The sequence below is a fragment of the Lolium rigidum genome, chromosome 3 (assembly GCF_022539505.1).
Source record: "Lolium rigidum isolate FL_2022 chromosome 3, APGP_CSIRO_Lrig_0.1, whole genome shotgun sequence".
NCBI classification, from domain to species: Eukaryota; Viridiplantae; Streptophyta; class Magnoliopsida; order Poales; family Poaceae; genus Lolium; species Lolium rigidum.
In genome coordinates, this window is record NC_061510.1 from 262,994,404 (window position 1) to 263,050,620 (window position 56,217).

General features: G+C 44.7%; 2 protein-coding genes and 1 pseudogene across 2 annotated transcripts in view; all 3 read right to left on the minus strand.

Moving 5' to 3' along the window:
- Positions 1–21,164: 21,164 nt before the first annotated feature.
- Positions 21,165–25,112, minus strand: LOC124696463 (annotated as a pseudogene).
- A 9,593-nt stretch (positions 25,113–34,705) lies between these two features.
- LOC124699418 (probable histone H2A.2) lies at positions 34,706–35,164 on the minus strand. The gene has a single exon (XM_047231727.1). It carries the CDS (start codon positions 35,162–35,164, stop codon positions 34,706–34,708), a length of 459 nt encoding a protein of 152 aa, XP_047087683.1.
- A 20,365-nt stretch (positions 35,165–55,529) lies between these two features.
- Positions 55,530–56,217, minus strand: part of LOC124696465 (protein trichome birefringence-like 8) — a 7,777-nt gene continuing 7,089 nt past the window's right edge. The window contains exon 5 of the mRNA XM_047229192.1: positions 55,530–55,979. Within this exon, the coding sequence (XP_047085148.1) occupies positions 55,530–55,979 (450 nt within the window). The remainder of the gene's footprint in view (positions 55,980–56,217) is intronic.

Consider the following 56,217-nt stretch of genomic DNA (forward strand, 5'->3'; position numbering starts at 1 on the left):
AAGACCTCTCCAATCCCATTTCATTAGTAGTACAATTAATATTATCAAGTAACATAGGACCATCATCTAGAGCTTTGATGCGTGCAGTCGACACACGTCTGTTGGGAACCCCAAGAGGAAGGTGTGATGCAGACAGTAGCAAGTTTTCCCTCAGAAAGAAACCAAGGTTTATCGAACCAGGAGGAGCCAAGAAGCACGTTGAAGGTTGATGGTGGCGGAATGTAATGCGGCGCAACACCAGGGATTCCGGCGCCAACGTGGAACCTGCACAACACAACCAAAGTACTTTGCCCCAACGAAACAAGTGAGGTTGTCAATCTCACCGGCTTGCTGTAACAAAGGATTAACCGTATTGTGTGGAAGATGATTGTTTGCAGAAAACAGTAAAACAAGTATTGCAGTAGATTGTATGCGATGTAAAGAATAGGACCGGGATCCACAGTTCACTAGAGGTGTCTCTCCCATAAGATAAAAGCATGTTGGGTGAACAAATTACAGTCGGGCAATTGACAAATAGAGAGGGCATAACAATGCACATACATGACATGATAAATATAGTGAGATTTAATTGGGCATTACGACAAAGTACATAGACCGCTATCCAGCATGCATCTATGCCTAAAAAGTCCACCTTGAGGTTATCATCCGAACCCCTTCCAGTATTAAGTTGCAAAACAACAGACAATTGCATTAAGTATGGTGCGTAATGTAATCAATAACTACATCCTTAGACATAGCATCAATGTTTTATCCCTAGTGACAACAGCACATCCACAACCTTAGAACTTTCTGTCACTGTCCCAGATTTAATGGAGGCATGAACCCACTATCGAGCATAAATACTCCCTCTTGGAGTTAAGAGCAAAAACTTGGCCGAGCTTCTACTAATAAAGGAGAGCATGCAAGATCATAAACAACACATAGGTAATAACTTGATAATTAACATAACATAGTATTCTCTATCCATCGGATCCCGACAAACACAACATATAGTATTACGGATAGATGATCTTGATCATGTTAGGCAGCTCACAAGATCCAACAATGAAGCACAATGAGGAGAAGACAACCATCTAGCTACTGCTATGGACCCATAGTCCGGGGGTGAACTACTCACTCATCACTCCGGAGGCGACCATGGCGGTGAAGAGTCCTCCGGGAGATGAATCCCCTCTCCGGCGGGGTGCCGGAGGTGATCTCCGAGAATCCCCCGAGATGGGATTGGCGGCGGCGTCTCGGTAAGGTTTTCCGTATCATGGCTCTCGGTGCGGGGGTTTCGCGACGAAGACTATATGTAGGCGGAAGGGCAGCCTCGGAGGGGGTCACGGGGGCCCCACACGCTAGGGCCACGCGGGCCCCCCGGGCCGCGCCGCCCTAGTGTGGCGGCGCCCCGTGGCCCCACTTCGTCTTCTCTTCGGTCTTCGGAAGCTTCGTGGCAAAATAGGCCCCTGGGCGTTGATTTCGTCCAATTCCGAGAATATTTCCTTACTAGGATTTCGAAACCAAAAACAGCAGAAAACAGACAGTCGGCTCTTCGGCATCTCGTTAATAGGTTAGTGCCGGAAAATGCATAAATATGACATAAAGTATGCATAAAACATGTAGATATCATCAATAATGTGGCATGGAACATAAGAAATTATCGATACGTCGGAGACGTATCAGCATCCCCAAGCTTAGTTCTGCTCGTCCCGAGCAGGTAAACGATAACAAAGATAATTTCTGGAGTGACATGCCATCATAAACTTGATCATACTATTGTAAACATATGTAATGAATGCAGCGATCAAAACAATGGTAATGACATGAGTAAACAAGTGAATCATAAAGCAAAGACTTTTCATGAATAGCACTTAAAGACAAGCATCAATAAGTCTTGCATAAGAGTTAACACATAAAGCAATAAATGAAAGTAAAGGTATTGAAGCAACACAAAGGAAGATTAAGTTTCAGCCGTTGCTTTCAACTTGTAACATGTATATCTCGTGGATAATTGTCAACATAGAGTAATATAACAAGTGCAATATGCAAGTATGTAGGAATCAATGCACAGTTCACACAAGTGTTTGCTTCTTGAGGTGGAGAGAGATAGGTGAACTGACTCAACATAAAAGTAAAAGAATGGTCCTTCAAAGAGGAAAGCATCGATTGCTATATTTGTGCTAGAGCTTTTATTTTGAAAACATGAAATAATTTTGTCAACGGTAGTAATAAAGCATATGAGTTATGTAAATTATATCTTACAAGTTGCAAGCCTCATGCATAGTATACTAATAGTGCCCGCACCTTGTCCTAATTAGCTTGGACTACCGGATCATTGCAATACACATGTTTTAACCAAGTGTCACAATGGGGTACCTCCATGCCGCCTGTACAAAGGTCTAAGGAGAAAGCTCGCATTTTGGATTTCTCGCTTTTGATTATTCTCAACTTAGACATCCATACCGGGACAACATGGACAACGAGATAATGGACTCCTCTTTAATGCATAAGGATGTGGCAACAATTAGTATTCTCATATGAGATTGAGGATATATGTCCAAAACTGAAACTTCCACCATGATTCATGGCTTTAGTTAGCGGCCCAATGTTCTTCTCTAACAATATGTATGCTCCAACCATTAAGGTGGTAGATCTCTCTTACTTCGGACAAGACGGACATGCATAGCAACTCACATGATATTCAACAAAGAATAGTTGATGGCGTCCCCAGAAGCATGGTTATCGCACAACAAGCAACTTAATAAGAGATAAAGTGCATAAGTACATATTAAATACCACAATAGTTTTTAAGCTATTTTGTCCCATGAGATATATATTGTAAAGGCGAATGATGGAATTTTAAAGGTATCACTCAAGCAATTTACTTTGGAATAGCGGAGAAATACCATGTAGTAGGTAGGTATGGTGGACACAAATGGCATAGTGGTTGGCTCAAGGATTTTGGATGCATGAGAAGTATTCCCTCTCGATACAAGGTTTAGGCTAGCAAGGTTATTTTAAAACAAACACAAGGATGAACGGTGCAGCAAAACTCACATAAAAGACATATTGTAAACATTATAAGACTCTACACCGTCTTCCTTGTTGTTCAAAACTCAATACTAGATATTATCTAGACTTTAGAGAGACCAAATATGCAAACCAAATTAGCAAGCTCTATGTGTTTCTTCATTAATGGGTGCAAAGTATATGATGCAAGAGCTTAAACATGAGCACAACAATTGCCAAGTATCAAATTATTCAAGACATTTTAGAATTACTACATGTAGCATTTCCCGATTCCAACCATATAACAATTTAACGAAGAAGATTCAACCTTCGCCATGAATACTATGAGTAAAGCCTAAGGACATATTTGTCCATATGCAACAACGGAGCGTGTCTCTCTCCCACACAATGAATGCTAGGATCCATTTTATTCAAACAAAACAAAAACAAACCGACGCTCCAAGCAAAGTACATAAGATGTGACGGAATAAAAATATAGTTTCGGGGGAGGAACTCGATAATGTTGTCGATGAAGAAGGGGATGCCTTAGGCATCCCCAAGCTTAGACAGCTTGAGTCTTCTTAGAATATGCAGGGGTGAACCACCGGGGAATCCCCAAGCTTAGAGCTTTCACTCTCCTTGATCATATTGCATCATACTCCTCTCTTGATCCTTGAAAACTTCCTCCACACCAAACTCGAAACAACTCATTAGAAGGTTAGTGGACAATAAAAATTAACATGTTCAGAGGTGACACAATCATTCTTAACACTTCTGGACATTGCATAAAGCTACTGGACATTAATGGATCAAAGAAATTCATCCAACATAGCAAAAGAGGCAATGCGAAATAAAAGGCAGAATCTGTCAAAACAGAACAGTCCGTAAAGATGGATTTTATTGAGGCACCAGACTTGCTCAAATGAAAATGCCCAAATTGAATGAAAGTTGCGTACATATCTGAGGATCACGCACGTAAATTGGCTTAATTTTCTGAGCTACCTACAGGGAGGCAGGTCGAAATTCGTGACAGCAAAGAAATCTGAAACTGCGCAGTAATCCAAATCTAGTATGAACTTTACTATCAAAGACTTTACTTGACACAACAAAACACAAAACTAAGATAAGGAGAGGTTGCTACAGTAGTAAACAACTTCCAAGACTCAAATATAAAACAAAAAAGCTGTAGTAAAAACATGGGTTGTCTCCCATAAGCGCTTTTCTTTAACGCCTTTCAGCTAGGCGCAGAAAGTGTATATCAAGTAACATCAAGAGATGAAGCATCAACATTATTTTCACAATTTATCCCATTGGGTATCTTAGATGCTCCCTTATCTATAGTGGTTTTAAGAGTTTTATCGATTTTGGGCCTATAATAGCTTTTTGGTTTAGCCCCTTTAGAGATATACATGAACCTTTGCTCCTTTCCCACATAAGCTTTCTCTCTAAACTTTATAGATGAAAAGGTTGAACCCAATGTTCCCATAGCCTCTTCTATTTCACTAATCCTTTGGGTTTGATTATCATGAATAGCACAAGATTCTAAGATGGCGATTCTCTCATTAATTCCACCTAGAGATTTATCAAGTTCATCAGTTTTATCAAGTAACATCTCCAATTTAGTTTCAACACTCGGAAATTTTTTCTCTATGGTTTCCAATTTTTTCATAACATCCTCAAGAGAGGTTTCAATTTTAGTTTCATTAACAGGTGGTGTTCCAAATAAACTCTCAATAATGCAACTAGCTTCTAAAGCGGGAGCGCCTAGGAAATTACCTCCCGCGAGACAATCAAGAACATATCTATTCCAGCTAGAGATACCAACATAAAAATTCCTGAGTAGGATAGTGGTGGAGTGTTTCTTAGTGCACCTATTATGGGCATCACTAATTCTATACCAAGCATCTTTTAAACATTCTCCCCCTTATTGCTTAAACGAACGAACTTCAACTTCAGGATTACTCATTTTAGCAGTAGTAAATAAAGCAGACTAGATAAAGTAAATGCAAGTAACTAATTTTTTTTGTGTTTTTGATATAGTGTGCAAGACAGTAAATAAAGTAAATCTAGCAACTAATTTTTTTGTATTTTGATATAATGCAGCAAACAAAGTAGTAAATAAAATAAGGCAAGACAAAAACAAAGTAAAGAGATTGGGAAGTGGAGACTCCCCTTGCAGCGTGTCTTGATCTCCCCGGCAACGGCGCCGAAAAACGATCTTGATGCGTGCGATCGACACACGTCCGTTGGGAACCCCAAGAGGAAGGTGTGATGCAGACAGTAGCAAGTTTTCCCTCAAAAAGAAACCAAGGTTTATCGAACCAGGAGGAGCCAAGAAGCACGTTGAAGGTTGATGGTGGCGGAATGTAATGCGGCGCAACACCAGGGATTCCGGCGCCAACGTGGAACCTGCACAACACAACCAAAGTACTTTGCCCCAACGAAACAATGAGGTTGTCAATCTCACCGGCTTGCTGTAACAAAGGATTAACCGTATTGTGTGGAAGATGATTGTTTGCGAGAAAACGAGTAAAACAAGTATTGCAGTAGATTGTATGCGATGTAAAGAATAGGACCGGGGTCCACAGTTCACTAGAGGTGTCTCTCCCATAAGATAAAAGCATGTCGGGTGAACAAATTACAGTCGGGCAATTGACAAATAGAGAGGGCATAACAATGCACATACATGACATGATATATATAGTGAGATTTAATTGGGCATTACGACAAAGTACATAGACCGCTATCCAGCATGCATCTATGCCTAAAAAGTCCACCTTCGAGGTTATCATCCGAACCCCTTCCGAGTATTAAGTTGCAAAACAACGGACAATTGCATTAAGTATGGTGCGTAATGTAATCAATAACTACATCCTTAGACATAGCATCAATGTTTTATCCCTAGTGGCAACGAGCACATCCACAACCTTAGAATTTTCCGTCACTCGTCCCAGATTTAATGGAGGCATGAACCCACTATCGAGCATAAATACTCCCTCTTGGAGTTAAGAGCAAAAACTTGGCCAGAGCTTCTACTAATAACGGAGAGCATGCAAGATCATAAACAACACATAGGTAATAACTTGATAATTAACATAACATAGTATTCTCTATCCATCGGATCCCGACAAACACAACATATAGTATTACAGATAGATGATCTTGATCATGTTAGGCAGCTCACAAGATCCAACAATGAAGCACAATGAGGAGAAGACAACCATCTAGCTACTGCTATGCACCCATAGTCCAGGGGTGAACTACTCACTCATCACTCCGGAGGCGACCATGGCGGTGAAGAGTCCTCCGGGAGATGAATCCCCTCTCCGGCAGGGTGCCGGAGGTGATCTCCAGAATCCCCCGAGATGGGATTGGCGGCGGCGGCGTCTCAGTAAGGTTTTCCGTATCGTGGCTCTCGGTACTGGGGGTTTCGCGACAAAGACTATATGTAGGCGGAAGGGCAGCCTTGGAGGGGTCACGGGGGCCCCACACGCTAGGGCCGCGCGGGACCCCCCTGGGCCGCGCCGCCCTAGTGTGGCGGCGCCCCGTGGCCCCACTTCGTCTTCTCTTCGGTCTTCTGGAAGCTTCGTGGCAAAATAGGCCCCTGGCGTTGATTTCATCCAATTCCGAGAATATTTCCTTACTAGGATTTCGAAACCAAAAACAGCGAAAACAGACAATTGGCTCTTCGGCATCTCGTTAATAGGTTAGTGCCGGAAAATGCATAAATATGACATAAAGTATGCATAAAACATGTAGATATCATCAATAATGTGGCATGGAACATAAGAAATTATCGATACGTCGGAGACGTATCAAGCTTTATCATAAAAATTTACTAAGCAGAACTCTTTAGTACCATGCATTTCGACATCAGGCACAAACAAAGCATTATCATAAGATTTATCAAAATAGCATGGATTATCATAGATAACAGTAGCATAATTATTCTCACAAGTTTTACTCATAGGGAATATTTCAAGAGAATCCACAGGAACATAACATTCATCCTCCTTTGGTAAGCATGGAGGACAATCAAATAGTGTAAGAGATAAAGAGTTACTCTCATTAGAAGGTTGGCATGGGTAGCTAATCCATTCTTCCTCCTTTTGTTCATCACTCTCCTCTTCTTTTTCATCCAATGAGCTTTCGAGGTTCATCAATTTCCTCCTCTTTTTCATCCAATGAGCTTTCGGGTTCATCAATTTCTTCTTCCTTCGGTTCCTGCAAATTGTGAGTGCATTCTTGTGCATTAATGAGTCTCTCTTTATAATCAATGATATAAGGATTATCGTCGTAACTTTCTATGCAAAAATTAAGGATAGAAGAGACATAATCTTTAAGGTCCTTACAAGCAACACAAGTTTCATAATTTTTAGACATGAAGGATTCTATCTCAGAGGCTCCCATAAATAAAACAAATTGTTCTACCTCTTCGAATCCAAGATGAATATAGTTATTCCAATTATAGTTCATAATTAAAAATACTTCACTAAAGCCACATTGGAATTTAAGATGTTTAGTATCCTGTTGAGAGCAACAGTTTATATCATGGCGTTTAAGCAAGATTTTAGCAATTGTATTCAATTTTTCTATCACGGCACTCATGACTTTACCCGTTCTTGATTCTCTATAATTATTATATAATTCTATAAGCTCCAAATAGGTTGTGGGCTCTCCCATAACAACAGTTTTTAATTTTTCGGTTTTTCAAATTTTTATGGATTTTCGGGTATATAGGGAAAATAAAACATGACAAAAACAAACTAGACAAAAGTAAACTAAGCAAAATAATACTAGACAGAAATAAACTAAGCACAAATAAACTAGACAAAAGTAAACTAAACGAAACAAAATAAAATAAAATAAAAACAGAGAGAGAGGTAGAGTGTACACCCCAGGTGAACTTATGAGTAGAGCTATGTCTCCCCGGCAACGGCGCCAGAAAATAGTCTTGATAACCCACAAATATAGGGGATCGCAACAGTCTTCGAGGGAAGTAAAACCCAAATTTATTGATTCGACACAAGGGGAGGTAAAGAATACTTATAAGTCTTAACAACTCGAGTTGTCAATTCAGCTGCACTGGAAAAGCACTAGTAACGGGGGTGATGTGAAAGCAACGAGTAATATGAGAGCAATAGTAACAGTAACACAGCGAGCGATACTGAGTAACACGGAGGCAATGGCATCAGAAAATAGTTGATACTACTTCCAATGTCATATAGGAACGAGTATATGATGATGAGAGATGGACCGGGGTTCCCAGCTATCTACACTAGTGGTAACTCTCCAATAACAAGTGACAAGTGTTGGATGAACAAATTACAGTCGGGCAATTGATAGGATTGAAATAGCATTAAGATAGAACATCAAGATTATTAATCATGTAGGCATGTTTTCCATATATAGTCATACGTGCCCGCAATGAGAAACTTGCATAACATCTTTTGTCCTACCAGCCGGTGGCAGCCGGGCCTCAAGGGAATCTATCGGTAATTAAGGTACTCCTTTTAATAGAGCACCGGAGAAAAGCATTAACACTTGGTGAAAACATGTGATCCTCATACCTAAGCCTTCCCCTCCAGTTATCCCGATTCTTTGTCACTCCGGGGCCTCGGGTTCCGGACATAGACATGTGCAAACAACTTGTAGATACAATCTAAGCAATAATTATAGAGCTTAAATCTAAGATCATGCCACTCGTGCACTAGTGACAAGCATTAAACACAACAAGATTGAAGCAACAATAACTTCACAAACTTTTGTTATCACCAGAATTTGACCGGATCAGAGGTGGGCCGCGATTGGAGATGGGCTTGAAGAATATACATAGAAGAAATACATGAATCGGCCTTCCATACCAAGTTTGGGCTAGTTTGCCCATGTATCTGTAACATAGTAGGATACGTGTCGTTTAGAAGTTAGAGTTTAACCCGTGCACGGTTAGGTGCACGCCTGAATTAGAAAGTCCCCCGGACTATAAATATGTATCTAGGGTTTATGAAATAAACAACAATCAACGTTCACCACAAACCAATCTCGGCGCATCGCCAACTCCCCCGTCTCGAGGGTTTCTTCCGGGTAAGCACCATGCTGCCTAGATCGCATCTTGCGATCTAGGCAGCACACGTTTATTCGTTGTCCATGCGTTGCTCGTACTGAAGCCTTTTTGATGGCGAGTAGCGTAGTTATCATAGATGTTTTAGGGTTAGCATTGTTCATCATATCATATGCTATCGTCGTGCAACCCTTAGGCATCTAGCCGCCCTTACACCTATCCTGGGTGTAAGGGCGGCACCCCGCTTGATCATTGTTTAGTAGATCCGATCCGTTATGATTGCTCCTTGTTCTTCAAGGATTAGTTTAATATCTGCATCGTTAGGCCTTACAAACGGGTCGAAGGATACGAATGGCGCGTAGGGTGTAGTTTGCTAGCCCTAGACAGGATGTTCCGAGGATCAACTTCGTGTTGGTTTTTAGGCCTTGTCTAGGGTCGGTTTACGATCACCGTGCGTGGCCGCCGAGCTCGATCACGAGTAGGATGTTCCGATTATGCGGTGAAAACCCCAGATCGTAGTAGGTCGTTTCAGCTTTATCTTGATCAAGCAGGACCACCATCTGATCGTACACCTCGTACGTATCATGGGTGAATCGGCTCTTTGAGCCGATTCACAGGATAACCTGAGAGCCGATCGAGGCTCGTATTTAACGTTTACGTGTATGCCATGCAGGAAACTAAGCGAGGCATCATCCAACACCTTCCCGACCGGGTATAGGTCAGGTGGCACGCCCTTGCATCAGCATCGGACGTGCGTGCCGAAGGCTTTGCGGGCCGTCGCTCGGAGGGACCGGGGCCAGCCGCGAGTCCCGGGAGATTCCCGGCTCTACGGTGTTGCCCGTCGCTGCCCGCCGGTGGGTTTCGACCGCAACACATTCCGGCACGCCCGGTGGGACAATCTTCGACATCCACCGCATCGCCATCTACATCCGAGATGGCGGAAGGCACTCCGGTCAAGTACGAGGATCCGACCGAGGAGCTCAAGAAGAAGCATGACGAGATCAAAGCAGTCCTCGAAGCCGACCTCATCGGCTCTTTTCACGTAACCCGCTCACATGGCATCGGGTGGAAGGGGTTCTCACCTGAAGGCGCGCTCGATGGAGTGGACCTGTCCTCCCCGTCGAAGAACGCACCAGGTCGCTGCGTCGGAGATCAACTTCATGGTGGCTCATTCGCTGCACCGCCATTCCGAGAGCCTCGGTGAACACTTTGGAGCGTGTCGCTCCGCGCGTGATCCAGGAAATCATGAGCCATCGGTATTCTCCGTCGGGACCAGCTGCGGGGACTTACCAAGGAGAGATGCCACTCCGGTCCCGTCCACCGCTGCCGTTCGCGTTGGCAGCACTCGGAAGTGCCGAGTTCATCGGCATACATCGTCTACAAGATTGGTGGTGACCCTAGTGACTACCAATTCTTACATGAGGCGCCCAAGGAGATCCCCCACGGATACACGTGCGCATACGTGCCGGACTGCGATGCATCGGGCACTCTCGAACCAGGCCGCAACAGCGGGGACTTCGGAACAGCGGGAGGAACGTTGGGAACGGATCTTGAGAAGCGGACGTGGCTAGCTAAGTACGCCACTCCGACAAACCTCCGGAGCTCAGCTCCTGCAGTTGGCTCGGAGCTGGAAAAGCAAGCATGGCTGGCTAAGTACGCCACCCCGGCGAATCTTCGAGTTCGACGCCTGCAGCCATCACCGCGGATCAGATTTGTACAATTCGAAAGACCGGTTCGGCATGATGCCGAAAAGGAGGGCAATCGGCTATTCCAAGCCGTACCCCAACGAGTACGAGTTGATCCCGCTACCACCCAAATATCGGCTCCCTGATTTCACAAAGTTTAATGGATCAGATGGTTCCAGCTCCATCGAGCATGTGAGCCGATATTTGGCACAGCTGGGCACGATCTCGGCATCGGACGAGCTGCGTGTGAGGTTCTTCGCACGGTCCCTCACGGGATCGGCTTTCGGGTGGTACACATCGCTGCCACCAAACTCAATCCGGACTTGGAAGCAGTTGGAAGAACGAGTTCCACGTGCGGTATCACTCGGAGGCTTCGAGGCTGGCATTGCCGATCTAGCACAAGTACGACGAAGCGCGGGGAAACAGTGGCGAATACGTCCGGCGCTTCGGGACCGTTAGGAACCGATGCTATTCGGTTCATGTAAGTGAAAAAGAAGCGATCGAGTTGGCGGTGGTGGGTCTCTCATCATCGATCAAGGACGTGGCCTCCCAAGCGGACTACCCTTCACCGGCGCACATGGTGCGAAGCTGTCGGCATATGAACAGCGCCACCCAGATGTTTACCAGGATAAATTCAAGCGTGCGGTGGTCCTGGTTGAGGCGGATGAAGATGAAGGTGCTGCGGGAGATCAAGAGGTAGCAGTGGCCGAATGGACTCGGGGGGCAAGCCCCGTGTCCTGTAAAGGGGTTAAGCCACAAGGTCCACCAAAAGGGTTTGACTTCGACGTGACCAAAGCTGAGCAGATTTTTGACCTCTTACTCAACCCGAAGGCCACAAGATCCCCACGGCGCAGGAGCTGAACGGAAAGCCATACTGCAAATGGCATAACACGTTCACCCACGCCACCAACGACTGCAGGGTGTGGCGTCAACAGGTCCAAATGGCGATAGAACAAGGGCGGCTCATTTTCAGCCAGTACGCCATGAAGGTCGACACACACCCCTTCCCCGCCGTTAACATGGTGGAGTATAATTACCATGGAGGGTGCCAGCCAGATTTCTCGTGCAATATCAACATGGTAGGACCCGGGCACCACTCGGTAAGGACGGAGATGAGGGCAGCTACTCTCATAGCAAGGACACGAGAGGAAGCCGCTCCACGCGATCGGCTCCGTCACGATGGCAAGCGCTACATCACGAGAGGGAGAAGTGAGGAACGTAAGATATCGGCGACCTCTCTCCGATCACCTCCTCAACAAGTATGTGGGTCAATACGACCAACACCGGCGATACAACGACGATGATGAAAAAGATCGTCCGGCTAGGGACGACGGAGACGTCGTCGGCATGATCGCAACGAGGAGCGATATGAGCGCCACGCCAAGGAAAAGTCGAGAGAGCAAGACGACGTGGATAGGCACTGGGACTGCCCCTTCTTCAGACACTGCTGGGATTCAGGAATGAGCCGATTGCCCACAATCGGCAACTGTCCGAGAATGTAAACAAAAGAAGAAGGATGCGACTAACGTGTCCGTGTTCAAACGTCTAGGGCCTCTCCCGCCTCGGAACAAGCATGCCGAGTCCGCTCGGGTGGAAGATCTCGAGGAACTAGAGGACGATGATGAAGAAGAAGACAAGTATCATCGGCCAAGGTGGTGCCCTGATGGGCTCAGCCGTTCCCAAAAGCGAAGGGTTCAGCGTCTACGTGGGTTGGAGGAAGCCGAAAGGTTATACCTGCACACGTTGAGGAAGGCGCGGCCTGATCTGGCCGCTAAAATTCAGCGAACCTTGGACGAAGAAGGTCGGCCACAAAGGAAAGAGTGGCGCCCCAGACAAAAGAAAGCCGACGATGAGACATCGCCTGGCACAAACATGGTCTTCATCCTTCCAACGGAGTTTAGTGCTCCAGGATTAGACGAAGCACCTGTGGCACAACTTGATCGCGGCCCACGGCCGGTCATCTTTGAGAAGCCACGAGAGAGAAGCTACGAGGCATGCGAAGGCCCCGTACTTGCGAGGTTACATCAATGGGCAGCCTCGTCAACAAGATGTTGGTGGACACCGGAGCGGCGAGTTAACATTATGCCATACTCCATGCTACGTCGGTTGGGACGCTCTAGCTCGGATCCGATCAAGACCAATGTGACACCGAGCGATTTCAACGGCCAAGCATCCGACGCACAAGGTGTTCGAACGTGGATCCGACCGTAGGAAGGAAAACCGTCCCTACGACGTTCTTTATTGTCGACGACAAGAGCTCCTATGTCTGTCCTACTAGGAAGAGATTGGATCCACGCCAATCGTTGCATTCCATCCACGATGCACCAATGCCTAATACGATGGGATGGAGATGAAGTAGAAGTCGTCCACGCAGATGATTCAGCCGAGATTTCAACGGCTGGCATGAATGTTTGGGAGACATCAGGCCAAGAGCCACTCTCAGGCATCAATTTGGACGATTGCGAGCGCATCGACGTGACAAAGGATGGGGTTAGGCTGGTTTTATCCACCGGCCTGACCGTGTAACAAGATCAGCGTCTATGGACAAACGTGGCGATGCCGATCCATGTGATCGGCCCCAAGGATCTATGAAGGAGCATTGCACAACCTTCATCGAACAAGCAACATGGAGGCCGATTCCGGCAATCGGCCAAAATTATCCTCACCATACATTCTGCTCGGGTTCAGCATTTGATCCAACGAGGAATACTCGAAGAGCCGATACCCTCAATTACTTGAAAGAATCGGCTCGGGGGCACCTAGGTGGATAAAACACGAGGATATGAAGTGGAAGTGTCTTTCAAATGCCCAGCAGCCCAAGATATTCTTTGATGATGGGTATTGAAGTATGGGGGCCGATACATAAATCGGCCGTAAAAAATTCAAAAAAAAAAATTTAAGCACAGCCGATGCGCAGACATCGACTTAAGGATAGAAAGCCGATGCATGGCCATCGACTCAAGAGGTACAACTGTTATAAGCAGAAGCCCAATGGAGCAGGTATCGAGTTACATGGAGAGGCTCTATTGGAAGAACTCCTCAATGGAATGGTTTGGTGGCTCAGATCCTCTCTTCAAGAACCTCCAAATTCCTTTTGCAAGTATTCGAGTCCGCAATATCAGCTGGGGCAAGTTTGAGGGATCACAACCCTGACCAATATCAAGAACAGCTCGGGGGGCAGCTCACCCTGAAGGTTCTCTGCTCTGGGGAGCCGATTTTGTTGAAATCGGCTGGCTTTGCATTATGACTTGGAAGCCGATGGTGGCACATTTGGCTGGCTCACTACTTTTCTCGCCTTAACTGAGGATCGGGGGGCAGCTTGCCCTGAAGGACCCTTTGCTATAGGAAGCCGATTTGGTTGAAATCGGCTGGCTCTGCATCTCAACTTTTTTGAGGAATGGTTGCTGCGGGAAAACGGAGCAGGAGCCTGTCCTGCAGAAGTATCAGCTCCGGTCTCCGGGTTGATTCAGAAATGGTCCTAGAGCTCTCCCGAAGGCAAAGGTTGCTGTTAAATCTAATAATACGCTCAGTGACTGCGGTTTGGACCTGTTCGGTTGGAAGTTTGGGGATCTGAGTTGGAGCAAGGTTCACAGGTTACCATTTGAGGAGGTGGCTAAATTGGTCTATCTCGAAATTTATCGTGAGAGGTCGATGCGTTGCCATCGGCTCATTGAGCGTTGATCAAATTAACAATCGGCGAAATCAGTACGAAAGGAAATCGGCAAAATCAAGTTAAGGAAAAGTCTTCTTCATTAATAAGAGAGGATTTTTACAATGAAGAGCCGATTGCTCAAGGGAGGCAAGGCATCATGATGAAGGATACTGCGACGGTTTCTGCTCTGCCACGACATGACCCGACGAAGGAAAAGCGTAATGATTTTGGAAATGTCATTTCCAAAACCAGGGGGCATGTGTTATCACCAGAATTTGACCGGATCAGAGGTGGGCCGCGATTGGAGATGGGCTTGAAGAATATACATAGAAGAAATACATGAATCGGCCTTCCATACCAAGTTTGGGCTAGTTTGCCCATGTATCTGTAACATAGTAGGATACGTGTCATTTAGAAGTTAGAGTTTAACCCGTGCACGGTTAGGTGCACGCCTGAATTAGAAAGTCCCCCGGACTATAAATATGTATCTAGGGTTTATGAAATAAACAACAATCAACGTTCACCACAAACCAATCTCGGCGCATCGCCAACTCCCCGTCTCGAGGGTTTCTTCCGGGTAAGCACCATGCTGCCTAGATCGCATCTTGCGATCTAGGCAGCACACGTTTATTCGTTGTCCATGCGTTGCTCGTACTGAAGCCTTTTTGATGGCGAGCAGCGTAGTTATCATAGATGTTTTAGGGTTAGCATTGTTCATCATATCATATGCTATCGTCGTGCAACCCTTAGGCATCTAGCCGCCCTTACACCTATCCTGGGTGTAAGGGCGGCACCCCGCTTGATCATTGTTTAGTAGATCCGATCCGTTATGATTGCTCCTTGTTCTTCAAGGATTAGTTTAATATCCGCATCGTTAGGCCTTACAAACGGGTCGAAGGATCCGAGTGGCGCGTAGGGTGTAGTTTGCTAGCCCTAGACAGGATGTTCCGAGGATCAAATTCGTGTTGGTTTTTAGGCCTTGTCTAGGGTCGGTTTACGATCACCGTGCGTGGCCGCCAGGCTCGATCACAAGTAGGATGTTCCGATTATGCGGTGAAAACCCCAGATCGTAGTAGGTCGTTTCAGCTTTATCTTGATCAAGCAGGACCACCATCTGATCGTACACCTCGTACGTATCATGGGTGAATCGGCTCTTTGAGCCGATTCACGAGATAACCCGAGAGCCGATCGAGGCTCGTATTTAACGTTTACGTGTATGCCATGCAGGAAACTAAGCGAGGCATCATCCAACACCTTCCCGACCAGGTATAGGTCGGGTGGCACGCCCTTGCATCAGCATCGGACGTGCGTGCCGAAGGCTTTGCGGGCCGTCGCTCGGAGGGACCAGGGCCAGCCGCAGTCCTGGGAGATTCCCGGCTCTACGGTGTTGCCCGTCGCTGCCCGCCGGTGGGTTTCTGACCGCAACAACTTTATAGATAGACTAATCATAATGTAACAATCCATCGGATCCCAACAAACACAACACCGATTACATCAGATGAATCTCAATCATGTAAGGCAGCTCATGAGATCATTGTATTGAAGTACATGGGAGAGAGAGTACCAACTAGCTACTGCTAGAATCCGTAGTCCATGGGGGAACTACTCACGGAGCATGATGGAGACGGTGGCGTCGATGGAGATGACTTCCGGGGGCACTTCCCCGTCCCAGCGGCGTGCCGGAACAGAGACTTCTATCCCCCGAAACGGAGTTTCGCGATGGCGGCGGCGCCCCTGGAGTCTTTCTGGAGTTTCGTCAATTGGTGTAGGGTTTTTAGGTCGCGAGGGGTTATATAGGCGAAGAGGCGGAGTCGGAGGAGCCAGGGGGCTCCCTCCCCATAGGCTGGCGCCCCCCCCCTATAGGCCGCGCCGCCCTGTGGTCTGGGGGCCTGGGCCTCCTCTCCGGCTCCCCTTCGGTGTTCTGGTCCGTCTCGGTGAAATAAGATGTTTGGATTTTGTTTCGTCGAATTCCGAGAATATTGCCCGAACAGTTTTTCTGGAACCAAAAACAACAGAAAACAGAAACTGGCACTGTGGCATCTTGTTAATAGGTTAGTTCCGAAAAAATGCATGAAATCATTATAAAGTGTGAGCAAAACATGTAGGTATTGTCATAAAACTAGCATGGAACATCAGAAATTATAGATACGTTGGAGACGTATCAATTAGCTTGCAAGGATATGATTGGATCATAAGAGATGACATACCACGGTACGAGTAAAGAGTACTTGTCGGTAATGAGGTTGAACAAGGTATGGAGATACCGATGATCGAACCTCGGACAAGTAAAATATCGCGTGACAAAGGGAATTGGCATCGTATGTAAATGGTTCAATCGATCACTAAGTCATCGTTGAATATGTGGGAGCCATTATGGATCTCCAGATCCCGCTATTGGTTATTGCTCGGAGAGGGGTCTCGACCATGTCTGCATAGTTCGCGTACCGTAGGGTGACGCGCTTAAGGTTCGATGTCGCATGAGTAGATTTGAATATGGTATGGAGACGAAGTTTGTTCGGAGTCTCGGATGGAATCCAGGACGTCACGAGGAGGTCCGGAATAGTCCGGAGAATAAGATTCATATAAGGGAAGTTGATTTCTAGGTTTCGGAAAAGTTCGGGATTTTTCCGGTGGATGACCGGGAAGGTTCTAGAAGGTTCCGGGGTCCCACCAGTGGGCCCACGACCCTAGGAGGCCTAGCATGGGCCGAGGGGGTGCTCCCTAGCCTAATGGGCCAGGGGCACATGCCCCTCAAGGCCCAGCCGGCCAAAACCCTAGGGGATCAACTTGGGGGGAAGAAATCCCTCTTCCCCCCACTTGGCCGCCGCCCCCCCTAACCCTAGATGGGAAAGGGGGCCACCCCAGCCGACCTGGCCCCCTATATAAAGAGGGGAGGGGGTGGCCGGCCACATCCCATCCATTGTCCCCTCCTCTGGCCGCCTCTCTCTTCCACCATATGTTGCTCCGGCTTAGGCGAAGCCCTGCAGCTTTTCTTCCTCCACCACCACCACCACGCCGTCGTGCTGCTGGAACTTGGAGGAGATCTACCACACCTCCGCTGCCCGCTGGAACGGGGAGAGGAAGGGCTTCATCGACACCGTACGCGCGATCGAGTACGGAAGTGTTGCCGGATTGCAGCACCGGGGATGATCGTCTACACCAACAACGAGATCTAATCTCGTAGGCTTGGAAATCTTCGAGGGTTAGTCTCATATCAATCTCGTTGCTTCGATCTTGTAGATTAGATCTTGGGTGTTCCATAGATTAGATCTTGGATTTATTCGTCTTGCGGTATGAAATTTTTTATTTTCTATGCTACGAACCCCTTCAGTATATACACCCCTAACCCAAATTAATTGGTGCAGTATAGATATTTATGTAGAATTTTTTAATTTGCAAAGCAGTAACTATGAATCTGAATCATCCGTGTGCTCATTACGGGCACAACATGTGCAATGACGTCCAGATTGTCATTGAGCTTCTTGAAAACCTGTAAGCCGTGACGGTATGTATATAGTTTCGCAAAAATGTCTACCATATACTAGTAGTAAACTATATATATGTATGTCAAAAATAAGTGTTCTTTAGTAATTGCTTTCTTATGTTTTTGTCAGTGCAATCCTGCAGCTCAAGGCGTGCTTGGACCATCTGAACAGATACGATTCCCACACTAGGATCCTTTGAGGTGATTCTACTTGAGTGGTCTGGGCCTTTGAAGAACTTTAGGGTGCAAGTCACCAGTGAGGCAAAACAAACATATTTCAGTTGTCCTGCTTGGGAAGCATTCATAGACCGGTACAAGATAAATCCCGGGAGGAAATTCATCTTGTATCTCGACAACATCTTTCAGACTACGTACTTCCAGTACACTCAAACGGAGAACACATCCTCTTGTGATTCTGAAGAGCTCCCTCCTAGAGCTGTTGGTGATGCTATATGTATCTTCGAGGTTTCTAATAGTACTTCTAGCTAGGTTTTATCTTCTATGTCTAGATCTACATGACTATGATGTCGATGTAGTGAAAAACTTCTATGACTATGTCTAGTAGATTTAGTAATGGCAACTTCTGGACGATGTTATCTTCTATATGTTATCTATGTTATGTTGTTGTGATATAATTAGTGTTTCTGGAAATTAAGTAATAGCCCTTTTAAATTTTGAAAAATCAGTTAGTGACGAGGCCTGTTCCTGGCACTCCACAAGTATGTCAGAAATTTCGGGTATGTGCCAGGGACACACCACAGGTACCAAATATCACTGACACGACATCAATGGCCTATCAAATCCACGCCACTGAGGATGGTTTTTCCACGCCGGTGCAAGGCTTTTCTCTACTAGTGCTAGATCTTCACTCCATTATCGTGATAGAGACTGAGGGGTGCGAGGGAGAGCCCCGCCATTGCCGGTTGCCACACGGGATTTCTCCAGCAGTGGCGGGAGGCGCGCGGTGCAGGGAAGCTAGGGAGGGAATTAGGGTTCCCTGTCGTCTCCTTAGTGAGAAGATGATGTGGGGTATTAATGATATGGTAACTCTAAAATGGGGGAGAATTTTACTTCCTGGCCTCAAGTATAAATAAGAACCTAAATTCTCGTATGTTAGGATTATAACTCATATGTTAGGTTTGTACAACTACTCCCCCAAATAATTGAGCTAGACTCACTTCCTAAAAATGAAGGTGACGGTGAGGTCATGCTCCCTCATGGTGAGAGCGCTGACAGGAGGAGCATCGGCCCCGATGGAGATGATAGTGCTGAATTTGTCTTCTTGTAGTGGTGGCGAGTGGGACCGTGGCGATGTCAACGGGCCATACGGTGTGGCCTCGGGCAGCGGTGGTGGGAGGTGACAGCATGATGGTACAAGATTCCGAAGGCCATTGTCTATGAGCAAGCAGCTTGCATGCGTGGCTTCCTCCACCCTCTCTCATTGACATCGCACAACCTAGGGGTTGAGACGATTAGTCAGGTCGACGGGCTTCTGAGGCCAGCGCTGATATAGCCAGGTGTGGTATGGTTGTGATTCGATTAGGCGATCATATCGCTGACTTGGCCCACGAGGTGATGTTTCGGTGGGAGTCGTCCCACCAACCCTACTGCTAGTATTGATCGGAAACATATCTTTGTCATCGCTGGACTTTGATCGAATGTACTCCGGCACTGACCGGAAGCAGTTTACTGCAAGGGCCTCAGCATGCTTCCAGCGGCATGTGATCGAGGGCATCACTCTCTCTCATTGTTGGGTTCCGTCTATCGATAAGTCATCAGCCGGTAGAGAGGTTGTTGCCGCTGGCTGTTTCGACTACAAGTATTTTTACGCTACGGTGTAAACATAAGATCACTTCGAGCAATGTCGACACACATGCATCATGCGCTCTCTGAAAGTGATGGCTTGAACCTCGGCTTTGGGAATTAAAATTCCGTGAGCTACCTATGGTTGTGTCGACATCATCGACGCGAGCAACAAACACTATTCGAAGGCTTTGTCTAGAATTCGTGGGGCTTTCGTTTTCCACATGCATTAGAACAGAGGGGGTATTATGGTAAAAGTTAGTGGTCAAAGAAGGTCAATCTCAAGTGTGTCCAAAGGGCGTCTAGTTGTGATATGGAGGGAACATCATACTAGCAGACGCCAATGCATGTTACTACTAACACTACCCTATATCATTGACTTGGGCAGTGATGCTTACCATTATATGCTTCTTTTCAGAACAAAAATTCTGGACTTATATATGTGTAAGTAAATGACTAAAATTAAATATTACTAAACTGTCTATGCAAAGTTCATAACACTCTGCATCTTGACAAGAGGGCCATCACGGGCCTATGATATGTGGAGTATATATAGCACAAGTAGATGGTTTAAGCAATTGAAAGACTGGTGGCACTGATTTTAGGTTAGCAAGCGAAGGAGAACGGAGCTATTAGCCTATTACCACTTTGTCAAGAGCACATAACCACCATGCAGAGTGTGAGTCCATTAGAAGGCTCCAAGATCTAACCAAGATCATGATAAAACGGCGCACTAGCTCCTACTTTTATCCATGATGAGCGTGCTCCTGTGACAACCGGTAAGCCACCACTATAAGCAATACGCATGATCTGGATATCCGTAGGAAGCTCAGAGATCAAATCAAGATCATGTTCCTTTCTTCAATACAAACTGAATTTTGTCATCTACTTTGTTGTGTGGGTGTGCTCTGTCGGCCTCACCATATTTTAACAAAGGAATGGCGCAAAAACATTTCCCTGCTTTACCATGGCAATCACTGATGAGAGAAGATAACCTTCCAATTTGGGGGCCAAAATATTCGACCCCTGTTCTTTTTCTTCTGACCATATACACACATATACATCTGAGTTCCTAAGACAAAAAATGATGGCATGCACCAGCACAGGCCTCACAATGCCTAATCTATTTTCCTTTTCTCTCTTGAAAATTGCCTTGCGAGCTATAAGATAAAGTCTGTGATATCTAAACAAAAGCTTTTTTCCCTGATTTACTGTTACTTTTCAGTACGCCTCAGCTAAACCGCCACCAATTTCAACAACAAAATCCATCTGAAAACAGCACCTGCAACTGTCAACCCTCACTCCATGCCCAGAACTGCAGGAAACTTATCTTTTTTCTGACCAGTCACTCTTTTCTTTTCCCGAAAATGGAAGTTGTTCCTAAGGACTCTGCACCGATAGGTGCAATTAGCCACAGTTCTAATCGGTTATGGACATCAACTGACCAATCCACCATTTATTTTTCTGTCCTGACCCTGGATGCTGAACTTAATGTCTTATACTGTTCTGTATCGTTGTCATTGATGGTGGAACATGTGGGCTATGCCTCCCACGGAAACTAGGGCTCGCCAACCCACCATCGCTGGAGCTACCTAAATCGGTCTCCCCCTGCATCTCTGATCGATCAGAAGTGTTGTCGAAGAACTTGTCGAGCCTGGCACGGGTTGTGCGTACGAGATGATGGAGAGCCAGCACCATGTCCAGAATGTAGTGTTCGGTCTTCTCCTTGTCAGCATGGCACAGTGTCTGAATCTTGAGCACCCTGCCGCCATCGTTTCCGTTTAGCACCCTATTAATAATTCATGAGAAAATATCATCAGCAACAAGAAATCCTATATTTTCCGTGCATCTGGTGCACGCTGAACTAGATATGTGGATCATTCACTATACCTTTTGTCCTGCCATTCGCCAAGCATCCGACTCCCCACCCTGATGTTCAGATCAGAGGAAATAAGACCAATTTAGCAGATAATTCATTCAACAATTCTTTGCAAATAATTTAGTTGAGATGGTAGGATGGTGTGTATGTTAAAAGAGTATGCACATTTTTGGTACCTTATTGTGGATTCTGCCATTGGCAAGAGCCATTTCAGTGTCTTGTTCATGTCATATGTGAGCTGTTCTACTGTCCTCTGAAGAAAGCACGTGCCAAGATCAGACAATGATAATCATGATAAAACCTACTATCAAATTGGCCAAAGAACAGTGGCTACCTTTTCTTTGAACTGGTTACATTTTAACTTGATTTGTAGGGCTGATCTGGTGCAAGGAGGTAATGCTTGGTACAATGAATCAACGCCGCTTTTTGGAATTGATGGTACTAATGATGCCTGATATTGATAAGCCATAGAGAGAAACAGATAAGGCAAAATTTTAGCATCCAATTAGGTCGTCAAATAACTCAAAAGGAGTGGAACAGTGCTTTGTTATTGTTTGTTTTCTTAACAAAGAGAATTTCATTCTGGAAACTATGATAAGATAAAATGTTGGCTACATGTTTATGTCGTTTACGACTATGTTTGATCATTATCCTTAACAATGGCATAATCAGCAGTATTTACATGAAAGTATATAACCTTATAAACACAAGACAAGAAGAATAAAAGGAACATACCAAACACTTTATCTTGAAAATGATGTTTGCATAATGCAGCGCAAGATCGGCGGACCCTAAAGTTTGCTGAATCTCCCCTTTTTCATTCGCAGATTCATCTTGTTCATTAAAAAAGACACTGTTGATCTCTGATCGCAAGAAATATACAACACAAACAAGTTTCTCCACAATCTGCAGTACAACAGCAAGGAATATCTGTTAGAAATCATTATAGACAGAGCGAAAGTCACTCATAAACATGGTATAACATTACATGTTCCATCTTCTTGACCCAAAGTGTTTTCTTCTTCAATTCCTTGATGAATTTTTTTTCCATCTCCACCGCATTCAAAAGAGACTGAATTGAACTGAATTTGTCATCCTTTCCTTCCCTGCACTCTTGATAGCTTTTCTTGTACATCTCCTCAGAGATGTCAAATCGACGCATCCCGTGGTACAGTTGCTGCATGAGAGAAAATATAGAACAGAAATAACATCAAAATTCCAATGGTACCAAAAGATGGAAATTCATCAAGGACATAAGCATATGAACTATGAATTATCTATACATAATTGAATTTCGAATGGGTCACTGACCACAGTCTTCTCTGCAAGTGCCATCATATACTGCATACTAGATTCTGCTGATTCTTTCGTGTATTTCTGATGTGTTTGTTCAAAGTCCAACCTCGAGAAATGCTGGCCCAAGTTGTGCCATTTGGGATCTCTGCATAGGTTTCCGAACCGAGCAACATCTGCAGCAAACTCCTGAAAGTCCTCCCTACAAATATAATTTGACCAAAAAGTGCATATAAGCAAACTGAAAAGGCACTTCAAAATTATCTGTGAAAACACTGCTAGTTAAAATGAATTGCCTGAAAATGTCTTCACTTACCTTTTGTCGGCTCCGACAAGAGCAAGCAGGTTGCCACAATCATCTGAAACCAAGCACTGGACTCCTTGGGACTGAAGCACCGCAGATTTCAGATGCCTCAAGCTTTGTTCAGAGAGGAATTTCATCAGATTGGAGCCCTTTGCAATTGTGTTGGCAACCTCAAAGGCCAGGATCTCTACTGTCCTAGTTTCTTTGGCAGCAATACAGGACCTGATGCGGGAAAATGCTGTTTTGGGGGTATTTGAAGTCTCTGGATACTTAGTTGATTCTGATTTATAGATTTCGTTGGAAGATAGGTCTTTTTCTGATGCCTGTAATATCAAAGAGACAAAATCAGTCAGGACCAAATGCCTGTAAGACAAAGAGGCTCTTCTAATAGGATAGTTTGATTGATACACGCTAAATGATTAATCATATAAAAGTATTTATAGTTCTTTCCAAGAAATTTACGATTTTCACGTATAATAGGCGAAAAAACTGCTTGAAACAAAAAATTCAACTATAAAATAGACAGGATATACATATACGTTTTGCACATGATTACAGGCCAAACACTCATGCTAACAAATTCATCAACTACATCAAATTCCTAGATGTCAGAAAATATCCCTGAAAAACCAATACTTATGAAAATCCATTGCAAAATTTCGCTTACCGTTTGATCAAACAAGAATTCTATCCAAGCAGGAGCTCACAAAACCAAGCATCAAGAAGAGAAACAATAGGTAGGGGCACTTGCCTTAGATTTGCCCTTGTCAGACAATGCAGTCTCCTTGGCGGCCGGCGGCGGCGGTCTACCATCCTTCCCGCCCTCACCCGCAATCTCCGGCGCCGTCTTCCTGCTCCGCTTATTTCCCATCCCAGCAGATTGTATCTTGGGTGGCTGCTGCTTCTTCTCCTCGTCATGGCAAGCAAAGTTTTCTTGATTCGAAGACGACAAGGATCCCAGGGCAAGCCCTCCCGAACAGCATAGCCAACCCATCTTCTTCCTCAATCTGATTAGAGAATATACTCGAAACGAAACAGTTTCGACCGGCAAGCTCGCTATTTAAAGGCGATCCAATTCGCCCATTGAATTGATCGTCCGAAGATCCGTGATCGCAAGAACGGGAGAAATCAAGAATGGGATCCGCACAAGGACATCTACAAAGGAGATTGCGAGGAAACGGAGCAGACAACCAAAGAACGACGTTAATGTATAGCAATCAGCAAGTGGGGGAAGGAAGTCTACTCATTAGTTAAACAATCGAAGAATCCAGGTTTGGTACGCATATTTTCCTTAATTTAATGGTTGACTTGTGTATCCAGGTGGGGAAGGAGAGACGGTCTCAAGCCCAACAAAAATACAGATCTATCTACTACTAGTTTTCTTTTCGCTCCAATGCAACTTGGATTACAAGTATGGACACCCTCTCGATACTTATCTTAAGATTTATCTTATCCATTAAATATTGGGTTGGATATAATTTATTTCCTATTTAGCGACCCGTACTTTAGTTTTGTGGTTATATCTCTACTATTAAGAGCAAACTGGTGAATGCCTGGTGTCACATTTTCAGGATGGACAATAATACCCCCACGTCTACTATCCAAGATGATTTATCTCAACGCAACAAACAACTCCACACCATTAGGCGTAGCTTTTCAAAATTTCAAATGGCACAGCAAACGCCTACTATTTCTCAACTAATCTTTAGTTCAAAAAAACCGGTGTTGGTAATTAGCGATTCGTTCGACATCCAAAGAAAACCTGCGTCCTCGAGCGATCCACGGCAGGAAAACTAAGGAAAGCCTAAAAAACCGGCCGCTACCCGCGAAGGAATCGTAACCGAGCTATCCAAGTCGTGTTGGTCGTGGGCTTCGGCCGATCCAGCAAAAATCCCCCGTGAAAATCAGATCGGTTGTTGCCCCGCTATCCTGCACCAGAAAATCACGCGACAACTCCCATACGGTATGTTTCCCGAGTAGTACAAGGACTAGATCGAATCCTGGCATCGCAAACTACGGTCTTCTCAAAGAACTACCAGGAGCCTTCCGGCGCCAATGGAACGGCCGGCGGCGGTGCAAGATGAGCACAACGCCGGACAGCCGGAGATACTTCACATGAAGAGCAGGAGGCGCCCCTGATCACAACCGACGTTGTCGACGTGGAAGTAGACTTCTTCAAATTGAAGGCGGACGACAGGTCCAGGGGAAGATCACAGGCAGTAGCTAGCGTTGGCGTTGTTTGGCCTTTGACGGCAACCCGGTCAGACCTTCATGTATTCCTGCATGAAAGACCTGATCGACCCCTCGTCGGCGGCGGATAGGTTGGCACATGGCGATTGTCAGGCTAGCGAGCGGGTTCAGGACGTTCAGGAGGGCAGCGCAGATCATGTCCGCGATCAACAACTTAGGCGTCGTCTACATTCCTCTACGCAAGACGCGGATGACAGATAAGATGGGGCTACATGTCGCCGTCGGCTACATGACAAGGCTAATGGAGATGGAGAGTGATATTGCACGGCCGGTGAAGGGGCGCAACGAAGAGTGTGAGATCAACGCGGGGAACTTACGGCCGTACATGCTGGGGCGGTGCGGTGAGAGAGGATCAGGCTCTCGGCTGAGAGCAACGCGCGTCCAGCAATCCAGTTCTACTGGATTAGTTTAGTATTTAGTGATTGATTGGTTGTTGACTACTTCTGACTACATGATGCATTCGATCGGATTGCTGAATACGGCTGCTACAATTCAGTTTAGTGACTTAGTTTGTGGCTGTTCCACACTCTGCTTTCGCCATACAGAAGTCTTCAGATGAGTGCAGTTCAAATATGGTGCCAGACATAGCTCAGCTACAGGTGTGCAGTTCAAACATGGATTAGCTCTTCTTCTCGAAAGTATACCTTTTGAAACTGATGTCCTAAATACGTAAGGTTTGCTGAATCTTGGTGGTGTCTTGATACTGTGGAAGGTGGTGTTAGTTCAACTGGGTCTGATAACTGCAAATCTGCTGAAACTGTGGATGACAAAAATAATGGATGTGTGCGCTATATTTTTCAGTTGTGGTGTGCCTGCATCTTATTCCTTATACTCAACTTGCAATTGCGTATGCTACATTGGACTTCAACTGGAAGAGCAACCATTCGTAAAAGAAGAAAGTAGGCATTCTAGCTGGCAACAAGCTGCATGTATGTACTTTAGTTCATTTCTTTAAAAAATTAATAGAAAATTACCTATTTATTTAATGTGCAAAATTATTTTTCAGTTTATAATATATATCCATATCTTTGAATTTAATTGTTTTAGTTTTACAATATATGATATGTATATATCGTTATACCGTAGCAACGCACGGGCATTCAACTAGTGTGGATGGTAAGTATGGGTTTAGATATGTTTCAAGTTATTATTTAACCCATTATTTAATGATTTTTGTGGATATAAGATAAAACTTATTTTGGTTCCAGTTATAAGAGCTGTATCTAGATTAAGATATCATATACGGAGTATCTTTTTATTAATCAGGCTTAAGTGTTGATATTTTGCCGAGTTGGCGTACTAATGCGCTTGCTCAAACTAACTGGAAGATTAATCCAAATCTTATGTGATCTTAGGTTTCATGGAAATCAGAGAAGAAAATGAGTTGCCATTGATCTTTTCGCTGGCTAGATTCCTTTTGGAGGAAGTTACCCGCCTAACTGCGGATAAATCCATCTCTCAAAAATAGCTACAGTGAATTTGATCATTGCCTATCATTAAAAAAAAAAATAGCAACCCATTGCTCGTTATTATCGTCATACCGTGCTCCTAACCGCATCTAAAGCTGAACATAACTCCAATACAACCTTATCATAAGGATTTGGAGAGCAATTAAGGGAGAATACAACGTTGTATTGTGTCATTCTCGTTCTACGCTTGTGTGAAAACTCATCGCTAGCAATATTATTTTACCGCTTATCTCAAACTGATTTTATTTTTTCACGGAAAACAATGGTTCCAGCTTTATGCAGTACAATTCATCAACGGCAAACTACCCACCAAAGTTAAGCATTCATTTGACCATTACCTCCTCATATATTTTTGTTTGACACAACATGGTTGAAACACAAGAGCACTTGTACCGACTTTGACGTGCACCTTTGTTTGTTTCATTTGGAAAATTAGTTTACAAATGAAACATATTTTCCGACTTTAATTTGTTGAGCAAATCAAAAATCATTCTTAAATGGCACTACATTATAGTTTTTCCCTCTGTGTTTGTTCAGTTGAATGTCGTCGGATATTTGCTTTATGATGTCGCCTCTGTTGTTCAGTCATGGAATGTATCATACCTGTCCAACATCGCAGCAACATCTAATGAAGTTAACAATTGACACTTCAAAAGAAAATTGAGAAGCCATATATATTCAACATTATAATCTCAATCTCTATTTGAACTGACATACACAATATAAATAAGTCATCATTATGGACCCATCTAGGGTTAGAACTGCCATATCAAAATTAATGGTACGGCGTTAATACAATATACCACGTCAACGTTTGATCGCATAACTTGAGTGGATGAAAGCAAAGGAGGTTACCTGCTAAATCATCATGCTAAATTTGTGCCACGTTTCTTCATACATGCGATAGTTTCTTATGAAAAAATACTTCGGTGCAACATAAAGTTGTATGATTGTAAGGCGATGCACTGCGCTAATCAATGTGTGATCACATTAGTCGTGTGGGGTTAGAGTAGAGAGGTTACCGTAAAAGATCATTGCACCAACTTCTTGCATCTTTAATTAGCATGATTCTCAAAAGACAAGAATAGAAAAAATGCAGGATTGAAGTGTCTTGTCATATTGAGTCCAGTACGATTAAAAGCTACTGAGAGATGCATCAAAGAGTGTTTGATGCAGTGTTTAGATTTTTTTCATAAAAAATCGTTGACGCTCGTAACTAACAAATTTTCGAAATTGTAACTTCAATTTATTTGGACAAATCAATAGGATTTTATCTGAATTTTGATAAATTTGGATTTGAAAAGGAGATAAAATAGAAAATAGTAATAGTTATGCCATGTAATATTTAATGTTCTAGTGGTTTGTTTATGATGACATCCATCTTATCTCTCGTTGGTTCTAGCCTTGGAAATGCTAATTATTGTTGGCAAATTTTCTTCATTTGGGCATAAGTGAAGATTTCAAAAATAGTTGATTGACGTGTTATTTGGACAATGGACCTGCAGGAAGAAACGAATTTGACCAACCGTTGTGGTAAGGGTGCCTATATTGTTATGAATAGATTCCAGATGCTTATATGTTGTAAATTCAAATATACCAAAATGTTTCAAGCGAAACATAAATATTACACCCTCGAATAAGCGAAATATCTTTGAAATTTTGAACCCTTTGACGCTATAGGAAAAACAAAGAAATTGCAACAAGTGGTTTGAATGAATGGAAATTTTTCCTTAAAAATAGACTGCTATCTAACCTCTAGAAAAAATACTAAGCATGGAATCAAACGAGGTCTATGAAAAAATCCTATGAAATTTCAATGAGTCAATTATCAATGCAGCCCCAAAGTATCCTTGTTGTCATGTGTGGACCAGTCCCTATGAAATCATCGTCCAAAATGTGTTCCTCGTTTTGTCATACTTCCAGTAGACAGTAGTTTTTTTCAGGGAAAATGCACAGGCCCTGGTTTTATAGAAACCAATTTGTTTTTGTACAGGCCAAGCTGGGGATCACTCAATTAGATAATACTCCAAGATATGTATGCACCACAAAAAAAGTTCTACGACTTCAATACAGTAAATCACATTAACGGGTCACATAACTTGAAGAGCCGTAGTTGACTGAAATGACATATCCATGGGTATATACTGGAGTACAACTACTAAGCACACCAACTCATGCTGCTATTACAGAAAATGGTTGAATTGGCTAAACTCTACAAAAAAAAAAAAAAAAAAAAAAAAAGCAGAGGAAACAAAACAGATCACCAAGGTTTATTCCTTTATTCCAAAGCATGGAACCCTCTATGACTTCTGCACATTTATATTAGCAGTAACATGCACACCATGCAATTCAAATCGTTCTGTCATGTAGAAGTGATCTTAGCTATCTAAAGAGCACCTGTGCCAGCTTAGATAAGATTAATTATATCGGGGAAATAAACTACGTGGGAATCCAAAGGGAATTATTCCCATGTCCTCCCACGGTCAATGGTCTTGAGTTATTGTTAATTGTCCGGACTGACACATTTGTGATGTCCATGCAGAACTGTAGAAGGGTTTGAATGACTATTTCTAAAACCCGTGTTCCCTGGACTGCAATAGCCTAAGCCAAAGTCAAACATTACAATAGTTTTCCCTTTTGCACATTTCGTACTGTCAAATAATTTTCTTCCTTGTAGTCTATTTTTGCCTTCTTGTCAACTACTATATTAATTAAGCTAACTTCTTCTCAGCCGTCGGTGCAATTGACAGTGGATTTAAGTAGATTGCCTTTTTTTCCTTGGCTTGGGTCAGTACTAACTAAATCTTCAACTTGCTCAATGACTTTTGGGCTTAGGTGAGTGGCAAGTTCAAAATTGGCATGCTACATTGGATCGCTCTGCTCAGGCATGCTGCTCCTTGAAAAGCCGCCTCCACTACAATGCATCATTAACTGGAGTTGGTTAAGGCACTATCTGGAATGAAGGAACATCTTTCCTTGTTTTTGTAGAAGAACAGGGAGCCAACTCCCCGGCTCCATATATCTATTAAAATGAAACCACCAGTCACCTTGTTCATTACAGCAATTCAAAGCATTTCTGGCCCTAATAGGGTCGGCTTCTTCACACCATCAGGACATGGGTAGCCACACTTTGGAGGGTCGTTCTTCGGGTATTCAAGTGTGTCTTCCCCCCATGATCAGCTTCCTCTGCTTGTGACTTCCAGGAATGAACCCACTCAAAGCTGGTGCAGCTTGTCAGGCTGGCATCGGGCACAGAGAAGCCAAATCGTTCCTCTCTCCAAATCTTTGAGTGGAACCTTCCAGTTACTCAGGTACAACAGTAACAGTCACCAGACCTGCTTCATATTAACCCAAGTATTTCTATTAAACACCAGGTTATTTCTACAGCTCCATAGCCCCCACATGATTGCATAGATATCAGTTAACTGCAAAATCAGGGTTTTTTCTCACGAAAAGAAAAACTGCAAAAGCAAGTTTTACATAACCATCTAGTTACTTGTGCAGCAAAGTTTATAGTTTGACATAAAAAACTTCGGAAACATCCATCAAGAGTAGCTCGGCTACCAGCATTCAGAGAAGAGATGGCGCAGTTTTAATCTAAGAACAGAGTATACGCTCTAGAGGCTTAACTATACCTCTTCTCGTCAAATTATCCCCAATCATAATCTATTTTGAGTAAAAAAACAAACGGAAAAGCTCAAATTTGGGGAGAACTTAAGGATCCAGACTGCAAGGAAGTATATAGTATTGGTTTAGAGCGCGCCTAGACTTCAGTCAAACGAGAAATAACATAATTCTCGGTCGGTCGGCAGTTGTCTTCTTCCTGCTTCCAGGTTCCTGTCCTGCATCTGGTAGCTGTGTTGGGCTGTACGCAGCCCAGGACAAAATCTGCCACCTTATGGGCTTCTCCGAAATCCCAATACATGCACGTCCCACTAGGCCCCTTCCCATCATCCTACATTTTGTTGTGTGTTTTTTCTAACTAAAACGTCCTAGAAAAAATTTGGCCTGTAAATTTAATATATAACATCCTTGTTTAAGTTGCACATTCTGATAACTTGGATTGCGCACAAAATAAATGTTTAACTAAATAAATGAAATGAGAAACAAAAAAAAATTGTCAAAAAAAAGAAGCAAAAAAGAAAGATTGCAGAAATGGGTACTAGCATATATAAGCATATGAAGTGTGGGAAAAGAGAGATGAAAATCAAGTTGCACATTTCACCTATGAGCAGAAACTATAGTGTTTACCTATTTGCAACTGGATTTCCACTAACTTAATGAGATTTGTTTCTTCAAACTTTTATCGGTTTGATTAACGAGTATAAACTAAACAATACTCATAAATCAAAATGGACAACCCAATCAAAACTTTACATAGTGACTAGCGTCGGTTGCATGCGGGGATGCAACGGGAAAAATTCCTCAGTTGTGCAACTGAGAAAAGAATACCTGATGCACATAGTGTGCGCAATTGATGCTTGGCTCCACGCGGTGTGCAACTGAGGCTAAGTTAAACGCGGTGTGCATATAGAACGAAAGGGTTGTCAACAATTGGAAGATCACCATCAATGATCACTGATGCCACTTTTTCAGCTTAGCGTTTAGATTGGAAGGCAGAAAAAGGCCACTCATTGAACCTGAATGCTAATGAACATCAAATCAACATCTCAGACAGGAGATTGTACGATGTAGAAAATTCTGAAATGTAATCACCATATATGATCTTGCTACTTGTTCTGATTCTGAAAACCCAAACATTTGAAATGTACATTTATTTGGGTATCATAGGTAACACTTAACATGCCATGGCAGAAAGAACACTCATTTTGTTTTTCTAGACCCAACACGGTATTATCAATGGAATTAATCGAGAAGGACAACCTCATCTCATGTTCTTAAACATATATCACGTTTTTAGCCACGGCTGTGAGGTGCAAGGTCCTAAAGTTCTAATGGCAGAAAGCAAATATATGGTCTTACTCACCGGGCAATAACATTATTAGCATGCACACAAGCTTCACAGTTTGATAAATATGCAGAATCTAGCAAATCACAATGCAACATATGAAGATCATGTAGTTATTCATTACAATTTGAGATGTACGCTTTTTTACAAAACATGTAGAAGAACCAGACATTTGTGCATTAAGACCACGTTTGTAACCAAGAGCAGCAGAAATTGCAAGAGGACAAAGAAAATCAAGTAACTGAGATAAGCACCAGCATTTTCCAAGCATATACGAATTTCTAATATAATTTAAGTTTCAACTTGTGTGCAATGTTTGTGTAAGCTAAACAAACAATAAATGTTTTGAAAAACGTTTCTACAGGAATATATAAAGTACTTGAAATACTAATGGGTAAAGCACACAAGAATGAAAGGGAGACAAGGACCAGAGATCCAGAATTAGAGATCCAGAATTATGCACCTACCTTGCTGTTGCTTTAGAGGCAATCTGCAAATATTTCACCTATCACTGATTTGGCTGTATAATTATTCATTCACATATTATTAAAACAAATTTTATGTCAATAATTGTCTTGATTCATTTCACCTATCACTGTATAGATACATCCAAATTTATACAAATCTACGACATCCTTTTTTGGGACGGAAGGAGTACATGATTAAAACTTTAAAAATATTATAACAACACCAGTGTTGTGCATTTGCTTCTTATAGATCACATATATTATTAGCAGATACTAAATAGTAGCTGCATTACCTATTTGGAATTCTACGAATTAACCATGATATACCTCATTTTTACTAAGCCAAAAAAAGGCCACAATGACAGTGATCACTGAGGACTGATGAAAACTCAAAATATGATGTACATTGTCGGAGTACTCTTATCCTATGCTTGAATTCAATGCATAACACCTAAGAGTAAAGAGAAACCAGCTGAGATCAGCCTAGAATCACTACCAAGAGCTGCTGATCATGGGTGGAAACATACTGGGAGTGTTTTATTTACTTTCAATATTAATCTTCAATAATTTTCCTGCTTTCCGATAAGAGCCAAATTTAAAAGCCTGAATTTCTATGAAATCATCATACGAGTTTGCAGCTCACAAAGTTTTACATGACTCATGGTGATTTGGCATCGTGTCCTGATCTATCTGTAGCTAGAGAGCATATTGTTTTCATAACCAAACAATGCATGGTCAGGCCGGAAGAATGCAGGAGCACTATATGGCATGGTATGTGTTATTACCTTTTAATTTTTCAGTTCTTTCACATGAACCTGGTTAAGAAGACAAACCAAGCGAGAGGGGATCATCTAACAACAACAACTGAACTGACAACGCTTTGCCCTTGCAAAGAACAACCTGCATAGGAACCTGGAAAAAAAAACAAGACAAACCAATACTGCTTAAGTATGTAAACTGTGAATTATATGTGAAGAGATGATTAACAGATATGATAAAAATATATATTGGTAAGTGATTAACTAATAGGAATGGATGTGAAGAATTAGGAAAACAAAATGACACATAAAATGGTAAAATAACAAGAGCAATTACCTGATTTGGCAAGATTAATTGTGGGCACTGTCAACACACGGAAAAAATAAACATTAGAGAGAGTTGTAAAAAAACAGTCGAGTGAGAAATAAAAACAGGGAATGACTGCTTTTACTTTTAGGGAGTATGAATTGTAAATAGCTTAGATATTTCAATACTCACTTGAAAATAACATTAACTGACCACTGCTAAACATTTGCATCTCCTGAAATGAGCATTTAAAATATATGTGGTATCAACAAAGCAGCATAAAACATTTGAGATGCCAGGTATTCCAATGAAAAGGGAAACTATACCGTACATCACATCATTACGTGAGTGACAGAGAAGAAAACCAGAAGCTTCTACTTCTAAATCCTGTTAGCAAGCAGATAAACATGTTGTAAATTTCAACTGTCATCATACAGATTTTTTTTGAAGTAAAATGCAATAGACATAAGAAAGCAATCTCCTACCAATTCCTCTAGCAACAAAGTGAGACCAATGACCACTTAGATTAGGATCTCCAGCCATGTGTTAGCTGATTCAATAAGAGAAAAAATGTTTCACCTATAGTTTGTCTGTTAAAACCTGAAGAATAGAGCAAGAACAAAGTCAATCAAAATGGCAGCCAAAGCTTTAGTCAAGTTCAATCAATTGGCCTTCATCAATCTCAGGGCTCAGTCACAAAGCTAGTACTACGGTGATTCAGGTTCAGGTTTTTCTCACCATTTTTCAGTACAAGGCAGAGAATGAGAGAAGGGCTAACCTCCTTGACCATCAACAACCCAAACTGTCTGATAATCTGCAAAATGTTCTCCTGAGCCTGTTCAACATAAAGAAGAAAGACAGGGCAACCATGTTCAAAATCATGCATCACAAAAAAGAAACTCCAGAGTTCACACTCATGTTAAGTGAACAGAAACTTTTAGGAACTGATTCCTCACCTTTAGCCCACGTCCATCGCCTCAGGTAAATCTGTGAAAGAATCAAGCACTGCAATGGCGTTCAAACATGATAGCCCGTGGGGAAAAGGAGTTCGGAAGAGATGAAGCAGGCCATCCACAATGCTCTGGCCCAGACATGATTTGGATTCAGTAGTCAGGCCAAGTAAATTTGTCAGATCCAAAGGAGACGGGCAAATTCAAGTCGTCAAATCGCACTGAATGCAGTATCAAGAACACCCCACGCAGGGAAGAAATTAGGCAGGTCAGAGAGATTTCTGACCCTCTATTTTTTCATAGCAACAAGGTTCGGAACATTGCATCGACAACATTACCCAAACACCGAGACCTACACACCCTAAGACACTGAACACTTGTTTCTAAGCCTTCTTCGGTGACTTGGCGGGCTTCTTGGGCGACTTGGGCTCCTTCTGGGCGGTCTTCTTGGGGAGCAGCACCGGGTTGATCTTGGGCAGCACGCCGCCGTGGGCGATGGTGACCCCGGCGAGCAGCTTCCCGAGCTCCTCGTCGTTCCTGACGGCGAGCAGCAGGTGCCTCGGGATGATGCGCGACTTCTTGTTGTCCTTGGCGGCGTTCCCGGCGAGCTCCAGCACCTCGGCGGCGAGGTACTCGAGGACGGCGGCGAGGTAGACGGGGGCGCCCGTGCCGACGCGCTGCGCGTACCGGCCCTTCTTGAGGTACCGCCCGACGCGGCCGACGGGGAACTGGAGCCCCGCCTTCACCGACCGCGTCACGGACTTCTTCCTCGGGCCGCCGGCCTTGCGCCCACCGGCGCCCTTCTTCGTCTTCGATGCGGCGGCGGTGCTTGAGACCTCCATTGCTGGCCGAGGATGAGTGTGGGGAGATCTGGTTAGTGCGGGGATTGCGGATTGAGTTTGGTGAATGTTGAGAGCGGAGGAGGCTGAGTATTTAAACGGCGCGGGAGGGGAAGGGTGGGCCCGCCGATCCGCGTGACAGGGGCTTTGGACGGTTCGATCTGCGGGAGAATCAACGGCTGCGATGTACTCCCTCCGTGCAGAAATATAAGACGTTCTAGCATTTTTCCGACCAGGTGAAAAGTCTGTGAAAAGACATCGCTACCCCTAATTTCGGATCTCATCGTTCTGGATCCCAGCTTCGTCTTCCTCGATCCCGGCGGCGGCGTCCTCAGCCACAAACGCCCGAGCCAGCACCTCCTCCCCCTGCAGGATCCATCCAGGACCTGAATTCATCCCCGCGCGCGCCATTCCAATCCATCCGGGCGCCGCCGAAATCCATCCGCGCACGCCGCCGAAGAGCATAATTCTCGGGCGTTTCCGGCAGCTGCACGTCGCCTAGCTGCACCTCCCGGAGGCCGGCCACGGATCCCCCAATCAGAAGCACCACGCCGGCCCCCAGCCAGTAGTCGGCATCCACGCTCGGGGCACCTCCATTCTTCTCGGCAGCTGCGCTGGCTCAGCTCGCCGGCAGTATCATCTCATCTCCTTGGCAATGTCAGCGGCTCCCGCTCAGCTCGCTGGTAGCTCCGCCCGCTCTCAAGGTCGTCGAGGCGCCCAAACCCGTCGTGCCTCAAGAAAAATGGTGCTTCCAGATTTTAAATTTAGTCCACCTGAAGAACAAGAAGAGGAAGTTAATAATCCACCTGCAAGTCAAAACCTGCTTCCAGATCTTAATACTCCTTGTGCTTGCTTAGTTGTGATGGAGTGTTGTTAAAAACAGTGTCATGAATATTTGCATAGTTCATGTTTGTAAGTAAATTATGCACTGAATATTGACAACAGTTCAAGAATAACAGAGAGGAACAGGGTGTCATTTGTTCTCTGACATATTCCCATCAGGGCCAGTATTTTTGTGCGAGCAATACAAGTGCTGGAGTGCTTTTGTGCAAATAATACAAGTGCTCGAGCAATCAACGGATTAGTTGACATAAAAAAGCACAGTATCTACTCTACAACACAAGCACAATATCCACTCCCTACAGTACAAGCACAAAACTCAGCTGATCTCGCTTAAAAGGAAGCATGAACAATACTCCAAAATCATTAGCTCTCTTTCGTGTACAGAAAATGAGAGAAATTAACAGATGTAAACAAGCACAAAGCAGTGGTAATGGTGGGGTTCAGTCTGTAGTGCTTTTTTTTTTGCGGGGACAGTCTGTAGTGCTTGATAAAACCTACTGTTGCAAGTAGAAGAACAGGTTAGCTGACTGCAAAATTCAGATTAGACACATACCCTTGTGGAGCGGACAAGCCCAAGACTGAGAACGCCCTGCTACATGGAGAAGTGCTGCTGGTCAAGGCCTCCCATACATAGCCCTTGAATTCCTATAGGAACACAAACAAACCTATTGTCGATGCCATGCATGCTGGGAATAGCAGCTTTGAGTGAATTAACAAAAAATTCACTATCACAAGTGCACAAGCAAATTAGAGGGCCAGGACTATCCAAGCCTAAGATACAGATAAACAAAAAATTCGTGGAGAAATGAAAATTGTGCTCTGAAGTTGGTGGAGGACTGGAGGTCACTGAGTTGGACCAAACTACTGTAATAAAAGTTTGCTAGTGCAGCATATTCAGAGTATTCATATACTAAAAAAATTCAGAGAAATATGGAGTACTCCACTAATTATCACAATGCAATCATCACAGAAATATGGAGTACAGTAGTTACTGAATATTGATAATACACGTAAGAAGAAAAAGATGCAATGTACAAGTAGATCAAGATGCAGTAGCTACTCACAGCAAGATTCATCCAGCACATACACATCCCAAAGAAGCAGTGCATATTACCCACTGTATTACCCAAGTAATCAGAATTTGAGAGCAGATTTAAACTGCTGGAGAGATCCAATCAATCACTAGTAAAGAAGAAAAAGGAGATTCTTCGCAAGAAAAAAAGAGATGCAAGCACGAGTAAAATCAATTACTGGTAGTACTGCTATCACTATGTGTCAAACTGCAATGGAATAACACATCAACAAGTAAGAAATTCGTGAGCTGACTGCACATGAACCTGTAATTACAACAACAGATGAAACCCTGGCCCTTGCAGAGAAGAATGTGACCTGAAAATTGATAGTGAGGGATATACCTGGAAAGACCGCTGGCCCTCCTCTCTGTTGAACATGACTACATTGTCGCCAAAAATTGCTTCCAAGGCACATATCTGAGGATTGATTGAGATTATATCAGACTAAAGCAGGTGAAAACACATGTCCAGGTAAAAACTACTCCGAAGACACCCTACTTGATACTTAGTATAACTAGGCCACTGAATGTGCATGACACGTCTTAATTTCTCTGGTTCATTTCCTATGAATGGCACAAACCATGAATCCATGATTCTCACCCAATCTTAGGAATTTAACAACGATATTGACCACAAATGTAGGCATGAATTAACTATAGGGCTCACAGCGAGCATCCTCTGAGACAAGAAAAATGATTCCAGACCTCAGTTGGCCCTCGAAGAATCAGTAAGAAAAGCAGAATCATGAAGTTCAGCACGGTCTCATATCCATCACGGAAGCTACTCGCTCATGCTTCGCAATCATACTGAACAATTCACGAGTAGCAGAGGGTGAGAGAGGGGCCAACGGATTACCTCGTCCTCCCGCCTCTGATCGTTGGCACGCAACTCCTCCTCGGTCAACTCCACTTCCTCCCGGCCAATCCCCACCAGCTCCTGGTCTCCCGCACCGACTCGAACGGCGCCGAGGTGTCGATCTCCGCCCTGCCTCCGCCCTCCGCCGATGGCCGCCGACACTGGCGGGGACGACGAGGACACCGTTACCCTAGCTCGACAGATGGAGCCCCGCCGCTGCAGATCGGACCGCCGGAGTGGTAAAAGACCAAGTTTTTAGCTCCACCTTGCTGGATATCATGGGAGAGGCGAGGACGTGGGAGGAAGAGGGGCGGCGGCTACGCGCGCGAGGAAGAGGGGCGGCACCGGCGCGCGAGGAAGAGGGGCGGCACCGTCGCGCGCGAGGAAGAGGGGCGGCGCCGACGCGCGCGACAGAGTGGGGTGCGGCGGCGGCGGCGGAGCGAGTGTAGCGGATGAGAGTGTGCTGCGCGAGTGGACGACCGGACGAGACGCGACGGGACCAAGGGGCAAAACGGGAAAGTTGTAATAGTTCGTAGCGCAAAAAAAGTTAGCCGTGAAACTCCCAACGTCTTACATTTCCGCACGGTGGGAGTACACAGTACTCTGTGCGTCGGATCCTGGAGCGGAGATGCGGTTTGATTAGCGGGACAATGGGCATCTCTCACGGAAAAGTATGGCGGGAGCTCAAAAAGATGGCGGGAAGACCACATGGCAACTGCCAATGGCGTAGCATTCTAAAAACTCTCATGAACAAATGGATGAACTATTGATTTGATTAGCGGGACAATGCGCATTGCACATAAAAGTATGGCGCGACATGTCAAAAAATAAAAGTATGGCGGGAGCTCAAAAAAATGGCAGTAATGTCACATGGTAAACGGTGTAGGCAATCTAAGATACTATAATACACGCATCATCTGCACCGAACAAGATGTTCGAAAACATCATGGATGCACACAACCAAATTCTTTCGTATTGTCCTTTCTTCCTCTTTGTTCGAAGACTTCTGAATCTTTTTTATGGAAAAACAGAGAGGAGATATAGTTTTGCATTTTGACCAATCCATATATCTGCTTAGTGAAGGAGATCTTGGAGTTCTTTATTGTTCTCCTCTTTGTTCTTCTTCTCGTATTTCTTCATACATTGCGTTGTTTTGGCGCGATTTGGGAGAGAATGATTTGAGCACCTCGTATGTTCTTTTCTATCGCATTTGATGCATCGGTTTGAGTTTTTTATGGATATTTGGTTGCTGAAAGTTCATAAGCTAATTACTCTCACGGGCGTGTACCCGAAACTTGTTCCTCTTGGGTCGTTGGATCTTAGACGGCTTGTTGTCCTTGTGTTTATTGTGGGATCCCTGGCGACCAGGGTGCTATGGATCTACGGTCGATGGGCCCTTAGAGTCCACAACAAGACAATCATTCTGTGAGGCTACTCCCGAGTGAGGCTCCGCGAGGTATAAAACCCTCACGGAGACATCAAGCCGGAGCGGAAGACAGGCTCGGGGAGGAACTCCCTCACGGCCTCCCTCAAGTCAGGAGGCCTCCTTCGAAGATGATAGGCTCAACCAAGGAGTTTAGGATTCCTTCTCCAACAAGCCTGCTGCAAGGACCGCTGGAGTGGGCTCCCAAGCTGCGAGACAAGCATGGTCTGCACCACAAACGTCATGGCTGATGTAATGTCCCAGGTTTAGAGACGATCGAGGGGTAGATTTTAGAAAGGGATGTGCATTGCATAGTAAATTCTGGGGAAATTTCGCGCTTTTAAACAAAAACTGCATCGAAGGGGGACAAGTTTCTCTCTCGACACCTTACAGTGTTAGGGTTTTGAGAGTGCGACAAACTTGCATCTCACTTCACTAATTTAGGGTTTTGAGAAGAGATGGGGAAGTTTGCTTGATTGAATTCTAAATGATATGACATGGTTGAATTCAAACCAAGGATTAATTTGAATTTCAAATTCAAACATTAAATAATTACTTTAAATAATTCAATTGAGGAAATTCATTAAGTAAATAATCAATAATAAACAAGATGAACAATTATAATAAAGTAAAGCTCATTAGAGAAAACTTTGAGCTTTATTGATCATCACACAAATTACAATGTCATTACAATATCCATAAGTGATATAAAAGAATAATACAACACATTACATAAATGGGCAGAATAGAAGAAAGGAAAATAAAGAAAAATTACAATTTAATGAGCCTAGACTAAATTCTACAAGATCATCTTCATTTGATCTTGTATATGATGAACTCCAAGTCCATTTTGATCCATTCTTGATCCCTCGCACATAAACACAACAAAAGAGAAGTTATGCCAAGTGGTAAAACCACTTGGCGAGGTTAGAAGAATAATGAAATTGAGCAGATATGGATCAGCTCTGCCGAGCTGATCATCTCACAGCCAAGACACAAGCCAGGTACCATGAATTTGCACACACACACAGCTTGGCTGCTCACACAGCAGTGTGCATGTAGCACACCACACACACACTGCTGGTGAGTCACCAGCAGCTTGCTAGGGCTGTGTTGTCGACCGGAGAAGGAGAGGGAGATCATATAAAAGCTTCTCCAACAGTGAACCCTAGTCATTTGTTCATCCATCGACGACGGCGAGTGGTAAGTTCATCAAGAACACCAAGAACACTTAGAACAGGAAAAACCACAAGCCATCAGAAACCATCCAGGGACAGTTTCACCAAGAACTGTCAACTGTGAGCAAGTACCAGATGGAGTAAAGCACCACAAGCTTGTAAGGAGGAGCAGGGCAAGTAAATCAATCACAAGAGCAACCCAGAAGCAATCCTCTACACCAACAAACAATCTAGGAGCTGGAGTGAGGTATACCACACAAAAGCCTGAGCAAGATCATATCTTGCTCATAATTAAGCATACAATGCATCACTGAAGCACAGAAGGGTAGAATACCCTGTGTGTATCATCATCTGGCTACCAGGCCATTTGGTGCAAGCATAGATGGGTAAGACCACTAGGTAAACATCCTATGGGAACACTAGATAAGTGCTTCACAGGCAACCAAATAGATAATTAAATGAATATATCCAGAAGCACAACCAAGGCAGCATGAACCTCTAGATCAAGGTAAATAAGCACCACACTTGGTGCACATCATTGAAACATACAGATTAACCAGCAGTAATGCCCAACCAAACTTACACAGGAAATTGAGCACAAGGGACAGACATCTCGGTGCCTCGGAACTTGCAAATTTGCAAGGTTTACACTTAGTAATCAAGCCGGAGCGAGTCAAATTGAATACACGGGAATTCCTAGCCAGAATAGCAATAGAACGAAGCACGAGGGAGAGATTCAAGTAAGAAATGCATAGCGATAGCGAGCGCAATAGCACGGCCACACGGCCACGGCGAGCATGAGCACAAGCTAGCAAGCCGCAGCGAGCGGCGCATCGGCATGACAAGCATCTCCACATGGAGGATGAGGCCAGTGGCCGAGCCAGATGTAGGAGAGAAGAGAGTAGCACAGAGAGGGAGAGAAGGAGGCGAAGGAGTACTCACTCGTGGTGCGAGATGAAGAGCGCGGCCATGGCGGCCACGGCGGCACACGCCGGGGGCACGGCGGCGCGAGGCCAAGCCAAGCCACGGCGGCGCGCGGCCTACCAGCAACCACGGTGTGGCACACGGCCGCACCGCAGCGCCAGGGACGCCGACGAACGTCGGATCTTCGCGGATCCGTGCGGCCGAGGCGCAGATGCGTTGGGGAAGAGTCGAGGTGGACGCGAGCGTCAAATCGACGCGGACCACCAGGTCCACCGTCGAGAGGCGGTCCTGATCCACATCGGATCGTCGCCGATGATGGCCGGAGGCGGCCGGAGCAGGGCGACGACGGCGGAGGCGATTCGAGTGTCGCGGGAGCCCGAAAGAGGATTAGGGTTACGGGGTAGAGGACGACGAAACTGGCCGGGTCGGTTGGACCGAGCCCACTGGGCTGGTCCAACCTAACCAGCTCGGTCTCCTGACAAGTGGGGCCGAGGGGTATTTTGGGCATTTTCCAAAATACCCATTTAAACAAGAATTTCCAAGAATTTTATAAATAAAATATAACTCCAAAAAAATAAATAAAAATATGAAAATGTATCAGCATAAAATTCTCTACCTAAATAAAATATCAAAGAGAATTTTTAAAGACAAAGAAGAATAAGTCTTAATTTGATGATTTAAATAATGATTTAAATCACACATATAATTTACAATAATAAAAATAAGTCCATTAATGCCTTTGGACTTTAAAACACCTTGACAACATTTCAAGGTAGGATTTACCCTAAATCAAGTATCCCTAAGATGTTCTTAGTATCTAACCTCTCATAAAATAACAACGACATCGGAAGGGGGGAACAAACCCTAAAGCTGGAATCATGCATTATTGCTTCTTTAACCATTGCCCTTATCGGACAATGATGCTATTTTTCAGAACAAGAGGACAAGGGTCAGTCCATACCTTCCAAGCTGCGAGAACTTTGCGGTGTTCGGGCAAGTTCATCACTTGCTCATGTCATTTGAGTATTTCTATCAAATTACTTGCAAAGTATTATGGTTATCACTATTGCACAAAAATCAAAACCACTACTTTCATAACTATGAATATGACTAAGTGGTGGGCAATGGAACCATGGATTGTGTTGATATGGTGGAGGTTCCATTGCACGGGTTTATATCCATCTAGGATTAAACAACAAATGTCGCCAGATGATTCTTGTGCCGTAATACCCGTGTTAACCATAAGATCCGGAGTGGGACGGAGTAGTCAAAAGTGTTTCCACCTCTCGTTCATCAACGGATGCGCTTACCGTAGCGGTTGTGTACGGCGGAACAACCGGAGGGTGGGGATCCCATTCTAATTCCCCACGGTAAAGCATTGCTTGCCGTAGCGATTGTGTCTTGCGGAACAACCGGAGGGTGGGGATCCCATTCTAATTCCCCACGGTAATGCGGTCTATGATGGGTTGCAGCCACCGGCGTAGGAGTGTATGGTAAGAGCCCGGCATCTGTTGTCGTGGTCGGGGTCCACCACGAAATTACGGGAATAATGGGACCGACGTGGACCCAGGGTCGGCGCATGCAACAAAGGGTGGGTGTTCGAGGTAGCGGAGGAACATGATTGGCTAGACCTTATACCGGGCCTCACACCGAAGGAAGTGTGGACGGGAAAGCTGCCCGGTTGGCACCAAGGTTAAGATCTCTTATGGGTAAAGCAACACACCTCTGCAGAGTGTAAAGAACTGTGACCTATCACTCCCTGTTCCGGGATTGAGGAACTGCGAACGCGGCCGGAAAGGAGCTCCATGAAGTTCTAGTAAACCGGTGAAGGCCGACGGACATAGCTCTTTGAAATAAAAGCAATCTCTTGAAGAAATGTTTATCAAAACTTGCATTGGTATTAGACTTTACGGTCTAATATCGTAGCTAGTGCATTAAACACCTCTTATCTATAATGAACTTGTTGAGTACGCTCGTACTCATACCACTCTTAAACCCCATGCTTAGATTGTCCGAACCATCCGGAGGAGGACAACGACAACCATGATGGAGCCGAGATCATCGGCTACGAGGAACCGGACCTCTCGGGAGGAGTGGAAGGCGTAGACTACATCATAGTCTATGGATCCGGAGAGGCTTCCGGAGGAGAACAAGCCTAAGGATATCGGGAGGAGTAGCGGTAGCCGAGCGGCGCGAACTCTTACTATTTAGCTGCTCGTTTAAATAAATGTTTAGTTTAATGAGACAATGGTATTGTAAGTTAAGTTGGGTTCGCCTCGAACCCAGGAGTTATCCTCTCAGAACCCAAGAGGAGCTCCGAGACGACTTGTGTATGATGATTGTAATAATATGTGAATGAGTTATGGACCCTGCTATGTTCTGTTGTACTACTCTGAGGGATGTAATATTTGCGGAATGGTACTTCGCGAATGTTATATCAACGACTGGCATACTACAACATGCAGTGGTATGCAGGGTCACCACAGCTAAGCTCAAAAGCTCCATCCCGAGGAGGCAAGATTCCATTGCCCCTTCGGTGATTAAAGCGGGCTCGACGAGGACCAGAAGACCAAGGCCCTGCCCTTGCCTCTTTAGTGCAAGGCTGGGTGGACGTCACAAGCTACCAGCAGAGGCGTCATTGACGACCTTGATGTCTACGCACGCTTCTATTCCTGTAGACAGTGTTGGGCCTCCAAGAGCAGAGGTTCGTAGAACAGCAGCAAGTTTCGCTTAAGTGAATCACCCAAGGTTTATCGAACTAAGGGAGGTAGAGGTCAAAGATATCCTTCTCAAGCAACCCTGCAATTAAGATACAAGAAGTCTCTTGTGTCCCCAACACACCTAATACACTTGTCAGATGTATAGGTGCACTAGTTCGGCGAAGAGATAGTGAAGTACAAGTAATATGGATGATTATAAGTAGTAATTGCAATCTGAAATAAAAATGGCAGCAAGCGAACATGTAGCGAGAACTTGTTGGAAACGGTGTTTCAATGCTTAGAAACAAGGCCTAGGGATCATACTTTCACTAGTGGACACTCTCAACAATGATCACATAATTGAATAAATAAATGCTACTCTCAAACACTCTCTTGTTGGATAACAAACAACATTCATTGTGTAGGGCTGCAAAAGCACACCTCAAACCGGAGTAAACAAGCTCCACAACGTCATAAAGGAATCACACACGATGCGCACACTGTCACCATCACACCGTGGAGAGTGACTCCAGAGTTCATATTAAAGTAACCTCTAGAGTGCATAATAGACAAGAGTAATATCTACATATTCAACTAGATTACAAAGCTCATGATCACATAAAGATCACACCATGGGAGAGAGAGATGAACCACATAGCTACCGGTAGAGCCCTCAGCCTCGGGGGAGAACTACTCCCTCCTCATCATGGGAGACAGACAACGGCGATGAAGATGGCGATGGAGTCGATGGAGATGGCTCCGGGGGCAATTCCCCGTCCCGGCAGGGTGCCGAAACAGAGACTTTTGTCCCCCGAATCAGGGTTTTTGGTGGCGGCGGAGCTACGGAACTCTTCTGGAGAAATCGTCGATCGTACTAGGGTTTTCGGGGACGAAGGAATAAATAGGCGAAGGAGCAGCGTCGGGGGAGCCAGTGGGCTCCCTCACCACACCTTGGCGCGGCAGTGGGGCCCCCCGCGCCGCCCTATGGTGTGGGCCCCCTGCTGGCCTTCGTCGACTCTTCTTCGGTCTTCTGGAACACTCTGTGGAAAATAGGGCCGTGGGCTTTTGTTTCGTCCAATTCCGAGAATATCTGTAAACCAACTTTTCTGAAATCAAAAACAGCGAGAAAACGGAACCGCACTGTGGCATCTTGTTAATAGGTTAGTACCAGAAAATGCATAAAAACATTATAAAGTGTGAATAAAACATGTAGGTATTGTCATAAAACTAGCATGGAACATAAGAAATTATAGATATGTTGGAGACGTATCAAGCATCCCCAAGATTAGTTCCTACTCGCCCTCGAGTAGGTAAACGATAAAAAGAATAATTTCTGAAGTGACATGCTACCAACATAATTTTGATCAATACTATTGTAAAGCATATGAGATGAATGAAGTGACTCAAAGCAATGGTCTATAGTTTGCTAACAAAAATATAATGACTAAACAACTGAATCATATAGCAAAAACTTTTCATGAATAGTACTTTCAAGACAAGCATCAAAAAGTCTTGCATAAGAGTTAACTCATAAAGCAATAGATTCTTAATAAAAGGTTTTGAAGCAACACAAAGGAAGATTTAAGTTTCAGCAATTGCCTTCAACTTTCAACATGTATTTCTCATGGATAATTGTCAACACAAAGTAATATGATGAGTGCAATAAGCAAGCATGTAAGAATCAATGCACACAGTTGACACAAGTGTTTGCTTCTAAGATAGAAAGAAGTAGGTAAGCTGACTCAACATAAAGTAAAAGAAAGGCCCTTCGCAGAGGGAAGCAGGGATTAAATCATGTGCTAGAGCTTTTCAAGTTTTGAAACCATAAAGAGAGCATAAAAAATAAAGTTGAAAGATCGAGATGTCGCCTAGAGGGGGGGGTGAATAGGCAATTAAAAACTCTTACGGATTTGTCTTGTAATAATGCGGAATTAAACTATCGTTTAGTTTACAAGCACAAACCCTAAATATGCTAAGCTCAACTAAGTGTAACAATAGCAACTAGAGCTAAGCAAGATAGGCACAAGATATATGTAGCACAAGTGATAGCAAGATATATGTACTTCAAGCACGATGGCTATCACAAGGTAAGAGAGCTCGGGCATAGAAATAACCGAGGCACGCGGAGATGAGGATGTATTCCCGTGTTCCCTTGCTTTGCAACAAGGTACGTCACGTTTGGAGGGGTGGAGGTCCCACGAAGGATTCCCCACGCCACGAAGGCTCACCCTATTCTCCGAACCACACCCACGAAGGATAATGGCCCTTTCCTTATGGTTAGCTTTTCCTCCGCTCCGGAGATGGCAAGCTCCACAACCACTTCACAAGCTCCACGAAGGAGAAGCCCGGGCCCCTTCACAATCTTCCACGAAGAGATCACCGGGACACCAACCAAGCCAACTAGGAGGTCACCCTCCAAGAGTAACAAGCTCACGGTCTCTCACTCGAACAAATCGTGGTGGAGAGCTCAACACTATGCAATGATGCAAAGCAAGAACACCGGAGGTGTTCAAGTCCTTCACACTCAAATCCCACCAAAGCAACGAATGCTAGGATGAGATTGGAGAGGAAGAACAAGGGGGAAAGTCAACTAAAGACTCCAAGATCTAGATCCCAAGAGATTCCCTCACTTAGAGAAGAATTGGTTTGGTGGAAGTGTAGATCTAGATCTCCTCTCTTAGATCCCTCAAGAATTAGCAAGAACGGTTGGAGGAATCAAGGGGAGAGCAAGTTCTTCAAATAGCAACAATGGAGGTGAGAGAATGGGAAGAACTACTTGGGCTCAAGGTGGAAGAAAGGTATTTATAGCCCAAGTGGAAAAATAACTGTTGGGGGAAAAAGACAGAAAAACGGGCAGCAAATTGGGCAGGAAAAACGGCCCAGCCGGTCACCAGGCCGGCCGACCGGAGCAGCAGCCGGACAGGCCGGTCAGCAGCCCGGTCGGACCGGCCCAGCAACCGGGCTGAGCAGCAGCCGCGCGGGCGGCAGGAAATCAAGGGGCGCGCGGGAGGAGGCGGCCCAGCTGGGCGACGCGGCGCTCGGGCGAGCAGGCCGCGTGGGCGCCGGCGGCCCAGTAAGGCGCGGGCGGCGAGGTAGGCGCGGGGCGCGCGGGCTACGCTGCGGTGGGCCGAGCGGGGCGGTGAGGCCCAGCCGGAGCTGAGCCCGGTCAGGCCGGGAGGTGCGCCGGGCAGGCCGGTCACGGACCGGGCCTGCGACCGGACTTGGGCCAAAAGGCCCCGGGAGGCGGCCCGGATGGCACCAGCGCCGGACCCGGTCGCGGACCGGGTGGGCCGGTTGCTGGGCCGGTCGACCGGCCGGCTCCCTCCCCTTTTTTTTTTTTATTCTTTTCTCATCTTTCCTATTTCTTTAATAACTATTGCTCCCGAACTCCGATTGACATGAAACCAATTTTGTTTGGAAGATAACAACGAATGCTATCTAATAGAAAGTGAAAACCCAAGAATCTGTAGGAGGGGATTTTATCATGAATATAAAAGGTAGAACCTTATATCATGAATAACCGGTAAAATCACCCAACATCGAAAACGCAATAGAAGATGCATGTGAACTCCGTTTTCGATGAACTTGGGCTTGTTGTAAAGCTAGCAACAAGCTCAAGAACCTCACACCGAGAAATACCAAGAAGCAATAAGAATGTGCAAAGTATGCAAAGGATTGAGCTCCCTAAGACGATGTGATCAAGTTACCCAACCGAAAGCCCCTCTTAATAGTGTGGCTATCTATCCTATAATCCGGTCTCCCATCAACCACCTCGAGACCGGTAAAAGGAAAACCTATCAAGGTCATACCTTTGCCTTGCGCATCCCGCTTGATCTTGATGATAACTCTTCAAGCTTCACTCAAGCCGGAATGCCTTACTTGATCAATGTTGCTTCGTGAAGACTCACAAATACTCCCCCATACACTATGATGGGAAAGCCCCATTGATGCACATCTTCACATGTCCATTATCACCAAATGGACGGCAAGCTTCAAGCATGTGATTCACTCAAGATGCTCATCTTGAACTTGCCCAACTCAACCTTGTATCTTCTCATACTCACATAAGATAGAGCATGGCTAATATTGAGTTCCACATAAGAACTCCATCTTCATTTCTTCTTCTTGATCATATCACATATATATATCTTCATACCGATGATCTTGATGCCAATACACAAGGTATACCTTTATCTTCATGGCATCCATACTTGAATCCAACACATGGAGAGCAAGTAGTACCTATGGAATATTCCTTCATATAAACTCAATGAAAACATTAGTCCATAGGGGTTGTCATTAATTACCAAAACCACACATAGGGGCAATGTACCCTTACAAAAGTTTTGAGAGGTGTTTGTTGTTGTCAACGAATGGTAGTGGGCACTCTTACCCCCTTGTCAAACAGACTTTCAAAGAGCGGCTCCCATGAAGGACGTTATCTCTACCAGCAAGGTAGATCATCCCTCTTCTCTTTTGTTTACACATGTATTTTAGTTTTATTTATAGATGACACTCCTCCCAAACTTTTGCTTTCACAAACCATGGCTAACCGAATCCTCGGGTGCCTTCCAACATTTCACATACCATGGAGGAGTGTCTATTGCAAAATTAAGTTGCTTACTGATAAATCAGGGCAAAACATGTAAAGAGAATTATTAATGAAAGTTAATTAATTGGGGCTGGGCACCCCGTTGCCGACTCTTTTTGCAAAATTATTGGATAAGCGGATGTATATGCCACTAGTCCATTGGTGAAAGTCTGCCCAACAAGATTGAAAGATAAAACACCACATACTTCCTCATGAGCTATAAAACATTGACACAAATAAGGAGTAATAAAGTTTTGAATTGTTTAAAGGTAGCACATGAAGTATTTACTTGGAATGGCAGAAAAATACCACATAGTAGGTAGTTATGGTGGACACAAATGGCATAGGTTTTGGCTCAAGGTTTTGGATGCACGAGAAGCATTCTCTCTCAGTACAAGGCTTTGGCTAGCAAGGTTGTTTGAAGCAAACACAAGTATAAACCGGTACAGCAAAACTTACATAAGAACATATTGCAAGCATTATAAGACTCTACATTGTCTTCCTTGTCTGCTCAAACACTTTTACCGAAAAATATCTAGACCTTAGAGAGACCAATCATGCAAACTAAATTTCAACAAGCTCTACGGTAGTTCTCCACTAATAGGTTTAAACTACATGATGCAAGAGCTTAAACATGATCTACTTGAGAGCTCAAAACAATTGCCAAGTATAAAATTATTCAAGACAATATATCAACTACCACATGAAGCATTTTCTGTTTCCAACCAAATAACAATAAGTGTTGCGGCTTTCAGCTTTCGCCATGAACATGAAAAATAAAACGAAGAACACAAGTGTTCAAATGAAAAAGCGGAGCGTGTCTCTCTCCCACACAAGCATGCTAGGATCCGATTTATTCAGAAAATAAAAATAACAAAACGAAAATAAAAGCACACAGACGCTCCAAATAAAGCACATAAGATGTGACGGAATTAAAATATAGTTTCACTAGAGGTGACCTGATAAGTTGTTGATGAAGAAGGGGATGCCTTGGGCATCTCCAAGCTTAGACGCTTGAGTCTTCTTGAAATATGCAGGGATGAACCACGGGGGCATCCCCAAGCTTAGGCTTTTAACTCTTCTTGATCATGTAATATCATCCTTCTCTCTTGATCTTTGAAAACTTCCTTCACACCAAACTCGAAGCAATCTCATTAGCGGGTTAGTGCATAATCAAAAATTCACATGTTCAGCAAGGACACAATCATTACCAACACATGTGGACATTACCCAAGGCTACTGAAATTTAATGGAGCAAAGAAACCCACTCAAACACAGTAAAAGAGGCAATGCGAAATAAAAGGCAGAATCTGTCAAAACAGAACAGTCCGTAAAGACGAATTTTTTCGAGGCACTTAACATGCTCAGATGGAAAATCTCCAGTTGAATGAAAGTTGCATACATATCTGAGGATTACTCATGAATTTTTTCAGAATTTTTAGATTCTTCTACAGAGAGAAAAACTCAAATTTGTTACAGCTAAAAATCTGTTTCTGCACAGAAATCCAAATCTTGTATCAACCTTCTATCAAAGACTTTACTTGGCACAACAATGCAAGAAAATAAATATACAAAAGTATTGCTATAGTATTAACAAGCACCTTGTCTCAAAACAAAAAAGAAAAGCAAAAGTAACAGAAAATAAAAACGATGGGTTGTCTCCCATAAGCGCTTTTCTTTAACGCCTTTTAGCTAGGCATAGTGATTTTTATGATGCTCACATAAAGATGAGAGTTGAAAAGAGAGCATCAAGAAGCATATATAAAACATGTATAAATCTAACATTCTTCTTATGCATAGGAGCCTTGTAAGAAAACAAGTCAATGAAGAACAAAGTGAGTAGCATAGGAAGACAAAACAAGTGTAACTTCAAAAATTTCAACACAAGGAGAGGAGACTTAATATTATTGTGATATATGAAATCGTGTCTCCCTCTCTCATAAGGACCAGTAGGTCTTAAAGTACCCAACAAATAAAAGCAAATCAAGAGAAAGCTCAAAACATTCATCATAAAGAGAAGAGATTTAGTAACATGAAGATTTCTATACCCATACTTTCCTCTCTCAAAATAATTTTCAGTGGAATCATGAATAAACTCAACAATATAGCTATAACATAAAGCATTCTTATCATGATCCACATGCATAAAAGTATCATTACTCTCCACATAAGCATAATCAATTTTATTAGTAATAGTGGGAGTAAAACTATCACAACCATCGTTGTAATCATCATAAATTGCAGGCATGGTATAATCATAATAAACTTTATCCTTCATAGTAGGTGGAACCAAAATACCACTATCATTATAATCATCATAAATGGGAGGCAAAGTATCATCAAAGAAAATTTTCTCCTCAAAACTTGGGGGACTAAAAATATCACAACCAGCTTCCCCAAGCTTAGACTTTTCCATAGCATTAAAAATAATAGTGTTCAAAGAATTCATGCTAAAAACATTGCTAGAATTATTTTGCAAACAAAGTTCCATGGGTTTTTTAATTCTCTCTTCAAACACATCATGTCCTAATTCAATATAAATTTCATAAAGATCTCTAATTTTTTTGTTATTTTTCATTAAGCCTAACTAGTGAAATAAAAACAAGAAACAAAAAGATATAATTGCAGAATCTAAAGGAAATAGCTTCGACCACTCACACACCGGCAACAGTGCTAGGAAATAGCTTAGTAGTCGGAGGATGTGAATACCTTTTACCTTACCTCCCCGGCAACGGCGCCGTGAAAATAGCTTGATGTCTACGCACGCTTCTATTCCCGTAGACAGTGTTGGGCCTCCAAGAGCAGAGGTTCGTAGAACAGCAGCAAGTTTCCCTTAAGTGAATCACCCAAGGTTTATCGAACTCAGGGAGGTAGAGGTCAAAGATATACCTCTCAAGCAACCCTGCAATTAAGATACAAGAAGTCTCTTGTGTCCCCAACACACCTAATACACTTGTCAGATGTATAGGTGCACTAGTTCGGCGAAGAGATAGTGAAATACAAGTAATATGGATGATTATAAGTAGTAATTGCAATCTGAAATAAAAATGGTAGCAAGCGAACATGTAGCAGAACTTGTTGGAAATGGTGTTTCAATACTTAGAAACAAGGCCTAGGGATCATACTTTCACTAGTGGACACTCTCAACAATGATCACATAATTGAATAAATAAATGCTACTCTCAAACACTCTCTTGTTGGATAACAAACACCATTCATTGTGTAGGGCTTCAAAAGCACACCTCAAGCCAGAGTAAACAAGCACCACAACGTCATAAAGGAATAACACACGATGCGCACACTGTCACCATCACACCGTGGAGAGTGAATCCGGAGTTCATATTAAAGTAACCTCTAGAGTGCATAATAGACAAGAGTAACATCTACATATTCAACTAGATTACAAAGCTCATGATCACATAAAGATCACACCATGGGAGAGAGAGATGAACCATATAGCTACCGGTAGAGCCCCTCGGCCTCGGGGAGAACTACTCCCTCCTCATCATGGGAGACAAGCAACGGCGATGAAGATGGCGATGGAGTCGATGGAGATGGCTCCGGGGGCAATTCCCCGTCCCGGCAGGGTGCCGAAACAGAGACTTCTGTCCCCCGAATTAGGGTTTTTGTTGGCGGCGAAGCTACGGAACTCTTCTGGAGAAATCGTTGGTCGTACTAGGGTTTTTGGGGACGAAGGAATAAATAGGCGAAGGGGCAGCGTCGGGGGAGCCAGGGGGCTCCCTCACCACACCTTGGCGCGGCAGTGGGGCCCCCCGCGCCGCCCTATGGTGTGGGCCCCCTGCTGGCCTTCGTCGACTCTTCTTCAGTCTTCTGGAACACTCCATGGAAAATAGGGCCGTGGGCTTTTGTTTCGTCCAATTCCGAGAATATTTGTAAACCAACTTTTCTGAAATCAAAAACAACAGAAAATAGGAACTGGCACTGTGGCATCTTGTTAATAGGTTAGTCCTAGAAAATGCATAAAACATTATAAAGTGTGAATAAAACATATAGGTATTGTCATAAAACTAGCATGGAACATAAGAAATTATAGATACGTTGGAGACGTATCAGACCTCAGCATTTGCCATGGATCGGCACTTTAATCGGCCATGGACTATTCCATCTTGTAAAGGGTGGGGAGTTTCCCGCCCTCAGTTTGGAGATGTGGGAACCCTTCCCCCTCAAGATATTTCGAGGAGAAGAGGACCATCTCCTCTATAAAAGGACTAGCCTTGCTAGCGTAGAAGGGGCCAATCATGAGCGATCACAAACCCTAGACACTTGTATGGTCATCTTCTCCATTGTGTCCTGCAATACATACACAAGAGCAGGACGTAGGGGTTTTACCTCTCCAAGGGCCCTGAACATGGGTAACTGTCGCCTCTCTCTCTAAAGTGCCGACCTTCGGTAAGGCGACGACGTGATCTTGAGTCCCCTGCTTTCAAAACTTTTGGGTTCGGTGATACTCGTGTTTCTTCGCGGACACGAATCTCCGGCATTTTGCGCGCCAGGTAGGGGGCTCAGTCCGTCTTTGCTCTTCTCCGACGTTCTTCGGCTATATCATCATGGCCAACCCGGTGGAGCCCGCAACGCTGACTAACCGTCGCTAGGAGCCGGTCGTTGAGGCTGCTCTGAGGCTGACGCAGGAGCTGCTCCGGCTCCGTCCGGAAGGAACGAGCTCCGACCAGCGGCTGGCCAGCATCTAACAGACTATCACACGCGATGGCCGAGGTTGCGGCGGTCACCGGGGGCTCGACAGATGCCGCACCAAGAGGCGCTCTGCCTGCCAGGAATCCCTTCTTCCCCTTCTCTCGAGGGCGGGTTAAGGTGAAGCCCGCTGGCGTCGAACGCGTCAAGTGCTCAGGCATCAAAAGGAAGAAAAGCTCTACCTCACCGGAGCTACCGGAGCACACTATGCATTCGCCTACTCTACAGGATGTTCTGCTTTTGGAGCAGCGCCCAGGAGAGTTGCTACGCTCTTTCACGCAACGTTTCGCCAACCTCTACTTTCAGCTCCCCAAGGTCAGTGACACTTGGGTGGTGAACGCCTTCAACGTAGGCACCACCAATCGACAGGTGGTGGAAGATCTGATACACTCTCCAGAACCGGTGACCGTCGCCCGGCTCTTTCAGATAGCCTACGAGCATGCTAATAGGGAGCTAGGAGAGGATACCTCATCAGAGCCCTCACGGCAAGAAAGTTCTCCCCCTCTCTTCAAGTCGAAGTCTCCTCTCTGGCACCCCAACAATACATGGGTCCCGGATGCATCTGAGGAGGATTCCTTGGCACGCCAAGATTAGGCAGGGATCGGGGGCTCGCGTCGACAGAACGCCGCACTCACCCTCTCTTTTGCAAAATATTGGGCCTCTTGTCTGGACAGCATCAAGTGTTGTGCTGATAATAAGGAGCCAATAGGGGCGCGTCGAGCTACCCATCTAAGGTCTCTCCGACGCATTTCCCTCAAGCCACGTTTCTTTCTGGAAGGATCTTTTGCAGGTACCATTGTAGTCAGAACCATTGTCAAGCCCTCCAAAAGTGCGTTGTGCGCCTATATATTATTCTTAGATTGGTCTCTATGAAGTTCACAAGTAGGCCTCTCAGACTGGTCTCTATGAAGCTCATAAATGAGTATCTCAGATCGGCCCATACAAGGATTGCAGGTTGGGCTTCTGGAACGGTCTTCACGGAATTCAAACACTTGTCTCAAAGCATTCCTTGAGTTCTCGATTGTGTGCTAGTCGGGGTAACCCATCAGTCCTACACTTGGGTACTGAGCTCTGGTGGCGGGGTCGCTACCCGCACTAAGCCACCTCACCAAGTCACTGGGTACCTGATCTCCTCGCACGACAACACACTCGAGGAACACATCGCACGAGCAAAACAACGCACAGAACCCTTCGGTTACCTCCCCGATAAACCAGCAAGGAGACGCAACAACAACGCGCAGAACCCTTCGGTTACCTCCCCGAGGAACCAATAAGGAGACGCAACAGAGCCTAAGGCGCAGGTCTACGGTTACCTCCTTGAGGAACCAACAGAATCCGTTGACATGACAATTATAATACATGTGCAAACCTTACGGTCACCTCCCCGAGGGGCCTACAAGGAGGCACATCAAAGCCTACATGTGAATCTTGTGGTCACCTCCTCGAGGAACCATCAAGAGAACGCATGCAGGACGCCCCTCGCGTGCAAACCTTACGGTCGCCTCCCCGAGGGACCAACAAGGAGTCACGTTCAGAGCCTACATGTAAAGTCTTATGGTTACCTCTTCGAGGAACCAACAAGAACAAGCATACAGGACACCCCCTCGCGTGCAAACCTTACGGTCGCCTCCTCGAGGGACTAACAAGGAGTCATGTTCAGAGCCTACATGTAAAGTCTTGCGGCTAACTCTTCGAGGAGCCCACAAGAACAGGCATACATGACACCCCCCACGTGAAAGCCTTATGGTTACCTCCCCAAGGAACTAACAAGGAACACGTCCAGAGCCTACATGCAGAGTCTTACGGTTACCTCCTCGAGGAACCAACAAGAACACACATACATGACGGTTTTTTGCAGGAAATTCCTATCTGAAACAGGCAAAGCCCTGCTAAGGAGCCTACACGATTATCTCACGGATGCCCCTCGAAGGGATCAAGGAGTATCATCACAGGACATATTATACGTCAGTATGGTCCTAAAATTCTGAATACAAAAAAGGCTAAGGGAATGGCACTACAAGGCATTCTGAACACAAAGGATAATCTAATCCAAGCAGAAGAAGGATCCCCACTCAGGGCGCATAGTCGCTATCTCCAAAGGCACTCTCACCAGAGCCACTGCTATCTTTGGATTCCGACTGGCCCGATCCTGACTCGCCAAAGTTGCTGCTGTCAGAACCTTCAGCTCCAGGGCCATCCTTCTTCAAGGAAGCACCCTCTCCAACAACATCTGGTGCCATCCCGCGTTGGAGCTTCCCAACAAAAAGTTGTGTGCGCTTGGCAACTCGTTCCTTGCTCAGCCGGACTTGAGCTGGGTCGGCGTCCTTTGTCAGGGCGAACGGGTGTCCCAGGAACTCCTTGTCATCCAGGCCCGGTGCGAGGCGTTCAAGGTTGGCGAAGAGGCGAGCGGATGCCTTCTCCAGGAGTGTAAGACATACGTTGTTGACGTACTCTTCCCACCTAGGAGCGGCCTCCTCCGGTGAGTGCACGATGCGGTCAAAGAGCTCCAGGAAGGCTCCATGCTCGTTGGAGCCAAGAGAGCCTCAGTGCCCACGGAATCTGCATCGAAGCTAGGAAGACACTGCTTCGCGCGAAGAAACAAGGCACAATACATTTTACCTCGGTGTTCGCTGAGGTGCTTCCTATGCAGTAGCTCAAAGCACAACTCCTCCACCTCCTTCCGAAGAGAGGCCAGCTGCTCTTGTTCTTGAGCAAGGCCCTTCTCTTCAGCTCCTAGGCGTGATTGCAGGCAGCTTTCCC

Excerpts from the sequence above, each read along its gene's own strand:
- LOC124699418 (XM_047231727.1), bottom strand. The coding sequence starts at position 35,164 with ATGGAGGTCTCAAGCACCGCCGCCGCATCGAAGACGAAGAAGGGCGCC.